This window comes from Mangifera indica, chromosome 11 (genome assembly GCF_011075055.1).
Source record: "Mangifera indica cultivar Alphonso chromosome 11, CATAS_Mindica_2.1, whole genome shotgun sequence".
In the NCBI taxonomy this organism is placed as follows: Eukaryota; Viridiplantae; Streptophyta; class Magnoliopsida; order Sapindales; family Anacardiaceae; genus Mangifera; species Mangifera indica.
Window position 1 is genome coordinate 16,090,282 of NC_058147.1, and position 72,089 is coordinate 16,162,370.

The window sequence follows — 72,089 nt, forward strand, 5'->3', positions numbered from 1 at the left end:
CTCAGCGTGTCTGGGCTATTCATATATAAAATTATTGACACGGACACGCATTAAACACATATCAGAATTCTTTCCTTTCACACATTTATTCATTTCCTTACTATACAGATATGATTCACTCGTTATGATTTATGCATGTATGAGTGTCATGACATTTCTATTTTCTGATCGTACATCTTTCTCAACTCTTTATCAGCCACACAGGCTTGTATGCATAATTCTAATGCAAATGACTTTCATAAAATATTTATTAATTTGTTTCTCTCTCTTTCTCATTGATCGATCTAGACTACATATGATAGTACTTGCAGTCACCATACAAAATATAATTCTCTCTTACACGCATATTTTTTTTTTCTTTGCTGTCCACACAGTACAGCTAATATTTTTCTTTTGCTGTCCACACAGTACAGCTGATATTTTTCTTTTGCTGTCCACACAGTACAGCTAATTTTTCTTTTGCTGTCCACACAGTACAGCTAATTTTTTTTTTCTTTGCTGTCCACACAGTACAGCTGGTTGTCCACACAGTACAACCGATTATTTTATTTGCTGTCCACACAGTACAGCTGGCGTGCAAGGATTTTTAGTATGTTTTCTGCTTTCCTGTATCATATGAGTCATTATAAAACCAAAAATACTTGTTTTCCATTTTCTAAAAGCATGCATGACTTAGAAAATATTTTTCCTCTTTCTTTATTTTTTTTCTAAATCATGCATATGTTATGATTCCTCATGTATGCATATATAACCATAATATGAAATATGCACATTTGTTATTTTCCCTTATTCTTTTCATTTCTTCTCAAACATCATATTATTTTCTCATGCATTTATATATATAAATATCATGCCTCAATTTAATTTCAATTATACAATATAGGCTTAATATAAGGGTTATTACACATATTATGCATATAATTAAGCAAAATTAACCTATATCGCATAAAATGACATTTTTGCCCTTATGGCCAAAATTACCTTTTTACCCTTATGGCCAAAAATTACATCCTGAATCCTAATGAATTTCTTTATCCTTTTAAGCATAAATCACCTTAATTCTAATACCTTACACACTTATATAAGTAAAGGTTATTTAAATAACCTAACTCAAATTTACTTCAAGTATGTAAAGTATGAAATTCTTACCTTTTCTTTGCCAAATAGGTGATTTAAGCTTATTCACCTTCTTTTCTTCTTTCTGGCAACCTTAATCAACCAAAAATATAATCATCCATCAAACTCCCAAATTTCACATATCTTAAAAATTAAATTTCTTACCTTAGAACTGATCAGAATTGACAGATCTACACTTTTTATAACTGGAGGTACTTGAAATTAGGTGGTTTAGCTAAGTTTTTGGACGAATTTTGATTAAGGGAAAGCTTTAGCTTAATTTCATGGAGTTCTCGGCTGGAAGAAGAAGAGAATGAATAGATTATATAATTTATAAGCCTTTTGGACCATTTTGCCCTTAACCTTTTCCATAAATTACTATTTTATCCTTAGTCAATTACCAAAAACCCTTAGCACCACCATATAATTTCAAGTGTGCCCTTCAATTTTAATTCCCACTTTGTCCCTTGAATCTTTATAAAATGACCATTTTACCCCCTTTGAAAAATATTGCTCATTTAATAGTTTTCTCTAATTCTTTTGCAATTTCTTTACACAACAAGTTATAAAATCCATTCTAGGGGTAATTTTGGAAGTGGAGTTTACTGACACACCTGAATTCGGATGTTACATTTCTTCCCCCCTTAAAAGAATTTCGTCCTCGAAATTTAAACAAATAAGTTGGGAAATCTCTCTCTCATTTGTTGCTCAACCTCCCATGTGGCTTCTTCCACCTTATGATTCCTCCATAATACTTTCACTAATGGAATTGTTTTCTTTCGGAGCTCTTTTATTTTTCTATCTAGTATCTGCACCGGTTGCTCCTCATAAGCTAAATCTTCTTTTAATTCCACATCATCTGATTTCAAGACATGTAAAGGATCGCTAATATACTTTCTCAATAAAGAAATATGAAATACATTATGAACTCGATCCATACTAGGTGGAAGTGCAAGTCTATAAGCCACCTTGCCCACTCTTTCTAAAATTTCAAATGGGCCAATAAATCTTGGAGCAAGTTTCCCTTTTCTTCCAAATCTCATCACGTGCTTGTAAGGGGCTACTTTCACAAAAACTTTATCACCCGATTGAAACTCTACTTCTTTCCTTTTCAAGTCTGCATAGCTCTTTTGTCTGTCCTGAGCTTGCTTCAATCTAGTCTTGATAATCTTTATATCTTCCACCATCCTTTGGGTTAACTCAGGCCCAAGAATTTGACTCAAATCATCTCGCTCTCCAATATCATCCCAATGTAATGGGGATCTACACTTTCTTCCATAAAGAGCCTCATATGGGGCCATTTTAATGGTGGACTGGTAACTATTATTATATGCAAATTCGATCAATGGAATCATTTCATGCCAGGTCAGTTTATAATCTAAACAACAGGCCCTCAACATATCCTCTAGTATTTGATTCACCCTCTCTGTTTGGCCATCTGTTTGAGGATGATATGCTGTGCTAAATGTCAGCCTCGTACCCAATGCTCTTTGTAAGCTACCCCAAAAAGCTGAAACAAATTTGGGGTCTCTATCTGACACAATAGTTTTGGGTACACCATGTAATCTCACAATCTCCCGTATATAAATCTGGGCCAGTTGATCTGAAGTAAAACTATCTTTCACTGGAATAAAATGGGCCGATTTAGTCAATCTATCTACAATCACCCATAATGCATTATAGCCTTTTTGTACTCGAGGTAGGCCAATGATGAAATCCATTGAAATATCTTCCCACTTCCATTCAGGAATACTAAGTGGGTGAAGCAAACCTGAAGGTCTCTGATGCTCGGCCTTGACCTGTTGACATACCAAGTACTTAGCTACATAGTCACCAATATCTTTCTTCATACCTATCCACCAATAAGTTTTCTTTAAATCCTGATACATCTTTACTCCCCCAGGATGAGCAGTGTAAAGTGTATCATGTGCTTCACTTAGGATTTTCTTTCTCAACTCCAGATCTTGAGGAATACATACCCTGTTTCTGAACTTGAGCACTCCATCTATCATTTGAAACTCAGTTGTTTTCCCTTCGCATATCTGTTGACTTATTTTCTGGCACCACAAATCTTCTACTTGCTTCTCTTTTATTTCATTGAAGAGATTAGGTTGAATTTCCAATCTGGCCACTTGACTTCTTATCACCTCAATTTGTTCCCTCTGAAACTCTTTTTGTAACTCTATCTGAATGGTGAGGTGAGCTATGGCAATCTTTCTACTTAAGGCATCGGCTACCACATTTGCTTTACCCGGCTGATATTTAATATCACATTCATAATCTTTGACTAGCTCCAACCATCTCCTTTGTCTCATATTCAAGTCTTTCTGAGTGAAAAAATATTTTAGACTTTTATGGTCGGTGTAGATATTACATTTAACTCCATATAAATAATGCCTCCAAATTTTTAAAGCAAAAACCACTGCCGCTAACTCTAAATCATGGGTAGGGTAGCGTGTTTCATAATCTTTTAACTGCCGAGAGGCATACGCTATCACCTTACCCTTTTGCATCAGCACGGCTCCCAAGCCATTATGCGAGGCATCACAATAAATATCATAATCTACACCTTCCTCTGGTAATACTAAAATAGGAGCTGTAGTCAACCGCCTTTTTAGCTCTTGGAAACTCTTTTCACAAGCATCAGTCCATAGAAAAGGAGTTCCTTGCCTGGTAAGAGCTGTAAGTGGCTTGGCCAACCGGGCAAAACCTTGAACAAATCTTCTGTAATAGTCGGCTAGCCCTAAAAAGCTTCTAATCTCTTTCACAGTCTTCGGCCTCACCCATTCAAGTATTGTTTCCACTTTACTGGGGTCTACAGCTATACCTTCCTTAGTAACCACATGTCCTAAAAATACTACTCGATCCAACCAGAATTCACACTTAGAGAATTTGGCATACAATTTCTTTTCTCTCAATCTTTGTAGCACAAATCTCAAGTGTTCGACATGTTCTTCTTCTGATCTAGAGTATATCAAGATATCATCAATAAATACCACTAGAAATTTGTCAAGGCAATCATGAAATACTCGATTCATTAAATCCATAAAGATTGCTGGAGCATTAGTCAATCCAAAGGGCATTACCACAAACTCGTAGTGCCCGTAGCGAGTCCGAAAAGCTGTCTTTGGAATATCTTGCTCTGCAATCCTCACCTGGTGATAACCCGATCTTAAGTCAATTTTGGAGAACACAGAAGCTCCTTTCAATTGATCAAATAAATCATCAATTCGAGGCAACGGGTATTTATTCTTCACTGTCAATTTATTCAACTCTCTGTAATCAATGCACATACGAAGCGACCCATCTTTCTTTTTGACAAATAGTATGGGTGCTCCCCAAGGAGAGTGGCTAGGTCTAATAAAACCCTTATCTAAAAGTTCTTGCAACTGTTTCTTTAATTCTTGTAATTCAGCTGGAGCCATTCGGTAAGGGGCTTTTGAAATTGGGGCTGAGCCAGGTTCTAACTCGATGCTAAACTCCAACTCTCTCTCTGGAGGTAAACCTGGTAGCTCATCAGGAAAGACATCTGGGAAATCTTGTACTATTGGGACATCCTGAACACTCAATCTTTGAACATCATGCTCATGCACCACATGAGCTAAATATCCCGTACACCCCTTTTTCAATAATTTTTGTGCTTTTACATTACTGATCATCATACTAGGCTGATGACCCTCTCTGAAATTAAAGTAATCCCCATTGTCAAGTTGGAATCGAGCCTTTTTCTTTCTACAGTCAATCTCAACTCCATATCTTTCTAAGAAATCCATGCCCAGGATAACATCAAAATCAGGCATATCAAAGACAATCAAGTCCACCTTTAACTCTCTCCCATGTATCACTACCCTCTGGTCTATTAACATCTTATCAGTAATCACACTCCCACCATCTGACATCTTAATTCTAATGGAATGGGTAGATCTAACAGGCACTAAACCTACCCTTTCAATAACCCCTGGTGCAATAAAGGAGTGTGTAGCTCCTGAATCAATCAATGCATATAAAGAAACAGAGTGAAAAAAGAGCTGACCAGTAACTGCAGATGGACTAGCCTCTGCCTGACTATAGGTAGTTGTATAGACCCGTGCATTAGTACCTCTCCCTGGTTGCACTGGCGAAATTAGGCTTTGTTGTGGCTGTATCTGAACTGGCACTTCGGTACTTTGGCAATCTTTTGCTATATGCCCTGGCTGTCGGCATCTATAACAAATCACCTGTTTCTGCTGGTACCAACATTCCCCACTATGACGTCTCCCACAAATCTGACATTGGGGAATATTTTCTTTTATAGGCTTCTTGTCACTCTTCCAGCCTTTTCTACTTGCTTTTGACTGGAATTTTCTTTTTCCTCTATTGTTTCTGAAACTGGAGCCAATTGAACTACCCCCTGATGTTGTAACTGGTGCAGAAATAGTCAATGAAACAGGTAAAGCTGACTGACTTGGCATCACTGTTTGGGGTGCTGTCAATGATGGAGGTGTTGACATAGAAGGTGCATTCCTAGGTAGCTTATTAACATATACCTCCAACCTCAATGCTCTCTCCAATGCCTCTTCATAAGTTTGAGGAGGTTGTGGTCCAGCTAACACATGCAAGGCTATCTCTGGTCTAAGGCCCTGAAGAAATCTGTCCAGCCGGAGACTAGGGGTACTCACCATACCTGGAGCAAAACTGGCTAAGACATCAAAACGGGTAGAGTAATCCTTTACCGAACCCTCTCCCTGCTGTAAAGAAATAAACTCTTGAACTTTGACTGCTACCACATCAGCTGTTCTGTATTGGGCCTCAAATACCCTTCTAAAGTCTTTCCAGGTCATCAGATCCACATTTCTGGTTTCTTTAACTAGGTCCCACCATACGCGGGCCTCTCCCCTCATTAAGAAACTGGCGTACCTAACTTTTTCTCTATCAGTCATAGAAAATAAATCCATAGTACTTTCCACTTGCTTGATCCATTCATCAGCCACTAAAGGATCTTTAGTACCTTTAAATTCAGGAGGGGTATGTTGATTAGGTAAGGAATAAATGGGCTCAAGTCGCCTTTGAGCTCTAATTTCTCCTCTCCCTTCATTCCTCATTTCATTTCTGATTTCTTCTATGACTTCCTCACGAATCTCACTTCTAATCTCATCTCGAATGGTATCTCTGGTTATATTTTCAGGTGTGGGTCTATCTTGACTCTCAGTCAACACCTGACGGACTATATCTCTTATTTCTGCTAGCCCAAATCCTGAACCAACTGACGGGGCAGGGTTAGACGGTTCTCCCGTCTCTCTTTGAATACCCCTTCCACGACCCCGTCCTCGTCCTCGTCTTGTGGTACTCATCATCTAATAACTGCATAAGTGTAATTACATAATATTCTATTATTTGAATACAGGTAAAGAAAACAACTTACTGCAGTCGATTCTCGGGAGCTGATCTGTGAGACATGAGGGGCACCTGTGCAATATTAGAATGCAAAACCATAGATATATTGTATTATATTACCACACATTATATTATATCTTCCTTTAAGCGCCCAAAATCGCGCTCTGATACCAAAAATGTAACCTCTCCTAAATAATTGGGTGTGTTACAGAAAAACGGCATGAGTTCCCCTATTTTAGAGGGCCCGGGGAATATTTTTCTCTTTTTCATTATGCCCTGTAACACTTCCAATTTGTAATTCACACAAACCAGTCCTACCAATCGACTGGATTTTTATCAACTTAATCACAATTATAAAAATTATCACCCACAGAAACTTTGTAACCAATTTTCAAAACTAGTTTTATATATATATATATATATATATATATATATATATATATATATATTACATATACATTATAACATTTAAGTCAACAAAATTATGGTGCCTTCCTCCCTTAGCCTCATGTCTCATTAGTGCTCCCCGGGAACCTTTGCTGCATTTCTTTACCTGTAAAATATTAAATTAAACGGAGTGAGCGACTATGGCTCAGTAAGAAAATCATACTAAACACTTAAAGTATTTCATACCAATATTAATCTCTTTCATACTCAGCGTGTCTGGGCTATTCATATATAAAATTATTGACACGGACACGCATTAAACACATATCAGAATTCTTTCCTTTCACACATTTATTCATTTCCTTACTATACAGATATGATTCACTCGTTATGATTTATGCATGTATGAGTGTCATGACATTTCTATTTTCTGATCGTACATCTTTCTCAACTCTTTATCAGCCACACAGGCTTGTATGCATAATTCTAATGCAAATGACTTTCATAAAATATTTATTAATTTGTTTCTCTCTCTTTCTCATTGATCGATCTAGACTACATATGATAGTACTTGCAGTCACCATACAAAATATAATTCTCTCTTACACGCATATTTTTTTTTTCTTTGCTGTCCACACAGTACAGCTAATATTTTTCTTTTGCTGTCCACACAGTACAGCTGATATTTTTCTTTTGCTGTCCACACAGTACAGCTAATTTTTCTTTTGCTGTCCACACAGTACAGCTAATTTTTTTTTCTTTGCTGTCCACACAGTACAGCTGGTTGTCCACACAGTACAACCGATTATTTTATTTGCTGTCCACACAGTACAGCTGGCGTGCAAGGATTTTTAGTATGTTTTCTGCTTTCCTGTATCATATGAGTCATTATAAAACCAAAAATACTTGTTTTCCATTTTCTAAAAGCATGCATGACTTAGAAAATATTTTTCCTCTTTCTTTATTTTTTTTCTAAATCATGCATATGTTATGATTCCTCATGTATGCATATATAACCATAATATGAAATATGCACATTTGTTATTTTCCCTTATTCTTTTCATTTCTTCTCAAACATCATATTATTTTCTCATGCATTTATATATATAAATATCATGCCTCAATTTAATTTCAATTATACAATATAGGCTTAATATAAGGGTTATTACACATATTATGCATATAATTAAGCAAAATTAACCTATATCGCATAAAATGACATTTTTGCCCTTATGGCCAAAATTACCTTTTTACCCTTATGGCCAAAAATTACATCCTGAATCCTAATGAATTTCTTTATCCTTTTAAGCATAAATCACCTTAATTCTAATACCTTACACACTTATATAAGTAAAGGTTATTTAAATAACCTAACTCAAATTTACTTCAAGTATGTAAAGTATGAAATTCTTACCTTTTCTTTGCCAAATAGGTGATTTAAGCTTATTCACCTTCTTTTCTTCTTTCTGGCAACCTTAATCAACCAAAAATATAATCATCCATCAAACTCCCAAATTTCACATATCTTAAAAATTAAATTTCTTACCTTAGAACTGATCAGAATTGACAGATCTACACTTTTTATAACTGGAGGTACTTGAAATTAGGTGGTTTAGCTAAGTTTTTGGACGAATTTTGATTAAGGGAAAGCTTTAGCTTAATTTCATGGAGTTCTCGGCTGGAAGAAGAAGAGAATGAATAGATTATATAATTTATAAGCCTTTTGGACCATTTTGCCCTTAACCTTTTCCATAAATTACTATTTTATCCTTAGTCAATTACCAAAAACCCTTAGCACCACCATATAATTTCAAGTGTGCCCTTCAATTTTAATTCCCACTTTGTCCCTTGAATCTTTATAAAATGACCATTTTACCCCCTTTGAAAAATATTGCTCATTTAATAGTTTTCTCTAATTCTTTTGCAATTTCTTTACACAACAAGTTATAAAATCCATTCTAGGGGTAATTTTGGAAGTGGAGTTTACTGACACACCTGAATTCGGATGTTACATTTCTTCCCCCCTTAAAAGAATTTCGTCCTCGAAATTTAAACAAATAAGTTGGGAAATCTCTCTCTCATTTGTTGCTCAACCTCCCATGTGGCTTCTTCCACCTTATGATTCCTCCATAATACTTTCACTAATGGAATTGTTTTCTTTCGGAGCTCTTTTATTTTTCTATCTAGTATCTGCACCGGTTGCTCCTCATAAGCTAAATCTTCTTTTAATTCCACATCATCTGATTTCAAGACATGTAAAGGATCGCTAATATACTTTCTCAATAAAGAAATATGAAATACATTATGAACTCGATCCATACTAGGTGGAAGTGCAAGTCTATAAGCCACCTTGCCCACTCTTTCTAAAATTTCAAATGGGCCAATAAATCTTGGAGCAAGTTTCCCTTTTCTTCCAAATCTCATCACGTGCTTGTAAGGGGCTACTTTCACAAAAACTTTATCACCCGATTGAAACTCTACTTCTTTCCTTTTCAAGTCTGCATAGCTCTTTTGTCTGTCCTGAGCTTGCTTCAATCTAGTCTTGATAATCTTTATATCTTCCACCATCCTTTGGGTTAACTCAGGCCCAAGAATTTGACTCAAATCATCTCGCTCTCCAATATCATCCCAATGTAATGGGGATCTACACTTTCTTCCATAAAGAGCCTCATATGGGGCCATTTTAATGGTGGACTGGTAACTATTATTATATGCAAATTCGATCAATGGAATCATTTCATGCCAGGTCAGTTTATAATCTAAACAACAGGCCCTCAACATATCCTCTAGTATTTGATTCACCCTCTCTGTTTGGCCATCTGTTTGAGGATGATATGCTGTGCTAAATGTCAGCCTCGTACCCAATGCTCTTTGTAAGCTACCCCAAAAAGCTGAAACAAATTTGGGGTCTCTATCTGACACAATAGTTTTGGGTACACCATGTAATCTCACAATCTCCCGTATATAAATCTGGGCCAGTTGATCTGAAGTAAAACTATCTTTCACTGGAATAAAATGGGCCGATTTAGTCAATCTATCTACAATCACCCATAATGCATTATAGCCTTTTTGTACTCGAGGTAGGCCAATGATGAAATCCATTGAAATATCTTCCCACTTCCATTCAGGAATACTAAGTGGGTGAAGCAAACCTGAAGGTCTCTGATGCTCGGCCTTGACCTGTTGACATACCAAGTACTTAGCTACATAGTCACCAATATCTTTCTTCATACCTATCCACCAATAAGTTTTCTTTAAATCCTGATACATCTTTACTCCCCCAGGATGAGCAGTGTAAAGTGTATCATGTGCTTCACTTAGGATTTTCTTTCTCAACTCCAGATCTTGAGGAATACATACCCTGTTTCTGAACTTGAGCACTCCATCTATCATTTGAAACTCAGTTGTTTTCCCTTCGCATATCTGTTGACTTATTTTCTGGCACCACAAATCTTCTACTTGCTTCTCTTTTATTTCATTGAAGAGATTAGGTTGAATTTCCAATCTGGCCACTTGACTTCTTATCACCTCAATTTGTTCCCTCTGAAACTCTTTTTGTAACTCTATCTGAATGGTGAGGTGAGCTATGGCAATCTTTCTACTTAAGGCATCGGCTACCACATTTGCTTTACCCGGCTGATATTTAATATCACATTCATAATCTTTGACTAGCTCCAACCATCTCCTTTGTCTCATATTCAAGTCTTTCTGAGTGAAAAAATATTTTAGACTTTTATGGTCGGTGTAGATATTACATTTAACTCCATATAAATAATGCCTCCAAATTTTTAAAGCAAAAACCACTGCCGCTAACTCTAAATCATGGGTAGGGTAGCGTGTTTCATAATCTTTTAACTGCCGAGAGGCATACGCTATCACCTTACCCTTTTGCATCAGCACGGCTCCCAAGCCATTATGCGAGGCATCACAATAAATATCATAATCTACACCTTCCTCTGGTAATACTAAAATAGGAGCTGTAGTCAACCGCCTTTTTAGCTCTTGGAAACTCTTTTCACAAGCATCAGTCCATAGAAAAGGAGTTCCTTGCCTGGTAAGAGCTGTAAGTGGCTTGGCCAACCGGGCAAAACCTTGAACAAATCTTCTGTAATAGTCGGCTAGCCCTAAAAAGCTTCTAATCTCTTTCACAGTCTTCGGCCTCACCCATTCAAGTATTGTTTCCACTTTACTGGGGTCTACAGCTATACCTTCCTTAGTAACCACATGTCCTAAAAATACTACTCGATCCAACCAGAATTCACACTTAGAGAATTTGGCATACAATTTCTTTTCTCTCAATCTTTGTAGCACAAATCTCAAGTGTTCGACATGTTCTTCTTCTGATCTAGAGTATATCAAGATATCATCAATAAATACCACTAGAAATTTGTCAAGGCAATCATGAAATACTCGATTCATTAAATCCATAAAGATTGCTGGAGCATTAGTCAATCCAAAGGGCATTACCACAAACTCGTAGTGCCCGTAGCGAGTCCGAAAAGCTGTCTTTGGAATATCTTGCTCTGCAATCCTCACCTGGTGATAACCCGATCTTAAGTCAATTTTGGAGAACACAGAAGCTCCTTTCAATTGATCAAATAAATCATCAATTCGAGGCAACGGGTATTTATTCTTCACTGTCAATTTATTCAACTCTCTGTAATCAATGCACATACGAAGCGACCCATCTTTCTTTTTGACAAATAGTATGGGTGCTCCCCAAGGAGAGTGGCTAGGTCTAATAAAACCCTTATCTAAAAGTTCTTGCAACTGTTTCTTTAATTCTTGTAATTCAGCTGGAGCCATTCGGTAAGGGGCTTTTGAAATTGGGGCTGAGCCAGGTTCTAACTCGATGCTAAACTCCAACTCTCTCTCTGGAGGTAAACCTGGTAGCTCATCAGGAAAGACATCTGGGAAATCTTGTACTATTGGGACATCCTGAACACTCAATCTTTGAACATCATGCTCATGCACCACATGAGCTAAATATCCCGTACACCCCTTTTTCAATAATTTTTGTGCTTTTACATTACTGATCATCATACTAGGCTGATGACCCTCTCTGAAATTAAAGTAATCCCCATTGTCAAGTTGGAATCGAGCCTTTTTCTTTCTACAGTCAATCTCAACTCCATATCTTTCTAAGAAATCCATGCCCAGGATAACATCAAAATCAGGCATATCAAAGACAATCAAGTCCACCTTTAACTCTCTCCCATGTATCACTACCCTCTGGTCTATTAACATCTTATCAGTAATCACACTCCCACCATCTGACATCTTAATTCTAATGGAATGGGTAGATCTAACAGGCACTAAACCTACCCTTTCAATAACCCCTGGTGCAATAAAGGAGTGTGTAGCTCCTGAATCAATCAATGCATATAAAGAAACAGAGTGAAAAAAGAGCTGACCAGTAACTGCAGATGGACTAGCCTCTGCCTGACTATAGGTAGTTGTATAGACCCGTGCATTAGTACCTCTCCCTGGTTGCACTGGCGAAATTAGGCTTTGTTGTGGCTGTATCTGAACTGGCACTTCGGTACTTTGGCAATCTTTTGCTATATGCCCTGGCTGTCGGCATCTATAACAAATCACCTGTTTCTGCTGGTACCAACATTCCCCACTATGACGTCTCCCACAAATCTGACATTGGGGAATATTTTCTTTTATAGGCTTCTTGTCACTCTTCCAGCCTTTTCTACTTGCTTTTGACTGGAATTTTCTTTTTCCTCTATTGTTTCTGAAACTGGAGCCAATTGAACTACCCCCTGATGTTGTAACTGGTGCAGAAATAGTCAATGAAACAGGTAAAGCTGACTGACTTGGCATCACTGTTTGGGGTGCTGTCAATGATGGAGGTGTTGACATAGAAGGTGCATTCCTAGGTAGCTTATTAACATATACCTCCAACCTCAATGCTCTCTCCAATGCCTCTTCATAAGTTTGAGGAGGTTGTGGTCCAGCTAACACATGCAAGGCTATCTCTGGTCTAAGGCCCTGAAGAAATCTGTCCAGCCGGAGACTAGGGGTACTCACCATACCTGGAGCAAAACTGGCTAAGACATCAAAACGGGTAGAGTAATCCTTTACCGAACCCTCTCCCTGCTGTAAAGAAATAAACTCTTGAACTTTGACTGCTACCACATCAGCTGTTCTGTATTGGGCCTCAAATACCCTTCTAAAGTCTTTCCAGGTCATCAGATCCACATTTCTGGTTTCTTTAACTAGGTCCCACCATACGCGGGCCTCTCCCCTCATTAAGAAACTGGCGTACCTAACTTTTTCTCTATCAGTCATAGAAAATAAATCCATAGTACTTTCCACTTGCTTGATCCATTCATCAGCCACTAAAGGATCTTTAGTACCTTTAAATTCAGGAGGGGTATGTTGATTAGGTAAGGAATAAATGGGCTCAAGTCGCCTTTGAGCTCTAATTTCTCCTCTCCCTTCATTCCTCATTTCATTTCTGATTTCTTCTATGACTTCCTCACGAATCTCACTTCTAATCTCATCTCGAATGGTATCTCTGGTTATATTTTCAGGTGTGGGTCTATCTTGACTCTCAGTCAACACCTGACGGACTATATCTCTTATTTCTGCTAGCCCAAATCCTGAACCAACTGACGGGGCAGGGTTAGACGGTTCTCCCGTCTCTCTTTGAATACCCCTTCCACGACCCCGTCCTCGTCCTCGTCTTGTGGTACTCATCATCTAATAACTGCATAAGTGTAATTACATAATATTCTATTATTTGAATACAGGTAAAGAAAACAACTTACTGCAGTCGATTCTCGGGAGCTGATCTGTGAGACATGAGGGGCACCTGTGCAATATTAGAATGCAAAACCATAGATATATTGTATTATATTACCACACATTATATTATATCTTCCTTTAAGCGCCCAAAATCGCGCTCTGATACCAAAAATGTAACCTCTCCTAAATAATTGGGTGTGTTACAGAAAAACGGCATGAGTTCCCCTATTTTAGAGGGCCCGGGGAATATTTTTCTCTTTTTCATTATGCCCTGTAACACTCCCAATTTGTAATTCACACAAACCAGTCCTACCAATCGACTGGATTTTTATCAACTTAATCACAATTATAAAAATTATCACCCACAGAAACTTTGTAACCAATTTTCAAAACTAGTTTTATATATATATATATATATATATATATATATATATATATACATATACATTATAACATTTAAGTCAACAAAATTATGGTGCCTTCCTCCCTTAGCCTCATGTCTCATTAGTGCTCCCCGGGAACCTTTGCTGCATTTCTTTACCTGTAAAATATTAAATTAAACGGAGTGAGCGACTATGGCTCAGTAAGAAAATCATACTAAACACTTAAAGTATTTCATACCAATATTAATCTCTTTCATACTCAGCGTGTCTGGGCTATTCATATATAAAATTATTGACACGGACACGCATTAAACACATATCAGAATTCTTTCCTTTCACACATTTATTCATTTCCTTACTATACAGATATGATTCACTCGTTATGATTTATGCATGTATGAGTGTCATGACATTTCTATTTTCTGATCGTACATCTTTCTCAACTCTTTATCAGCCACACAGGCTTGTATGCATAATTCTAATGCAAATGACTTTCATAAAATATTTATTAATTTGTTTCTCTCTCTTTCTCATTGATCGATCTAGACTACATATGATAGTACTTGCAGTCACCATACAAAATATAATTCTCTCTTACACGCATATTTTTTTTTTCTTTGCTGTCCACACAGTACAGCTAATATTTTTCTTTTGCTGTCCACACAGTACAGCTGATATTTTTCTTTTGCTGTCCACACAGTACAGCTAATTTTTCTTTTGCTGTCCACACAGTACAGCTAATTTTTTTTTCTTTGCTGTCCACACAGTACAGCTGGTTGTCCACACAGTACAACCGATTATTTTATTTGCTGTCCACACAGTACAGCTGGCGTGCAAGGATTTTTAGTATGTTTTCTGCTTTCCTGTATCATATGAGTCATTATAAAACCAAAAATACTTGTTTTCCATTTTCTAAAAGCATGCATGACTTAGAAAATATTTTTCCTCTTTCTTTATTTTTTTTCTAAATCATGCATATGTTATGATTCCTCATGTATGCATATATAACCATAATATGAAATATGCACATTTGTTATTTTCCCTTATTCTTTTCATTTCTTCTCAAACATCATATTATTTTCTCATGCATTTATATATATAAATATCATGCCTCAATTTAATTTCAATTATACAATATAGGCTTAATATAAGGGTTATTACACATATTATGCATATAATTAAGCAAAATTAACCTATATCGCATAAAATGACATTTTTGCCCTTATGGCCAAAATTACCTTTTTACCCTTATGGCCAAAAATTACATCCTGAATCCTAATGAATTTCTTTATCCTTTTAAGCATAAATCACCTTAATTCTAATACCTTACACACTTATATAAGTAAAGGTTATTTAAATAACCTAACTCAAATTTACTTCAAGTATGTAAAGTATGAAATTCTTACCTTTTCTTTGCCAAATAGGTGATTTAAGCTTATTCACCTTCTTTTCTTCTTTCTGGCAACCTTAATCAACCAAAAATATAATCATCCATCAAACTCCCAAATTTCACATATCTTAAAAATTAAATTTCTTACCTTAGAACTGATCAGAATTGACAGATCTACACTTTTTATAACTGGAGGTACTTGAAATTAGGTGGTTTAGCTAAGTTTTTGGACGAATTTTGATTAAGGGAAAGCTTTAGCTTAATTTCATGGAGTTCTCGGCTGGAAGAAGAAGAGAATGAATAGATTATATAATTTATAAGCCTTTTGGACCATTTTGCCCTTAACCTTTTCCATAAATTACTATTTTATCCTTAGTCAATTACCAAAAACCCTTAGCACCACCATATAATTTCAAGTGTGCCCTTCAATTTTAATTCCCACTTTGTCCCTTGAATCTTTATAAAATGACCATTTTACCCCCTTTGAAAAATATTGCTCATTTAATAGTTTTCTCTAATTCTTTTGCAATTTCTTTACACAACAAGTTATAAAATCCATTCTAGGGGTAATTTTGGAAGTGGAGTTTACTGACACACCTGAATTCGGATGTTACATTTTATCAGCTTAACAATACCTACCCCTTCAATAATGACCTTGTCGTTAAGGTTAAAATGTAAGAAAACAGGCTTAAAATCATCAATATCCTCTCATGTAGCATACTCCCTATACAGGTCTTTCCATTGAACCAACATCTACAAATTTTCTTTATCATTTTGCTCAACAACTCTTTGTTGGAGAACATACTCAAAAGATAGAATAAGGTGACGTCCTTCAAAATCTAAAGGCAAAGACAATATTGGCTTATCCAATGCACTTATAATATTTTTTTTAATAAAGAAACATGAAAAACATCATGAATGTTAGTAGAAGATGGTAATTCCAGATTTTAGGCAAGCTACCTAAGTCGTTGCAACACTTTGAAAAGTCCAAAAAATCTCTTAGCTAATTTGTTTTTAGTTCTACTAGCTAAAAAGCTTTGCTTATATGGTTGTAGTTTTAATAACACCAAATCACCTACAAATTACAAGTCCTATATTTTACTATCTGCATAACTTTTCATTTTTTTTCTGAGCATGCAATAAGTTCTCCCTTATCATTTGGTTCAAAAGACACTTCCCTAGACACTCATTCATTACATGGATGGGTATTAAGGGTGGTATGAAAACCAAGGATAAACTTCATAACCTCGACATCATTCCAAACAATATATGTGGTCTTTGAAATTTGGCTCCGGAAAGCATAGACCACCTATTCTTTCAATGCTTTTATTCTACCCCCATTTGGAATTATGTTGCCAATCTTTGCCATTTGGATAATCCCTCTCAACAATGGGGCTCTCTTGTTCCTTATTGTGCAAACAAATGGAAGGGTGATACTCTACTCCACATCATTTGCAAGTTATGTTTTGGGGCCACTATATACCACATTTGGTGTGAGCGAAAACATGTTCTCTTTGGTAGAAGTAAATCTCCGCAAGAAAGAATCATTGCCTCTATAAAGGATTGTGTGAAGGCTAGAATCTCGCCCTTATCAAACATCCCAAGTTCATACATAAATGACTCCATTGCTTCGATATGGGACTTGCCAAGATCAATCTTCCATTAGCACTTCAAAATTGCCGAATATGTATGTGGTGTGTCATATGTGATTCTTGTTTCTATTTCATGCTAGTATGGTGACTTAGTTTCAGTTTTCAGATTGTAATATGGTGGATTTAGTTTTCTTGTGATTGTACTCCTTTTAGTAAGTTTGTAATTGTGTTGTAGCTTTGGTTCCCTTTGTACCAATTTGAGTATTTCAAGTGTTTTCATGGTGTTTTTGGCATAACCTAGAGGCTTGTTCTATGGTATGCTTGTGTTAGGTTTAATCTAGGGGCTTTGTCCTAGATAAGCCATTTGTACATTCTTTTCTATTGGTATAAAATCATTACTTACCAAAAAAAAAAAAGTTCTCTCTCACTTTGTCAAGAATAACTTGTCAATCTTGTAACATCGAGTCAACTACTTTTGTTTTTACTGACCAATAACATAATCCAAGATCGATAAGGGATCACGCCCAAAGACAATCTTGAGTGGTGTCATACTAGCTAACGAATGAGAAGATGTGTTATACCAAAGTTCAAGTCAATGCAAAATTCTATACCACTGCTTAGGTTGATCAGTGACAAAAGAGCACAAATATTGCTCCAAAGTTCGATTAACTACTTCGGATTGCCCGCCTGATTGAGGATGATAATTTGCACTCGTTTTGAGGGTTGTACCACTCAAAGTAAACAACTCTTTGTAGAATGTGCTTAAAAAAATGGGGATCTTTGTCTGAGATAATAAAACGTGGGATTCCATGTAATTTTCAAATAGAAGATGCGAAAACTTCAACTATTTTGTAAGTCGTATAATGTGTCAGTAATGCCACAAAATGTGTCTATTTTGAAAAATGATCTACCACAACAAAACTTATTGTGAAACCACTTGAGTTGGGTAATCCCATAACAAAATCAATGCTCATATCTTTCCACACTTGTTTTGGAACTAGAATAGGTTGTAATAAGCCTATTGGTGCAAACTGTTCATATTTAGTTTGTTGGCAAACTAAACATTATCCAGTGAAATTTTCCACATCCTTCCTTATGTTACTTCAAATGAAAGCAACACTAATGCTCGACATGCTTTTGTAATGAATAACTACGTATCAAGATATTATCAAAAAACACAGTCACAAACCTTTGTAGGGAAGACTTCAAAATTGAATTCGTGGTAGCTTGAAAGGTTGTAAGAGCATTCATTAATCCAAATGGCATAACAAGGAACTCATAATGCCCCTTATGAGTTCAAAATGCTATATTTGGAACATCATCTAGGTACACACGGATTTGATGATACCTCACTCTTAAATCCAACTTATGAAATACTGTTATGCTAAACAACTCATCCATAAGCTCATTTGCAGTTGGAATATGAAAACGATCTTTAATAGTGATGATATTCAATGCCCTATAATCCACACAGAACTACCGAGTTCCATCATTTTTCTTAGTTAACAACACTAGGGAAGAAAATAAACTATTGCTAGGTTGAATAGTTCCCTATTTCAACATCTCTGACACCATTTTTTTGATTTCTCCCTTTTGAATATGGTGATATCTATACAGTCAAACATTAACTGGTTATGCATTTGGTCTCAAATTAATTTGATGATCCATATGACGAGAAAGTGGTAATGAATTCAGTTATACAAACATGTCCTTAAATTCAGCCAATAATTCTAAAATTTCTAAAGCCTTTTCTAACTCTACGAAATCTAGCACAAGCTGTAATTATAGACAAAAAAAAAAAGGCCATTAAATCTCTGAAATGTAGCTTTCTCAATTAATGTAATGTCACTAGATTAGAACTCTATCCTTTTTCACCTTGTAACTATACTTGTTTACCATTTCATTAGAAAGACATACCCAACTTTTGATAGTCCAATATAATAAGACGCAACAATTGCAACCATTGAACACCCAAAACCACCTTTGCTGCTTGAAGTGGCAAAATGAAAAAATCGACTATGAATACATGCTCTTGAATATTAATTGGAACTACTACACACATCCCTTTGCATGCCAACAAACATCACTATTACTTCAAATTTTTTTATTTTTCGTAATTGGCAGAGTAAGTATTGAAATGATCTGTGACTGAATAAAATTGTGTGTATGTTATGATCTTCATTGATGGCACGCCCTTGATCCCATCCCCATCCTCGGCCTTGCCCACGAGCAGAAAAGAAAAAAGTTGGATAGCAAAAATAAGAGACGCAATATGGGAATTCTCAGTGATCCTTTATTGCTTTATGAGTAATAATATTTATAAGCTACAAACTCAACAACCTATTAGAAAAAATAGCAATAATTGGAGAATGGTCACGTTCACATAATAGGTAGCTAAATAATAGTTCATTGTGATTATCTTTATCCCCATTCTGCTAGTTGTACTACTGCACTTCTACTAACTGACTCAACAAACCCAAATATAAATAAACTAAAATATTGACACATGACATTTGACTCAACCAATATATAAATAAAATAAACATATGACATTTCCTCCCCCGTTGAAATTGTCCTTGTCCTCAAGGACAACTAAATTTTGGAAATTTAGCTTTGAAAGAGTATTCATCCTCCCAAGTAGCATCAAAGGCAGGAAGTCCTTGCCATTGAATGAGTAGTTTACGTTTACATCCCTTGGTTCACTTAGCCAAAACTGTTATGGGTTGAGGTTGCAAGTGACCTGATTCTTCCAATAGTATAGGAAGAGTGGAATCGATTTTATCTGTTGTACCCAACTATTTCTTGAGCAAGGAAACATGAAATATTTGATGAATTTTAGTATTGGTGGAAGGTCAAGTCGGTTAGAAACTGACCCAATTTGTTCTAACACTCGATATGGACCATAAATCTGGGAGAAAGCTTTAGTGATTTTCACAAAGCTAAAGAAGTCTGTTGATAAGGTTGCAAGCATAGATATACATAGTCTCTAACAAAAAATTCCTTTTCCACTCTACCTCGATCGTATGCATTCTTCATGCGTACTTGTGCTTGTTGAAGTTGGCATCTTAGTTCTTGTATAACTTGGTCTCTAGCTTGAAGTGTTTGATCTACAACATCAACTTTAGATGTGCCAAGAACATAACTGAGCAAATTGGGAGCTGCTCTACCATATACTATTTTGAATGGCATTTTACAAGTGGAGGTATGTAAGCTTATGTTATAGCAAAACTCCACCCATGGAACCCAGCGAACCCATTCAGTAGGTTTAGAACTAATAAAGCAGCATAGGTACATTTCAAGAGTGCGATTTATTGCTTCAGTTTGTCTGTCAATTTATGGATGGTAAGATGAACTATAATTGAAACTAGTTCCCTCCAAAAAGCGCTTAAGAAAATGGAAACCTCATCACAGACAATAGAAGTCAGCATGTCGTGGAGCTTGAATATATTTTCAAAAAATGCTTGTGCCATTTTTGGTGCTATGTAAGGGTGGGATATTGGAAGAAAATGTGCATATTTGGAAAGTCAATTGACTGCCACAAAAAGAGTTGTTTTCTTCTTGGAGGGGGGCAATCTATCAATAAAGTCTATAGAGATGTCAGTCTATACTTGAGTAGGCATAGGCAATGGTTGGAAAAGGTCTGCAGGTTGTTGGTGGTCGATTTTATGACGTTTGCAGACATCGCATTGTTTGATGTAGTCTTTTAGTGACTTCTTCATTTGTTTTAGTAAAACACTTCTCTTACTTGGTGAAGTGTCTTGTAAAACCCTTCATGCCCACCACCATGAATTTCTTGGAGAATAATTGGAATGAGTTTTGATTTTGAAGGTAGGTAAATATGCCCCTTAAAGAACAGTATGCCATTTCAATTTTCCCATGGTCCAAGAGCTTCACCTGTCTCATATAGATGTCAAATTTTTTGTAGCTCTGGGTGTGATTGATTTTTAGCCTTGATAGCTGCCAACCATTGAGGTAAAGGGCCTGATACAACATTTATTTCACCTTGGTAGTCTTTCCTTGATAAGGCATCAGTAGCCACGTTGCTCTTGCCCTTTTTCTATTCAATGTAGAAGTCATAACCCAGTAACTTGATCAACCATTTTTGTTGTGGTTCTGTTATTATTTGTTGCTCCCAAAGAAATTTAAGACTACATTGATTAGTGCGCACCACAAAATGTCACTCTAACAAATAGGGTCGCCATTTTTTTACTGCAAGAACTAGTGCCATTAGCTCCTTTTCATATATGGATAACAATAAACTCTTCCTTTTCAAGGCTATACTAAAATATACTATAGGTCGTTGCTCTTGCATTAGGATAACCCTAGCCCATTTCCGGATGCCATCACACTCCACGACAAATAAGAGATGAAAGTTGGGTAAAGCTAGAACTGGTGCCTGGATCATAGATTGTTTCAATGATTCAAATGTATCCTTCGACTCTTTAGTCCAAGAAAAAGAGTTTTTGCACAACATATCAGTCAAATGAGCTACAATTTTGCCATAAACTGTAATAAACTTTTGATAATAGTTAGTTAGTCCCAAAAAACCCCTCAATGCTTTGATAATTGCAGGTTTTAGCCATTCTACCATTCCCGATATTTTTTTAGGATCCACTTTCACACCGCCTTCACAAATGATATACCCTAAGTAGTTTACTTGGGTTTGCCCGAATTAACATTTTTCCTTCTTAACTGCAAGATTATGAACTCGTAAAATAGAAAATGTAATTCTAACATGTGTCAAGTGCCCATCCCATGTATTACTATAGATCAAGATATCATCAAAGAATACTAAAATAAATTTTCTTAGATGAGCTTTGAAAACTTCATTCATGGGGACTGAAACATAGATGGGGCATTAGAGAGGCCAAAAGGCATGACTAAGAACTCAAAATGCCCATGACGTGTTTAAAAGGCTATTTTATGTACATCATGGGGATTCATGCGAATTTGAAAATAACTTGAGCGGAGATCTAGTTTTGTGAAAAATTTAACACCATGGAGCTCATCAAACAATTCATCTATAACTAGAATTCAAAACTTATCTTTTATTGTTACTCAATTAAGTGTTTGATAGTCCATGCAGAATTTCCAACTTCCATCATGTTTTTGCAACAATAGCACTGGAGAGGAAAATGGACTTTGGCTAAGTCTAATTATTCCTTGTGATAGCATCTCTTCCACCAATCACTCAATTTCTTACTTTTAAAAATATGGGTATCGATAGGGACGAACAGAAACTGTCTCTACGCCTTGTTAGAGAGGAATTCTATAGTCATGAGAGCAAGGAGGCAGCAGTCCTTTAGGGACATTAAACAAATTAGTAAACTCAGTAAGTAAGGAATCTAAGTGCCTATGGTTCAGGTGTGTAGGCTGGTCTGAATGGATTACACAAAGTTGCAAGAAGATGTCTCTACTTTAGAGTTTTAGTAACAATTCCACCATCAAGAGCCCAAATTTTTGAAGTGGTTGTCCCTTGTAATAACACCTTTCACCTTCCTATAGTAAATTACATCTGCATTCGTTTAAAATCCTATAAAATTGGATCGAGTGTACCCAACCATTGCACTCCTAAAATAACATTGCACCCTTCCAAAAGAAGTAAGAAGAAATCCACTTCAATTGGGGTGCCTTGTAACATTAATTGTACACCATTGCAGCATCCTAGACTTAGCAGTCTTTCACCGTTAGCAACCAACACGCTAAATAAACATCCTGATTCTAGCTTGAGCCCAACAACTTTGGCAATTTTGAGATGCAAAAAATTATATGTGGAACCCGAATCAATTAAAATTGTCAATAAAGTCTTACCAATTTGTGGGTGAATCCGCATGGTTTGTGGAGATTAAATTTCGGCTAATGCATGTAACGAGATCGCCGGTGACTCATCTTCTCTTCCGCTACTTCCTTCATCCATAATTTCCCCAATCTCTTCCTCGACTTCAATAAAGAATAATTTTTTACACTTGTGTCCTATTGTGTACCTCTCATCACAATTATAGCATAACCCTTGTTGTCTTCGATTTTGGAGTTCAATTGGAGAAAGCTTACATATTGGTAAAATCCTCTCTTGATTGGTGTTTTTAGAGCCACTTGTGGTTATTGTGTCCTATTGATTATTGGGATTGCGAACCGAAGAGGGAAATGTTAGGTAGGTTGAACGTCTGACCTCCTAAGCTTTGATTTCATAGGCTCGAGCTAACCCAATAGCTATAGTCAAGGTCTGAGGATTTTGGACTTTCACATCAACTCGTAACCTATCCTTTAGCCTACTGATAAAACATTTAGCCTCTTGCTTGTCTATCAAGGTACCAACCCTGGCTAGTAGCTTCTCAAACCTGGTTTGATAATCATAAACACTACTTGTTTGTTTAAGCTTGGACAAGTTGCCAAAGGCATCTTCATATTCAGTAACAGCAAATCGTTGCAATAGTCTTACTTTCATGTTATCCCAAGTAACCAAGTGACCTTGGTTTTTTTGTCATTGGTACCACAATTGAGCATCTTTTTCTAAGTGATATGTAGCTAACTTGACTTGGTCTTCCAAAGCAATTCCTTTGAATTCAAAAAATTGTTTTGTTCGACAAATCTATAAGGTCAGATCATCAGAGCCATCATAACAAGGAAAATCCAGCTTTGTTAGTTTATGAACCACCAATTCACCTCCGTTTCTGGCACCATCTTGTCCTGTGGTCTTTGATTCCTATTGACGGACCCTTATTCTAACAATTCTAATCGGGTATTCATTAGCACCATTAGTTCTTCCATCTGCTTAAATAGCCTTTCCTGACCTGAGCTCAGATTTTCCACCTAACCTTCAAGTCATCGGAGACGTTGATCTTCAGCCATCACTGGCTCTAATACCACTATGTTATGATCTTCGTTGATGGCACGCCTTTGATCCCATCCCCGTCCTCGACCTCGCCCATGAGCTATATTGTTAAGATAATTATTCAGCAGAAAAGAAAGAAGTTGGACAACGAAAATAAGAGACGCAGTCTAGGAATTCTCAATGATCCTTTATTGCTTTATGAGTAATAATGTTCATAGGCTACAAACTCAACAACCTATTAGAAAAAATAGCAATGATTGGAGAGTGGTCACGTTCACATAATAGGTAGCTAAATAATAGTTCATCGTGATTATCTTTATCCCCATTCTGCTAACTGCACTACTGCACTTCTACTAACTAACTCAACAAACCCAAATATAAATAAACTAAAATATTGACACATGACATTTGACTCAACCAAAATATTAATAAAATAAACATATGACAGTGTACTACCCCATCTATCCCAATCCACCAACATTTGATTACCAATGAATCTTGTAAATCGCATGGTTTATGGAGTCATAAAACTTGACATAGCATGTAGACTAATATGAAGTTTATCACTCTCGTTACTGTCATGTTCAACAAAGTCATTGTAACCAAATCAGATTCATCATTTTCTGATGCAACATCCTTCATATTATCAAGTGTAATCAAAATATGAACTGTCCAACGACAATTATGACCAAATCTATATGGTTCGTCACAATAATAGCAAAGGCCTTTCTTTCTTTGTTCTTGCATTTGATTACGCGTAAGATGATAAATAGTTTTCTTAGGTGGACTTATACTAGTGGTATTGGTTTTGTTGGGCAATTTTTTAATATTTGAGGAAAGAGTTACAGAGTTATTTGTGGGCACATAGTTGGATGATGTTAGGGTTGGTAGCAATGGTGGGTATGGTGAATATAATTTTGGTTGTTTTTTATTAAGGTTCAACTTGGTTTCTTGGATTTTGGCGAAGGCATAGACTTTGGTTATTGTGGTTGAAAAGCAACCACTTCATGTCTAATTTCAGGTTTTAAACCAGAAATAAAGAAACTAAGCAAAAAGGAATTTGATAATCCACGAACTTGGTTGATAAATTCTCAAAGGCATAATATTCCCAAATAGAACTGGATTAACATAGTTTAGACAATTGACCTTGATAATCCTCCATTTTAGAAGGCCCAAATCTGGTCTCCAGTGCTTGTAAAACATCCCTCCAACTTGTAATTTGCTTTTTCTTGAACATCCATTGATACCAAGATAATGTTTACCATCGAAGTAAAAAGGAGTAATATTCAAACATCGCTTTTCTGAAGCCTCGTGATAGTCAAAATACTGGTCGATTTTAAAGCACCAACCCAAGACATCACTACCATCGAAGCACGGTACCTCAATTCTTAAGTTCTTCAAATTCATAGTTTTTCACTTTGTTTTTTCATAATCTCAATTGGTGAAGGCAATATCGACAATGAAGAAGAGACATGGTTCGATTAACTATGAATTTGCCTTACCGCTGCTTGCATCGATGATAATTTCAACAAAAAATCTTTGAATTCCCTGAAGAATTATTCAAGATTGGCACTCATAGTAGCAACCTTCTAATTTAATTTCAAATTGATTTGTTCCTATTTTTCTAATCGTTCTTCTAGCGACTTTGCACGTGTAGTGTTCATCATTTCTCTCAATGAAAGCACCAATTGTTGTGTCCTAATAACAATGGAACCCAACATAAGAACAAAACTACAACAAGAAGCAGAAAAAAAATAGAAGAAAGGTAACAGAAACAAAGAGGTACAAAATAAAGAAGGGATAATTTGACTTCATTCAAGGATATCTCTCCCTTTTGTTATCCAACTTCTTTTATTTAATTGAAATAATCTTAATCAATTTAATTACACATAATTATTTAATTAATTTCACACAGTCATACATAAATGACTCACAAGACTTCAATCTAATCCCCACAATCATGCTACTCATGATTTATGACAATTTTCTAATCCAAATACTTGGGTGGTTTTTTAATTATGTGCTTGTGTCTATCTTCTCTTGTTTGTAGTTGATGTTCTCCCCCTTCTGGTAACTCAACAATATGCTCGTATTCAGAGATTAGGTGTACCTAAATAAGAACTCAGAAGGGGATTGTGTATGATCGTGCAATTATATATATTTATGCATTTATAAAATATATATATATGTGTATATATATATATATATATATATATATATATATATATATATATATATATATATATATGGATGGTAAATAATTGTATTTTGGGAATTAAAAATAAAAATCCCATGGAATTTGCTCTATTACAATTACAGCCCCAAAAGAATTGTGTAAGAAAAGTAGAAATTGGAGGAAGTTGCCCTAGAGAGCATTACCTTCCCTTTATATTCACAAGCCACGGTGTGGAAGGGACAAAAAAAAACTTTTCTGAATTTCACAACACCCAAACTTAGTAAGAAAGAAATAGGAGAACTTGTTGTGCATCGACCAGGGAAGGAAATCAATGGGGAAACCTTTGCCACAAGAAGATTGATGTGAGGCATCAATCCAAATCTTTTTCTGTGTTTAAGCTCTGTAATCTAGTCTTTGTATGCCCTATATATATACACACGCACATATTTCACATGTGTAAAAGTTATCTATGTTATAATGTTTATGTGTATCGATAAAAGAAAGTTATATAGGTTGGCATCTATAAAGAATTATATATGTTATAATGTTTATGTATACTGATATATGAAGGTTATATAAGCTGGCATCTATATAAATATATACGTTAACAAAAATCGGAAAATAGAAATATGTTTTAAGGATGTTGATTGCTTATCGAGAAACTTTAGGGGATTTGGTGTATGAATCTAGATTCTACGATGGATGATCAAGAATGCACGCTAAAGGACTCCCTGAGTCTTAGTCAGTGGAAGTGGTAGGTGTGCACAATGGTGGACGACAAGCACACTTGCATGAGAAATACACGGTGGTGTTCTGGCCTGATCACCGAACAATGTTGTTAGGAACTCGACATCATAACATGAGGCATACCAATGTCCTCAGAAGTGTCTACTGTGTTCTATGCTCATCAAGGCTGGTGCATCGCCCCAAAGTGTAGTGTGCACCGCCCAGGCAAGCAACGCGCACCTTGGTCGTGCAACATACATGCTGGAATATAGCACGTGTCACATCAGCACGACGTACACGATTGGGAGGGGCAAGACCTCCAGCGCTTTTTGCATGAAGGCAAGATTTTCCATCAATATTATCAACAAAAATCACTGCATTCCAAACTTGTATTTTATGTGTATTTGTTTGGGTTGGCATGCCATGTGCGCACCCGCACCCAGTCTATGATGCACGTGCACCACTTAAAAAGAAAAGTAAAAACCTGCACAATTAGTGTCAATGTTGGAAATTGCTTAATTCCTGATTTTGCTAAGTAAATTAAATAGCTGGACATATGAATTTGGGTAACTGCATGCATAAGTTGGGAACTCATTACATTGAATAATGCTTCCATGGACCATTCCTCGAATTTACTTGATAAAAATATTGCATAGATTAATATAGTCATAATTATGTATATAAGTGGTTTCGAGTTAATGACCAGTTGATGTGACGTCCTGGCCTTGAGTATATACAGGTCGATTGATGAGATGTCTCGGCTCCTAATAAAAAAAGTGAAATCTATTACATGGAAAATGATGATGTAAGCGACATTTGAGATGGGTGTCCCTTCGGGCCATTTCCACTAGGAAAAAAAATAACACTTGAGATGGGTATCCCATCTAATATGTATCGATGTAAGGGGGTACTTGAGATGGATGCCCCATTTGATACAAGGGCATAAAAGACACCTGAGACTAGTGTTTGGTTGGATGCATCGGGAATTTGTTTGACAGTGAGACTCAGGGTTGATAAGAAATACCAATAACAAAATCATGAATTCTTATTGAATATTTATACTCATAGTATTTTATTTCGTGCTTGTAGGTAAGAGAGACAATGAGTTAGTTGGAGAGGTGAGCGGTTTTGCACGCTAAGCTGCTTACTGAGCTACAATTGCTTTAATTAATGTTTACGAGATTTAGAAACATTGGTTTTGATATTATTATTTTAATTACAGAGTTTATTTTGGGACACCTGTTGGCACACATTTATATTATCATAATTACATGGTATTTGCTTTCATACATATTAAATTTGTGCTTTTTGTTCATAATCATTTTTAAATATTTTTTTAGCACACATGACACATCACTTCAGAATAATTACCGCTAGGGGTATGCTTCCAAAGAGGGATGTTACATTGCAAAATTTTGTCTCTAGTGTTATCAAAAGGAAGTGAATGGTTAAACCAATGATAGTAAATAGTGGTCCAAATTATATAGAAATTTGACGAATTAAAGGACTATATATGTGTGTGTGTGTGTGTGTTTATTTAGAGCAATAATGTATCTCAGTCTATCAATGGTGTAGGTATACTACATTGCTGATCTTTGTTGTAAGTTTGAATAATATATATATATATATTTTTCTAGAACAGAAACAATGTTCAAGATTATTTCCTAGATAATGATTCATCTGTGACCACTCAAAGAATGAGCTATATTATAGGTGCTCTTGGGAAGTCTTTTTATATGGACAAAGTTACCGAAGATGCTTCTAAGATTGGTTTCGTAAGAGTTTGTATTGAGTTTGATTTGACGACAAGATTTCCAGATGAATTTGATTTGGTGCTACCTAATGAAGATGGTGGCAATCACTTTTGAATACCAATGGAAGCTGAAATATTATATTTGGTGTAAGAGGTTTGGGCATCATAAAAATTATTCTATAATTGCTCATAAAAATAAAGAGAAAGAAGCCAAAACAAAGAAGCCCAAGGATAACAAGCATCGCCAAACTTCAGATGCTTCCTAGACAAGAATTGTTAAAGTGAAAAAGGAAGAAAGATGAAGACCAATGTAGTAAGGTTGTTAAAGGAACCAATAGCATCGTTGCCTTTACTCACTTGAAAGAATCAAGAGATAAAAATGAAGGTTCTTCAAGCTTTGAAGCTAGTAATCTTATTTCTCTAGCTAATGAAAAAGAGCCTATCATCATTGCTTAAAGAAAAGAAAGGACACTGCTATCTTGAGGAAAGAATCTAAAAATGGAAGGGTTCTACAAGTCTCAGAAGTTCATAAAAAATGTGCTAACTTTAAGAGGTAATCCAACAAGTCTTGATAAGAACTTGAAGTTGAATTTTGATAATCTTGTGGAAGAATATCCCCTTGGACCCATTGATATTTCTGCCCAAGCTGCTAGTCTAGAAAATGAGTATTAGAAGGCTTTTCGTCCAAGCCTACAAAAAGAGTCCACTGCTATTGAACTTGTAGGTAAAGAAAATTAGAATGAAAACGGTGTGATAGCCGAAGGTCAATTAAAAGAAGTAACAGAGGATGGCAATTCTCTAGCTATGAAACCTTTTGTCAAGTTTATCAAAGTTGATGAACAAGATTTCAAAGAATCCATGGGTGAGAGACTAGGAAAAACCAAAAGAAGAGGCCTAACAAGAACAGTCGAAAGTCCTCGAATATTCATAATTCTCATGATTAATATTGGAGCATGGAATATTAGGGGCCTCAACAATATCCTAAAGCAAAAAGAGGTAAGCCTTTTTATTTGGAAAAATAAAATTGATTTAATTGCTATTTTGGAAACTAAAGTTTGAGATAATAATATGGAGAAAATTAGGAGTAACACCTTTGGTAATTAGGAGTTTATTCATAATAATGACACAAATCTTAGAGGTCGCATTTGAATGGCTTGGAATATAAGTAGAGTTAGAGTGAACATTATTGAGAAAAAAGAGAAAAGTATCCATTGTGAGATTGAGAGGGGTGATAACCATCCTAGGGCATTTATCACCTTTATGTATGGCCTTAATGAGTATATGGAAAGAAGAGAACTTTGGAAGGATATAAATCACTACGAAATGGATTTCAATAGATTCCTTAGACGGTCATATGAGACTTTAATGTTATAAGAAGTAGAGAGGAAAAGTTGGGAGGGGCAGTTAGATAAGATACTTATGAGGAGGACCTTAACATATGTTGTAATGATGCCCATTTAGATGACCTTGGCTTTCTACACATGAAGCGACATGAGTGAAGGGGAAAACCACATAACTTGTAAACTTGATAGAATATTGGTGAGTGAGAATTGGGTTAACTCTTTCCTTAGATCTATAGGAATCTTCCGTCCTTGTGTTCTTCTTGAAGGTGAAAATGTTAAAATGAAGAGCCCATTCAAAATTTTCAACTTTTGGGTGGATCATGAAAAGTTCTTGCCTTTGGTGGAAGAGGCTTGGAAAGAAGAATTTCATGGGAATCCTATGTATTGTCTTGTCAATAAGCTAAAAAAAGTGAAGTTGTCCCTTTAAAGAGTTTAACAAAAAGAATTTTGGAACATCTCAAAAAGGTTTAAAATTGCAAGGGGGGATCAAAACATGACATATTTCTTTAATTGGGTGGAAGAATCTTTAATGAGGCAAAAATTAAGGATTAATTGGCTCACAGTGGGGGATCAAAACATGACATATTTCTTTAATTACATTAAAAGTATAAGGAATAGAAACGCCATAAATGACCTTTTCCTCGAAGATAGGTCTTTCACAAGTGACAAGGAGCAAATCAAGAAGGAATTGGTGTCTTATTTCAAGAATCTTCTCTCTTGCCATTATGAAGAGTACATAGAGGGGAAATTCGGGGGATTGCTTGATTTTGAAGTCTCTCAAGATATTGCTCATGACATGATCAAAGAGGTGAGTGACAAAGAAATAAGGAACATTCTTTTTAGCATTGATGGCAACAAAACTCCAAGTCCCGATGGATTTGGTGCTCATTTCTTCAAAAGAGCTTGAAAGGTGGTAGGTGAGGATGCAATAAAAGCTATAAAGTTCTTTTTCTCCTCAAGTTCGCTTTTTTGTGGGGTTAATTACACCATTTTAGCTCTTGTGCCTAAATGCGAAAACTCTTCTAAGGCCAATCTCTTATTGCAATAAAATCTATAAATGTATTACGAAGATCATGGCCAAAAGATTAAAGAGCATTCTTCCTTTATTCATCAACAAGGCCAAGAAGCCTTTGTCGAGGGTAAGAGAATTGGTGATAATATTCTTTTATGTAGTAAGCTCTTGCATAACTACCATAAGAATGTGAAGAATTTGAAGAAATGTGTTATAAAAATAGACCTTATGAAAGCTTACGATATGGTTAGTTAGAAATTCATTGGTGTTATTCTTGAGAAGATTGGTATCCATCCCAAGTTTCTTAGATGGATAAAGGAATGCATAATTTCTCCTTCCTTCACGATCAGTATCAATGGTAGGTTTAAGGGCCTTTTTAAAAGCTCTAGGGGTCTTAGACAAGGGGACACACTCTCTCCATTCTTGTTTGTGATTGCAATGGAAGTCCTTTCAAGAATAATTGAAGCAATGGCAACTAAGAAAGACTTTGAGTACCATTGGAAGTGCAAAGTGAATAAAATAACCTACCTATGCTTTGTCGATGACTTTCTCATCTTTTGTAAGGCAAAAGAGAATTCCTTAAGTCTCTTAAAGGATACTTTATTCTTATCCCAAAAATGGTCTAGACTAAAGGCTAATTACTCGAAGAGCAATATTTATTTCTCCAAAGTGAATGCTCAAGAAAATATTGAACTATGAGGAGGGATCTATTCCTTTCCACTGTTTGGGAGTTCTTATGTCTTCTTCTAAACTCTCAAAAGAAGATTGTAGACCCGTTTTGGATAAGAACCTTGCTAGGATTAACTCTTGAAAATGTAAAGCCTTACTCTATACGAGAAGAATGATGCTTATTAAGGCTATCCTTTTTAGTGTGTAAGTGTATTGGGCCTCTCATTTTTTCCTCACCTTTAAAATTCTTAAGGAAATTGATGGCAAACTTATAGCTTTTTTTTGGAATGGTAAAGGCTTTAATCACCACAAAGCCAAGTTACTTAGGAAGACGTTTGCATGCCCTGAAATGAAGGTGGTTGGGTCTTATGAAAAATAACGATTGGGATAAAACGACTATGAACAAGCATCTTTGGCATCTCATGAATCCAAATTCCTCTTTAGTTTAGGCCAAGTGGGTGACAAAAGTTAGACTTAAAAGGAAATGCATATGGGAGTTAAGTCCATTTAGTAATTGCCCTTGGTGGTGGAAAAAGCTTCATAAGTTGAGAGAAGGCTTGAAAAACAAAATCAAACATATCATCAGCAATGCTGATCATACTTTCTTTTAGATAGACAATTGACATTCATTCGACCCCCTTGTAGCTAGATATAAGAATAGGTTCATCTATGCCTTCGGTATTAAAAGAAACACAAAAGTAAAAGACATTATTGAGGATAATAGGTGGAAATGACCTTTGACCTATTACACAGAATTTAGGGAAAACAAAGTTGTGATGAATGACCACCCAAAAGGTGGAAGGGATTGCATTAGGTTGTTGCCTTGGACTAAAGGCAGTTTCTCAATAAAATCTGCTTAGAATGAGCTTAGGAGTAAGGAAGGGGAGATTACTTGGGCTAGCTTGATTTGGCACAAAAAATTTATCCCTAGGCATGCTATCATTCTTTGGCTTGCCACTAAACAAAGGCTTATTACAAGGGACAAGTTATTATGAATCAAGATCACCAATGATGTTTCTTGTGTGTTTTGCAATAATAGGGAAGAAAGTTTAAATCATCTTTTCTTCCAATGTGAGTATAGTCTTCACATTTGGAGCAAAATTTTGTTAATCAACAATATGAACTATAGAGGTCAAGATTAGGGAGATTATATAGTAAACATAACCATGGAGTGGAAAGATAACAATCTTAGGCATATTATAGGAAGTTGATCCTTAGAGCCACTATTTATGCAATATGGAAGGAGAGGAACAATAGAATCTTCTTAAGAAATTGCATCTCCAAGGAAAGAGTCAAAGAAAATATAAAAGGATAAGGGTGTAGAGTTCTCTAACTTTTTTATAACGAGGAGGTAACTAAAAGATGAGGCCTTTTATAATGCATCTTCAAGTAATCATGATGATCTTCCTCAATTTTTTTCTAACAAAGTTTCTAGTTTACAAGTTTGGGCTTAAAACTTCAAATTTTCTAGATGTAACTTAAAATTCTAGAAACCTGATACTTTGAATGCTAGTTTTATTGCTGCCAGATTTATTCCAAGTTTCTAGTCTCTTCCAATTTTGGCCTTTACAGGGCATATTTTGTATTTGTGCTCCTAGATTCTACTATTCTGCTTTCTTAACTGGATATTCTATGTTATGTGTTCTATGCACATGTTGTGTCTACATTCTAGTTTATGTTATGTACTACTAGTTCTCCTTTTTGCAAATCCTCTGATCATAGTCTCAATTCTACTAGAAATTTTACAACAAATTATGTAGAATTATTGAAGGACAAGTTGCTGCTCTCTACCTTCAAGTCTCAAAGGCTGCTAAGTTTCCTCCCAACAGTGCTACAGATGTAGATTCCCATTGGAAAAATAGTTTGCATGCCTCTTTTGCTAGTTTCCCCCGTAATTTCCCTATTTATGTAGATTCTGCTCTACTTCTTGCGCTACCTTTTGGCAGTCTATTGTCTTTTGCCATCTCAATTATTTTTTTGGAATCATGGTGCATAACTCTTTTGGGCAGTATATAAAAGTTAGGCTTCATAATTTAGGCTACAAGGGCACCCTCTTTTGTAATCTCTACTGTTTTCCCCCTCTCACTCTCTTAAAACCTATCAATGCTCTTACTTTGATAGTAACTCAAGCTACAAGGTGCATCTTGCCCTTGGCGGCCTTGGTTGTCCAGTCCTCTTAGATAAGCTTTGATTGTTTTAGAGCCTTTTGGTTGTGTTTTGTTTTTTATATTTTTTTGCTTAGCAAAAAAAAAAAAAAGATGTCTAAAATTATCCTTTTATAGAAGCTAAGAGTGTACAAAGGTCTAGTATTTGAGTAGACAAGCCTCTGCAGGTCAATTAGACACATCTTGTTGACCCAGATAGTTTCCTCTTTTCTTGGTTTACAAGGAAAATACATTTTGTTAACACATCCTGCTGAAAGAAGTACTAGCACTGCTGAAAAAAGAGAAAATGGAATAGGTAATTGAACTTTTTCTGTTAATATGTTTTCCAGTTTAGTTTGCTTTCATCTCTGACACTTGCTCAAACTCATGGAAATGAATAAATCTGTTGGTTTAGTCTACTTGCATCTGTTTAGTGAATACTGAAGTTTTACGGAAGCTGATAATAAGTTTTCATTTTGTTCTTTTCTGAAATATGGAGAGCAAGGTTGTTTGACAATCAATGGAACACTCTTTAAAGTTTGTTGTGGACTTTAAACCCTTGTTGAAAAGTAACCAAATGTAGGATACTGTTCCATAAAAGCAACTTTATGCCATAGTCAATCAAGTCTAGCTCCTCGATTTAAGGTGATAATCATCAATGCTTCAGCCCTTCAATTCATGGCATATAGAGAAACCATGTCAGCTTCTCCCCTAAAATGACAACATTTTTATATTCTCATAGTATTTGTTGATAGAATTTGGGGAGACAAAATGTTTGTTGGGATGCATCTAGAATTTTAGTCTCAGCATAAATAATTTTTGTATTCCCAGATAATTAATTTAAGGTATTTCCTCAAATTAATATAAGCTAAGATTTAAGCCATAATCTTTGATTTCCTATATAATTAATGTCGATCTCATTCTTCTTTGTGATCTCATTTAGCTTTGTAGTTCCTCTATAATATTTGATTTGCACTTAGGTTTGGAAAATGTATTACCAGGGAGTCCAAGAACGCCCAATGAGGATTTAGATAACGGATAACTCGGGAGTCCAAGACAATAGATGATCAAAAAAAAGACCCGAAAGTCAAAGAACAACCAACGACAATCTAGAGTAGCTGAATCCTCAACGTCGAATAAATCTTAATCCTATACAGCATTCAAAATACCCTTTCTGACAGGCTATTTCAAGACTATACTTATTGTACTTAATTATACAACACCTATCATCTTGGTCATATTTTCTATTTGAGAGAAGTAGATTTTTCAAGAATGAAATTTTATTGGTAAATGCAAAAGGGAGTTTTTTTATTTTGAACATTGTTGAATAACTATAGTTTGAATTAACAAAAACATCCATTGATTTTAGTATTCAGAAATCTTTCCTTATATGTTTTCAGAAATAAAATTATGTGCATCTAGTTTTAAGTACTAAATTAGATACTAAATTATGTGTTATTACTTGAATATTGGTGCATTTCCATCAAGACAATGCAACAACACACAAACTCAATTCTGAAAATTACTATTTATTTGACACAGCAACAATTTGTCTTTTAATTTTAACCAAACAAATGATCTCCAAATCATGCCAATTATATATCATTGGAAACAACATTCAAAGAGCTTTCTAACGGTATATAATGTCAACCACAACTCAATCAACAAGGCATTCAAACTAGCTTCAATGTTTGTTGGCAAAAACTGGAAATTGCAAAATCACACACTGTGAATAGTAACCTAAGGCATACAACACACATTCAAGTCTTCACACTTTAGATTCCAATGGAAACATAAAATGTAACCAAGGCATAAAGGAAAGTTCCACCAACCTTGGGGTCTTCCACCACCAATCTTCCACCAAGAATGATTGGATAAAGGAAATGAGATAAAAGGCAACAAAGCTTTCTTCAAATTTTCATTCAAAATGCCAACCAACCCTTTACAAATGAAGATCCACCCCTTTATATAGGATGCATGGATGATAATTATACAATATTTCCCACAAAAGTCAAGTAAAAATGGCATGAATTAAGCTAAGCCATTCATTATAAACCAAGCCTATACATAGTAGTTAACTAAAGACAAAAGTTAGTTGTTTTTTCCTTAACTTTAGGAATGATGTTTCCCTAACTAAAACAACCAAATTCTAATTTAGTTCCATTGTAACTAAAAACCAATTTTGGGCTCTTTGAGCTTCTCAAAATGATGATTAGATGTTTGGGCCATTGATGGACTTCCAAAGTCACACTTTTGGATCAATTGGAGTAAGCTATTCATTTGGACCTTGGATGGATGTAATGAGACTATACCCAAAAGTGGTTTTGGGCAAAACTTGAAGGTGCAATGCTTCCTTTGGCTTAAGATTTGCTAGAACTTCATTCTTTTTGGCTTCAAAGGTTGCATAGAGACTTAAGGATGGCTTGGAATCCAAAAATGACAATGGAGCTGTGTATACATCATCCTCCCTGGGTTGAGAAGGATTTGCCCTCAAATCCTCAAGATGGTTACCCTTCACTTGCTGACCATTCATAAACAAGCTCTCTTTCTTGACTTCTTTTCCTTTAATAGATTTATAAACTTGTTGTGGACTAAGAGAAGTTAAAGTTATAGTCTTGCCATTGAATTCAAAGGAGTAAGTGTTCTTCTTGCCATCATGCTTCACTTCCCTATCTAATTGCCAAGGTCTTCCCAATAACAAGTGACAAGCATCCATAGGAATCACATCACACAAAATTTCATTATTATAATGCTTACCAATGGAGAACAAGCACTTGTTTGGCTACTTGGAGGCTGGTCCCATTACTCAACCATTGTAGTTTGTATGATTGAAGGTGTGGCATAATGGGTAACCCAAGTTTGTCTACTAAGGTAGATGAGACCACATTTGCATAACTCTCACTATCAAGAATTAAAGAACACACTTTACCTCTAATAGTGCACTTTGATTGAAAAATGTGAAGTCTTTGCTTTTCATAAGGAAGAGGCTTGGCATGCAAAGCTCTCCTGATAACTAGCAACCCTCCTTCATCAGCTCCTTATAAATTTTTTTCTTCTTTCTTGTTGGCTTCATCACTTTCATGGCTGGAAACTTCACTTTCGTCTTTTTCTTAAAGGGACTCCTCAATTGCTTGTATCTCCATCAAGGATAAAACTCTCCTATCAGGGCATTCAACTTAGAAGTGTCCATAGCCATGCCATTTAAAGCACTTTTTATTGGAGAGGTTGGTCTTCACCATATTAGGCTTGTCCTTAGTTAGTTCCACCACTTTTTCCTTGCCTTTCTCCTTGGAAGAAGAATCAGCAACATTTGTGTAGGATGAGAAACCTTTATGAAAGGTAGTCCCTTTGTAAAAGGTGTGTTTTTGTTAAATAATATCCCTTTGGTGAATGACTTGGAAACCATGGGCTTCATGACCTTCTTTTGCTTCTCCACTTTAATAGCCAACTTACACACATCTTTAAAAGTGCAATATGGTTGCAACTTTACCATATGAGCAATTTCTTGATTCAATCCTCCAATAAATCTTGCAATGGTTTGCTCCTTTACTTTCGGTAGCTCACTCCTTATTAATAGCTTCTCAAACTCTTTTATGTAATGTTCTACTCCATCACTTCCTTGCTTAAGGGTATATAACTTGAGGTAAAGATCTTGTTTATGGTTGCCTGGGAGGAATCTTCTCTTCATAAGCTTTTTTAGTTTCTCCCAAGATCTCACTCTCTATTTACTATCTCTTTCCCTTTGCTTCTTAAGATTTTCCCACCACAAGGATGCATAATCCTTGAATTTCAAGATGGCAAGCTTACATTTCTTCTCATCTGAATAGCCTTTATATTCAGAAACTCTCTCTAAAGCATGTAACCAATCAACAAAATCATCCGGATCCATACTACCCTCAAATTTTAGAATTTCAATTTTCAATCCCCTATCATCATCCTTATTTCTTCTAGGTACCCTATCTTGTTCTTCTTCACTTGAATCATCATGAATCATCAATTGCTTCCTATGATGTCTAGGAGGAGGAGGGGAAGGTCTAATATGTCTTCTTGGGTGATGTAGTTGGGTTAGGAGAGGTGGAGGAGGGGGTATTTACTTTGTGTTTAAGTTTAGGGTTGTGATAAGGGTGTTTGGCTTTGAGTGAGGGTTAAGTCTCTCATCATTTGCATCATTTGATTCATTTGGTCCTTAATGACCTTTAGTTCTCCTTTGACTTCTTCTTTTAGTGTCATGTGGGCAATTTCCCAAAGATGAGGAGGCGAGGAGGATGAGGATGAAGTTCTTTTATAGGATACTTTTGGTAATGGCTAGTGGGCAAAGGCTAATGATTATAAGTATTTAAGGGTTGGGGGCAGTATTAGTAAGTGTTTAGGTTAAGGAAGTTTTGTATTTTAGGCAAATTAAGGTTCTGTGAACAGTAATTTTATAGTAAATAGTAAATTCTGATGGTGAATAGTAACTTTGAGAGGTAGAAATCAGTCAACAAATCACACAAACACCTTAGGCAAAATGGTGCATTTCCATCAAGACAATGCAATACACAAATTCAATTATGGAAATTATTATTTATATGGCACATCAGTAATTTGCCTTTTAATTTTAACCAATCAAATGACCTCCAAATCATGCAAATTATATATCATTGGAAAAAACATTCATAGAGCTTTCTAACGGTATATAATGTCAACCACAACTCAATCGACAAGGCATTTAAAACTAACTTCAACTTTGTTGGCAAAAACTGGAAATTGCAAAATCACACACTGTGAACAGTAACCTGAGGCATACAACACACATTCAAGTCTTCACACTTTGGATTTCAAGGGAAACATAAAATGTAACCAAGGCATAAAGGAAAGTTCCACCAACCTTGAGGTCTTCCACCACCAATCTTCCACCAAGAATGATTGGATAAAGGAAATGAAATAAAAGCCAACAAAGCTTTCTTCAAATTTTCATTCAAAATGCCAACCAACCCCTTACAAATGAAGGTCCACCCCTTTATATAGGAGGCATGGATGACAATGAGACAATATTTCCCACAAAAGTCAACTAAAAATGGCATAAATTAAGCTAAGCCATTCATTATAAACCAAGCTTATACATAGTAATTAACTAAAGACAAAAGTTAGTTGTTTTTTCCTTAACTTTAGGAATGATGTTTCCTAACTAAAACAACTGAATTCTAATTTAGTTCCATTGTAACTAAAAACCAATTTTGGGCTCTTTGGGCTTGTCAAAATGATGTTTGGACGTTTGGGCCATTGATGGACTTCCAAAGTCATTCTTTTGGATCAATTGGAGCAAGCTATTCATTTGGACCTTGGGTGGATGTAATGAGACTATACCCAAAAGTGGTTTTGGGCAAAAATTGAAGGTGCAATGCTTCCTTTGGCTTAGGATTTGCTAGAACTTCATTCTTCTTGGCTTCAAAGGTTGCATGGAGACTTGAGGATGACTTGGAACCCAAAAATGACAATGGAGCTGCGTATACATCAAATATGTATGTAATACATAATCATATGATGATACATTATCTGGCTGTTTAATTCGGTATTAAATATTATACGTATATACAATAATATTGTTTTTAGACATAGAATAGGTATTGACTCGATAAAAGGATCGATTTATATCAATGAATGGTTGGTTTGGTTAATCAATGGTTGAATGAAATTACTCTTTAAATCAATATTAAAAATAAAATAAAGCCAAAAGACTCATTTCCACCCAAGGGTTGTTGAATTTCCAAACTGGTGTGCTTACTAAGTATTAAAATGTCAAACTTTCACCCTTGGGATGTTAAAATTAATAAAATTCGTTAGTTTTATAAATAAAATTGTTATTTAACTATTGATATTAATATTAAAATATTAAAATTATTTTCCCCTTTATTGTGAAAAACTAATAATTTCTCTTAGAATTAGATTTTGAAAAATTACATATGCCCCCCTAAGGTTTCATTTCCAACCCATCATTCTTTGGTGACCATAATCCGATTGTGACCTCTCTTTCTTTATTGTTGATGGTTTCCCGCTAGACGCAATCTCTCCTATATCTGTTGCTAGCTACTCTCTAACGTCTTCATCTTGGAAGAATACGAATCATCTTTGTCTACGTCTTAATCAGAGATGAAGACGCCAAAGAAAGGGGAGTTTAATTGTTAGAAGGAGAGAGTGTCGAAGGAATTTCAATAGAGAAATGGAAACCTAGCATGAGGAAAATGTAATTTTTCAAAGTTTAATCTTGAGAAAAAATTGTTAGTTTTCTAAAGTTGGGGGGGGGGGGAATAAAATAAAGTTTTATTATTTTTATTATATTACTGTTTAAATGATGATTTTACTTTTAAACTAACTAATTCTATTAACTTTAACAGTGCATAGATGGGAGTTTGACCTTTCAATACTTACCGATGTCGGTTTGAGAATTCAACAAACCTTGGGTGGGAATAAGTCATTTGGCCTTAAAAAATTTTATCATCATTAAATATAAATTGCAAATTATATTTAATTAAAATCTAATTTTGATTGGTGTTACATACATGTCATATGGATTGGTGCTAATATGATTTAAATCACAACCACAAACTGTGAAGGTTTGGTCGGGCTTGAAAATGTGCTCCAAGTATTTCAAGTCTGTGATGATATATCTTTGGATCGGCTCCCTTAGAAAGGATGTCTTATTGTCTTTCTTCGAATGTCACACATCAAACACAATAGATAATAAAAATTCTAGTATTTTATTGCATTAAAAATTGTGTTTTGTTCACATAAATATTTTTGCTTTATCATGTTTTAAAGTGTGGCCTGTGCTCATGAAGATAACTCTAGATAAAATGGGAAAATTGAATGGAATTATATTATTCTCTTTCAAGGTTTTTTAATAGAAAATAACTATGATTTTGAAACTCCGATTAGGTCGGTTGATTTGCCCTAAAATTGATGGCCAATTTAGTTCAAATAAAGTTTTGAAATGGTTAAGATATTGGGCGACTTTAAATCATAGTTAAATTAGACAAACATCGTTAGGTCAAAAATTCAACTCTTGGCCTTATGGAATTTTTATTTTTATTTTTATTTTTTGGTAATTATTATGATTCAAACTAAGTTTCAACAATTGCAATACGAACAATGCACCACTAGAGTATAATTCTATTTGATTACATGTATTTCTAATTTTTATTTAATATATTTTAATCGAAAATATAAAAAATTTACAATTACTTAGCAATTGAGAGGGTATGTCTCATACCATCACAAGTTTGTTTGATTATAGATTAAAAATCAATAAAAATTTATGGGTAATTAATATACATAAATAATGACATATCATTATGTAATTAAATATTATTTTATTTTTAATATAAAACTATCCAATTATATAATGATATGTCATTATTTATATATAAAATTATACATATATAACACTACTTATTAAAAATTTACACTTATCAACGATGATGGAATACCACTTTGACCATAAGAAAGCCTGGGATTGGTCAAACCTAACTCAAGGTCCAATCCATATCTAAAAGCATTAGCAACAACTTTATTTTATTTATTTGTTTATCTAAACTAACTGAAATTTGTTCTCCCATTTTCGTGGACAAATTTTATATGGCCAAATGACTTTTTTTCACCCAAGTTTGTGAGATTTGAAAAACCTAAACACCTATTTATGAGTTAATTTTTATTAAAATTTTTAGTTAAAGTAAAGAGGAGAATTGTCATTTTAATAATATGATTAAAAAAATATATAATTTATTATATTTCCTCTAATAGGTTTTAAAAACTAATAACTTCACCTCCGTCTAAAGTTTTTTAACTTTGAAAAGTCACATTCCCCCCCCCCCCCTCCCAAAACCTAGAGTTTTTATCTTTTTTCTATTTCAGTTGCCCCCCAAACTTTTGAAAACATCAATTTAACCCACCTCTTCAACTTCAAATTATTTAAAACTCTGACGACTTCTTTCTCCATTGTGCGATGTCCAAGAGATCTATGTCTCTTTGTCAAGATGAAGAAATCTTCGGGACATTGCGTGATGGAGGAGAAATGGTCGATTTCTACTCGATCATCAGAGGGTAGTTTGAGCATTGAAGAGAAACAACGGTCAACAGACGGAGTGGTCACTAGATTTTTGAATAATCTTAAGTTTTCAAAAGTTTGGAGAGGTGGCTGAAATGGGAAAAAGATGAAAACCGTAGATTTGAGAGAAAAATATAATTTTTAAAGTTGAAAAGTGGGTATTTAGAGTTTTTATATCCGTGGGTGCATATTTGTCTTTGTATTAAAATTTAGGTGAAAAATAGTTATTTTCCCTAATTGAAAAATGGGTATTTAGGTTTTTTATACCGCACAAGTGTATCTTTATTTCTATATTAAAACTTAAGTGAGAAATAGTCTTTTGGCTAATTTTATATTTAGTAAGTTCATCCAACATAAAATTAAAAATTTATTTCTCATTATGTTGGTTTTCTTTTATCAAAAACATAGAAAACACACAAACCCTTCCCTAAGTAATGTGTTTAATTCCTTTTGCCACCAAAGACTAAGTAAACAAAAAAAGGAAAAAAATGTAAAATCCCTCTCACAAATCAACATTCCAAAGAGCACCATCTCCTTCACCACAAGATTGATGAACTTCTTTCATTCTTTCCACTGATTTGCATATTCCACTACACGACCAATCAAATGATGCCACGCATACTTTCCCGGCTCTTGCTTTCCATTCACAATCTACAAAACATACACACAAGCAATAAAAATATAGTCCCTATTATAATTGAGGTTAGATCATTATTGTACAAATATTTATACTATTGGATTTTTCTGATCGAGTTAATATGAATTTGTATCTATCAATTTGTCAATCTATTAATTAAAAGTAATTAAATAGAATCAATTAATAAAAAAATTAATATTATATATACAAATAATAAATATTAACGAGTATAAACAAATTAACTCTCATATAATTAATCGATAATTATATAATCACATTAGAAGATGTTAATTTATTTTTATATGTATATGTATATATCATTTATGTATGAGATGTTGCTGACAATATTAATTACCTGGAGGAGTCCCACAACACATTGAGCGATCATCAACATGTTCAACTTCCAACCCAATGAGCCATGCCCCTAACGAAACGTCTTCATTTGCGTATCTATGCAATATTGGCCTGCCAATAATCCAATTAAAAAAAAAAAAAAAAGCTTACAGTAAGTGAAGTTATAAAATTGAAGTTTGTAACTATTTTATATTTAATTTGGGTTTAGCCTGAGCAGGATCTAATTAAGTTTAAGAGAGTTAATTCACAATCAGTTTAAGATTAATGATCTGAGGCTTACATTCTTTTTGAAAATAATTCAAACTTTAAATATTCAAATTAATTCAAATTCGACACTTTTGATCCAAGTTCTATTTCAAGTTTGAATAGTTTGGATAAGTCCAACTAAATTTGTGACAATTAAACTTATAATCTATTTATTGATAATAATTTTTGAATTAGAATCTTAGATTATCATATTATAATTAAAAAGATTATGATTATAATCCAATGACAATTACTAATCTAATTATTACCTGTTTAGAGACAACTTTTTTAGATTTATAACAAAAGACCCAACCAAGAAAAAATTTAAAAGACGTAAATACTCAACATAAATTTGATTGTGCTTAATGGGCTTGATAATGTTATCATTAATTAATTATGTGATAATATTTTGTGCACTAACAAGATGATATGTTATCATTTAATAAAATAATTTTAAATTAAAAATAAATAAATCACTTAATCTTATTATGACAATTTAATTGTTAATATCAGTTAATATTTATTTTGTTAGTATTATAGTTTTACTCTTAATGATGTTCAAATATTGAATTAGAAAATAAATTCTAAATAAATGAAATTCAATGTCGGTATAAAGGGATGAATAACTAACGAATTGATGGAGATATAAGCAGCAAGATCCTTGGAAATGGCATAGATTTGGCCCGTTGCATGCCTGAAATACTTGTTCCCTTCTTCCCCAAATTTCCAATACTCTGGCTCATGATATTTCACCCCCCTACATTCAACAAAATCAATTAATAATTCTTAATTTTGTATACCATTCATTGTAACACTAAAACTCTAAAGCGTAAGAATAAATCATTAAATCATATAAAAATATATCATTTTATATGTATTTATTAATACTCTTTGACTATATTTTTCAATATTATATTAAATACGTTTTTATACATTAAAATTTTCTAATATAATTCAGAATTATAAAAAAAGAAAACAAAAACCACTCACTTTTGAGAGAGAACCGGACCGGATTTCATGCAGCCAATATAGATCCTGGGCTTGGACCGGTACCTTGCAAGCGTGTTCATTAGCATTCCTAAAACAACACAAAATTAGAAACTCCTTAATTATTAATAGATATAATAAATTATCAATATTTTTAACTTGATTTTTTTATACCCAAAGGACGCCTGACCAGAACTGAAAGTTCATGATTTGGATTATGCTCGTATTTGTGTCAAGTCATTTTAGATTTTAGATTATAAGACTTTCAATCCGAATTTAACTTGAATTAGAATAGTATAAAAAAAGTATATAAAATCTAAATATAAATGGATTAATATGACACAACCTGATTTGATTTAATGAAAAACAAATTGTGTTGTGTCAAAACACAACCCGTTGCATCTATTCAATTCACTTGACATGTTTAGATCTAAAACAAACTTATTTTCTACTTACATATGACTCATATTGACTTAACCCATTTTGATATGACATGCCCTAAAAAAGATAAAATATTTAAATGCAGACCAATTTGAAGTTATGAAGGATCAATATAAGTTAAAATTTGTGTAAAATATATTCAATTCGAACCTCTTTTTTATATATTTTATCAAGTTAATGAATTGTGTTGAAAAATTACCAACCCTATTTGAAGAAAGAAGAATGTAATTTTTTTTGTTTTGGTAATGAATGTAATGTAAAAAAAATTGACAGAATTTGTTTCATTAAAACATTGTTGTCAAAAAATATTTAATTGTAACAATATAACTATGTATACTCACTCTAGGTATATAAATATGTACATACTTATATGTGTCATCATATAATTAAGTGATTTTGAATTAAAGATAAAATAATATTTACTCATGTGATGACACATGTAAGTGTGTACACAATTATGTTTATAAAATAGGTACACATAGTATTGCTCTAATTGTAAATATAGAAGTAGCTTATCAAAAAATTTGAAAAAAATATTTTTCACAACTTTTAAATTCAAAATGAATATTTAAAAAAAAAAAATTTTTTTTTCAAAATAAATGTTGAAAACCCTATTTCTTACTGTAATCTTAACTTTTTCAGTTTCAAAACTAAGCTAATAATTGAATATAAAGTATCAAATATAATAATTTTATATACACAATTAAAACAAATATGAATATAAATGTTGATGTGTTATTTTATGATTAAATATTTAAATTATTCAATCACATGATAATACATCGATGTTTACACTCATATCTGTATTTATTAATACTTGAAATATTATTATTGGAAAAACATTCCTATAGACTAAGCATATCACGAAAACATATCTTAATTTTTGAAAAAAAAATCTTTTTAATCTGTTGATATAAATCAAAAAATTAGAGAAGAAATAAAATAAGTGAATAAAAAACAAACCTAAATTCACATGAACATCATCATCAACTTTCAAGTAGAACTCAGCATCCCAAATAGAAAAGGCAGTTGAAAAATATAAGCGAGTCTTGGTCGACAATTCATGATAGCCTTCAACATGTTTGAGCCTCAGAAAATCATGAAACTCAGCGTCTTCTTCATCAATGGCTTTGTCAAGAACTCCACCTCGTGTGGCACTGTGCCCTATCACAAACTTTATCACTATCCCCTTTTCTTCCTCCAATTTCTTCAACTTTGCCCCTACATCCATTGCAAAATAAAAGTTGGAAGATAATTTTTATATACATGTATACATGAAAATAAAGTAAAAATAGATAAATAAATAGAAATAAAACATGGGTATATAAAAAACCTGTTGGCATCCAACTTTCTCTGAGTGAGTCTCTCCTTTTCTTGCTGCTAAAAGCTGTATTAATTCCTATGACCACAAAAGCCTTCTGTAAACTGTGATTAGTACTTGCTCTTTCTACCATATTTTGGCCATCGATTTTTCTTGTTCTAGCTACTGCTAGCTCCATCTCCAATGCTGAAATTGTTTTATCAAGTGACCTATACATTTACACACAAAAAATAAGATTTTTTTCCATATAAATATTAAGGTTGGTTTGGATTTGGGCCAAGTCCAAATAAGGTTCACTTCAAGATCAGTTCATATTTGAAAGAGTCAACTCAAATTTGATGAATATAAGATCGAATGTGACTAAAAAATAATTGTACTTTAAATTTAATTCAAGTCAGTTCGAAACTCAAATACTCGGATTGGCTTTAACTCAACTCATTGAGTGAAAATAAGTCCAATCCTTTGACTCGAATTGGGCAACTTCCATTTGGGCTTCAGTAGTTTTCATTGAATCTAACCCTACCAGGATGAGAAATTCTACGGTGCCAGTTGGTACAGATAATAGCTAGGTATATTTTGATTATCGAACAAGAGAAAACAGTAATAATAAGTTAACATCGAAATACAACATGGAAAAAGTTCCCAGTACATTCAGATCATTCAACAAGGAGAAAAACAATTCTGATAAATTACCTCAGCGATATAATATTGTAACAGTATCACAGAATGACTCGTACTCCCAAGTTTATGAATAATAGCAAAAAAAAAAAATAATAATTAGCTTACTGAATAGCTTGGTGAGTCCTTGTGACCTCTTCCATGATATCTACTGGTTTTGCTTCTACCAGTTTCTCCTTAAAATAAAAGGAAAAATTATTATTTTCGATGCCAAAACTGTTGCAATTTAATAAAATTAAAAAATAAAATAAAATTACACCCACGAGTAGTTGAGCTAATTAATTCATGGAAATAAGTAACAGAAACTTGAGTTGAGCATATTAATAATAATACTAATTTGATAATTAAGAACAACACAATTTATTATGCATTATAAATATTTTCTTAATCACATGGTAATTTTTTCAGCAGCTTGTTTTAGAGGCACTTCTAGAGACATGAACATAGACACAAGCAAAGGTCACCAACAGCTGTAGAATTATGTATGAACTACCAAAGTATTCTCGGGATCAAAATCACTTCTAACTTCTGCAAGCTGCTTCGAAACATGATGGCGGATAATCGGGAATTCCTGCTCTTCTTGTTGATGACCATTCTTCTGAAATGTGTGATGAGAATTGGTCCATGACCTCACAACTGATCCAGCAAGAAAGCAAGCTATGCACAGAACAATAATCACTTTTCCTGAAAGTGCTTTTACCCTCATCTTTCTAGGCTCGTTCTCAAGCGGCCAAGGCCACCCCGCCGCTGTGTGCATCAGTCGCCACAACCCCACGACAAGCTTGTTCTTTTCAAAAAGCGAAGGCCTAGGGTTTTTGCCCTTGTCAAACTCCATGAAAGCAAAATAGAAAGAAATGAGAAGAAATTTAATGTCACATAATATTTATAGTGTGACATATAGCTTAAATATAAGTCAAACAAGAAGTTTAGTGCTTAATAAAACATGTCATGTGAAGGAATATGATGTGCTAAATTAATTATTGAGAAGCGAAATTGAACACACCAGCTTAAATTTTGATCATATGTAACGTTGAAAAAAGTTCGCGAATTTGAAAGCAAGTTAAAAAAAGAGGAAAAACAAAATGTGCACAATAAGTTAAAAAAAGATATAATTTAGAGTAATATACCTTGAAAGAGCGTCAAAATGTTAAAAGCTTTGGCTTTCGATTGACAAATGCTTGGTATAGAAGGATAATATATACATATTTAGAGGCGGGTTCAAGAGCATTTCTGGACGTATGTAATATCTAATTGGAGTGACATATATGTAATGGGGGTTGTTTGTTTGCTGGGAAAATTGGCAGTTCAATCATGCAGGATTCATGGTTCACCAAATTTTTAATTTGGTGTTAACATAGAAAGAACTTGATTATTTGTTTGAGTGGAGCTTCTATCTGGTAAGATTTGCGTGTGTTTATTTGAGATTTTAAGAGTGAGTAAATCAAGTTTTAGAAAGAGAGTTGAAGCACTTAATTAAGCTAATTACTCCGAATACACTGTTTCTTGGTTACCAGCAATATTATATACACTAGATTTAACCTCTATATATACACACACACACACATACACGCGCTAACAATAGATAAAAATATAAATACAAAAATTAACGTGTCATTATGTGATTAAATGTGAGTCTACTTTTAATTTAAAATTATCTTATTATATAATAATGCGTCAATATTTGTACCAATTATTAGTATATGAAATATTAATTAAAGGCTTAATGTTAGCAAATTCATTACAACAAATTTCATAAAAGGAGATGAAAACTTTCAATCCAGTAAGTAAGAAATTTGTCCTAGAAAGTTAAACGAGACGATTGACCAAATCGTCACAAAAGGTGCGTTACTAAAGGGTAATGCCCACAAAAAAAGAAGGTCAAATGACTTATTCCCACACAAAGTATAATGTTTTCCCAAGTTCCCACCCCTTAACTTTGAAAATCTCATTTACCTATTCATAGGCAATTAAAATTAACAGAATCCTAACCCCTTAAAATTTTATCCCCTTCTCCTTCTAAACCCTAAAATCTAACCATTTCACCCTTAGACTAAGTTTTAAAAATGATATTTCCCCCTCAGGTTTAGTTTTCAAGCTCTGACGTCATTGTCAATGACTTCTCCCTCTGACAATCTCTTTTCTCTCACCTAGACCTTCGACTAATGCATTTGAAGTCGAGAAGACAAAGAGTTTTATCAGGAAGACTAGTGTCTTCTCAGAAGAAGATGAACGTCTTTCTTGTCTTATTTTAGGAAGACGATTGATGTATATTCGACCACCTCTCCAATTTCGGCTTCCAAGCCTTCATCAACCCTACTTGCCACCCACGAAGCTAAGAAGAATGAATATCTAGCAATGCACCAACTTAAGGACATCAAGCTTTTTCACTTTTGGCCCAAATCCACTTTTGGGTACAGTATCACTGCATACACCTAAGGTCCAAGTGAATAACTTTGTCTCATGGGCCCAAAAGAAAGCTTCATGAGGAGATTTATCAAGGCCTAGCCATCCAAGCATCATTTTGAAGCCCAAAAAGCCCATTTTGTATGTTTAGTTTACTTGTAACAAGATGAGAGATTAGTTGTTTTAGTTAGGAAACATGATTCCTAAAGTTAAGGAAAAAACAACTAACCTTTTGTTTTTAGCTAATTAATAGGTATGGGCTTAATTTAGAATGAAAGGCTTAGCTTAATTCATGCAATTATAGTTGATTTTGTTAACTTTTATTGGATCTTGCCACCACCCTCTTCTATATAAAGGGTGAGCCTTCATTTATAAAGGTTTAGCTTGTTCTTTTTAAAAGATAATGAAATCTTTGTGAAGTGTTTTGAAGCTCTCACTTATCCTTCCTTTACCCAATCATCTTTGGTAGAGATTGGTGGTGGAAGGCCCCAAGGTTGGTGTATCTCTTTCCTTTATGCCTTGGTTTTCATTAATGTGATCTTTAGAATCCAAAATTGCATGCATGTGAAGGGTTTTCATTCCTATGGCAGAAAGTTGTAGCATAATTACCATTTCTGCTACTACATTACCTGTATACTGATCATCTTATTCTATATTAATTGTGTATGTCCATAGCTTGAAAGAAAGTTCATTGTATTATGATTATGATGAAATGAATTTCGCTGGATTTGGAATTGATTTGGTTGGCTAAATTGTAAGAACAAAAAAACTACCTAACCATTTGAATAGTGATTCTTGAAAATTGTGTTTAAGTGTTGTTGCATTGTTTGATAGGAAATGCACCATTTGATATCAAAGCCGGGGCTATTTTTGTGATTTGTTGACTATAATCTTCTCCTTAGAGCTACTATTCAAGGTCAAAAATTACTGTTCACCATAAAGTTACTGTTCACAGAACCCTAATTTTGCCTAAGCACTTACTAATATTTACCCCACCTTTAAACACTTATAAGCATTAGCCTTTACCAACTAGCCATTACCAAAAATGTCCCACAAGAGAACTTTATCCTCCTTCTCTTTACCCCCTCAACCTTAGGAGTTTGGCCAAAAGAGATTGGAAGGAGAAATCCAAGAACTCAAGAATGAATTTAGAATCCAAATGGCTCAAATGATGCAATTGATTAGAGACTTGGTTATCACTCCAAACCAAGGCCCATTAAACCAAACCTCCACCACAACCGACCCCATAACCTCTTCCAAGGAGACACAATAGACCTCTTCCTCCTCCTTCTAGACATCATGGAGAGGAATTGATTTTCCCTAGTGGTTCAAATGATGAAGAACATGAAAAACCACCAAGGAGGAATAATGATGATGATAGAGGCCTAAAGATTAAGATTCCAGAATTTGATAGAAGTATGAGTCTAAATGACTTTGTTGATTAGCTTCATGCTATCGAAAGAGTATTTGAATATAAGCGCTACTTGAATGAGAAAAATGCAAACTAGCCATCTTGAAATTCAAGGATTATGCATCCTTGTAAGGGGACACCTTAAGAAACAAAGGGAAAGAGATGACAAAGAAAGAGTTAGATCTTGGGAAAAGCTTAAGAAGCTTATGAAGAGGAGATTCCTTCCGAAAAACCATAGACTAGATCTATACCTCAAGTTGCACACTTTGAAGCAAAGAAGTGATAATGTTGAGCACTATTTAAGAGAATTTGAGAAGTTATTGATAAGAAGTGAACTATCGGAGGTTAAAGAACAAACCATTGCAAGGTTTCTTGGTGGATTAAACTAAGATATAGTTCATATGGTGGAGTTGCAACCTTATTGTACCTTTGAATATGTATGCAAATTGGCTATCAAAGTTGAGAAGCAAAAAAAGACGTTAAAGCCCACGGTTGCCAAGCCATTCACCAAAGAAGCATCTTACACCAAGGGCGCTTCATTTACCAAGGGAACTACTTTCCACAAAGGTTCCCTATCATACTTAAAGGCTGTCGAAACCACCTCCAAGTAGAAGAGAAAAGAATAAGTGGTAGAAGCAACCATGAATAAGCCTAAGATGGGAAAATTAGACCTCTCCAATAACAAGTGTTTCAAGTGACAAGGCCATGGATGCTTCCAAGCCAAATTCCCTAATAGGAGAGCTTTGTCATTAATGGAGATTTAAGCCATTGTGGAGTCTCTTCAAGAAGAAGATGAAAGTGAAGCTTCTAACCATGATAAGGGTGCTATTGAAAATAAAAGAGAAGAACTTTTCCAAGAGGCTAATGAAGGGGAGATGTTAGTCATTAGGAGAGCATTGTATTACAAGTCCCTCCCTTATGAAGAGCAAAGACTCCAAAATTTTCAATCAAAATACACCATTAGAGGCAAGGTGTGTTCTTTAATTATAAATAGTGGTAGTTGTGCAAATGTAGATGCCAACCATACTTTTTAAACATGACGACTGTGACTATGATTTTTTAAGAGCAAAATGTCATTTTTGGCAAAGAAACAACCATTTTCTTGAGGCTACTTAGCTCAATGAAAACATTACTCAAACTCTAATGGTTAAGTAATGGAACCAGCTTACAATTTGCCAACCAAGTGCTTATTTCATTCTCCATAGGCAAACATTATCATGATGAAATCTTATGTGATATGGTTCCTATGGATGGATGCAACTTTTTGTTGGGAAGACCATGACAATTTGATAGAGAAGTGAGTCATAATGGCAAGAAGAACACTTACTCCTTCAAGTTCAATGGAAAGACTATCATCTTGATCCCTCTTAGTCCCCAAGAAGCTAATAAGTTTATCAAGGGAAAAGAAGTCAAAAGGGAAAGTACGTATATGAATAGACAGTAAATGGAAAAAGCCCTTTTGAGACTGCAACCTGTTTATGCGCTTCTTATGCTTGAAGGGAAGTCAAACAAGAGAAGAAAGAAGCAAATCCCTTAGTGCAACCTTTCTTGGCCGAATATGAAGATGTCTTTCCTGAAGAGCTCCCACTTGGCCTTCCTTCTTTAAGGGGCATTGAGCATCAAATAGACTTGATTTCGGGAACACCCTTGCCAAATAAGCCAGCCTATAGATGCAACCCTATGGAGACTAAGGAGTTATAATGGCAAGTGAAGGAATTGATTACAAAAGGCTATACTAGGCCAAGTATGAGTCTATGCTCGTTTCAAGCCTTACTAGTGCTCAAGAAAAATAGGTCATATAAGATATGTATAGATAGTTGAGCTATTAATAACCTTACCATCAAGTATTGATATCCTATCCCTAGACTTGATGACATGCTAAATGAGTTGCATGGTGCATGTGTTTTCTCCAAAATTAACCTAAGGAACGGTTACCATAAAATACACATGAATGAAAGTGATGAGCAGCTACCATCCCTAGAACAAATTGTGCTTTCTGGATCTATAGTTTTTAAAGATGGCATCCAAGTAGATTAATCAAAGGTGGAAGCCATCTAGACTTGCCCCAACTGAAGACTCTTACTAAAGTTAGAATTTTTTATGACCTTGCTTCTTTCTATAGGTATTTTATGCCTAATTTTAGCACTTTTATGACACAAATCAGTGAATGCATAAAGAAGAATGACTTTGAATGGTTTACGATAGCTTCCAAAACATTTGAGGAGATTAAAAAGAAATTATGTAAAGCTCCTGTATTAGCCTTACCTGACTTTGATAAGGTGTTTAAGTGGAGTGTGATGCTAGTAGAGTTGGAACTCCTCACTCAAGCTAAAAGAACTATTGCTTATTTTAGTAAGAAACTCAATAATACAAAGAGAAGGTATTCTACCTATGATAAGGAGTTTTATGCCATTGTTAAGGACCTTGACCATTGGAGCCACTACTTGAGGCCTAAACAATTTGATCTTCATTCAAATCACCAAGCTTTGAAGTTTCTTAGTAGCCAACATAAGATAAGTGCATAACATGCTAAATGGGTAAAGTTCTTTCAATCATTTTCCTTTGTTTCTTCCTACAAGCAAGTGGCATCTAATGTGGTGGCTGATGCACTTTCAAGGAGGCATTGCCTATTGTTGATACTTGATGTATGGGTTCTTGGGTTCCAACTTATGAGGGAGTATTATAATAAAGATGATAAGCTTGGGGAGATCATAAAGAAGTGTTCAAAAAGGGCATATGAAGACTATTCTATCCATTATGGTTTTCTTTCTTCAAAGAAGCTAAATTATGCATCCTTAAGAGCTTTTTAAAGAACTTCTCATTAGAGAGGCTCATAGTAGTGGATTAACAGGGCCCTTTGGCATAAATAAGACCTTAAACATGCTTAAGGAGCATTTTTATTGGCCTAAGATGGTGAGTGATATCTAAGCCATTATTGCAAGTTGTGGCACATGTCAAAGGTCTAAGTCTTATTTCAAACTAGGCCCCTACATGCTTTTACCTATTTCAAAGCAACTTTAGGAGGATCTTAACATGGATTTTGTTATGGCTCTTCTAAGAACTCAGAGGGGAAAAGATGCTATAATGGTGGTAGTGGATAGATTCTCTAAAATGGCACACTTCATCCCTTCCTTCAAGACTGAAGATACTAGCAAGGTAGCTGATTTGTTCTTCAGAAAAGTGTGAGGCTTCATGGGATCCCTAGAACTATAGTTTTAGATAGGGACACTAAATTCTTAAGCCATTTTTGAAGAACCTTATGGAGTAAATTGGGAACAAAACTCATGTTCAACACCTCACATCATCCTCAAATTGATGGCTAAACTGAAGTAACCAATAAGACTTTAAAAGCCATTTTGAGAACCTTATTCAGCAAGCACTTGAAAGATTAGGATATGAAACTTGACCAAGCTGAATTTGCATACAATAGAAGTCTAAGCACAACAACCAACCACTCTCTATTTGAGGTAGTGTATGGCCTTAATCCCTTAACTTCTTTAGATCTAACTTTTTTACCTCTTGATGTGCAAGTTAATAAAGATGCCATAGAAAAAGTTGCTGCCATGAAGAAACTCTATGAAGCTATCAAATTTTAGATCATAAAGGCCAATGAAGCTTACAAGAGGAAGATTAACAAGCATTGTGTTAAAAACTCTTATAATGGCTAATATGAACCTAAAGTAAGGGTGAATAGGTTCTCAAAAATAAATTAAATTATACACTGTAACAAATTCTAGAGCAAACTTTATAAACTACACAACTGAAATACCAACAATAAATTTAACAATAATAAACTTTAAAGCAAGAATAAACATTAATAGCAATAGAGACAAATAACAAGCTGAAATAACTAATAACAGCAACAATAAATGTCAATATTAACTACAACAATAAATAACAATAAATATCAATAATAACAGATAATATTTAAGGAGATAGAGTTGTTGAAATGCTCATTTAAAGTGGTTCGGAGCTTTCTCTTGCAAGCCTCCTACGTCCACTTCTCTAAGCAAACCGTCTTAAAGTTTTACTATCACTTGAAAATTTTTCTATAGGTAGTATATCTGGGATTTCGCCCACCATACTAGTTGATACAAGATTGTGCCCATAATATTTGATTACAAGATATGAACAAGTTTAAGTGAACAGAACTCACAAAGAATAAAAGTTCTGAGCTCACGGAGTGTTTCAAAGAAACCAAAGTAGTAATTTTTTTAGTTTTTCCTTTTTGCTTCTTTTGATTTTTCTTCTCCATTTTTCTCATCACCCTGCTCTTCAATTTAAACCAAATTCATAGAGATATTTGATTTCGTTAGGTTAAGTTTTTGTCGACGGTTTTCTGAAAAAATTTGGTGAAGAAAAAGAGCCTTGATCAAAGTTCAACGGATAGGTTTAAATGCTTCAACAGATAACTTTCAGCACGGATGGACATCACAGTAAACAATTCAAATACATAAAGATAAATAAATATAAATCACAGTTACTCCCCCTCACTTTTAGCTATAAAAATATTTCTTTTACTAATTTCTCCCCTTTTTTGTTAGCAATCAAAAATGGACATCAGAATCAGCAGCAAGCAAAAAACTCATATAATAATCAAGTAGAAGTATGAGCAGGCAACACCAAACGGATAAATTTCTTGCAAATTCAATAAGTTATTAGCCCAATCTCTCCCCCTTTCTATTATATAAAAACAAAACTTGATAGAATTTCCTTGATTTTTTAAATAGCTCAAAATGACTACTAAATGAAACAGACGTCCAATATCAATTGACATCAATCAACCAACCTCACAATATTAGCATCAATAATAAAGCTAATCCATACCATCCATGTAACATCCGAATTCAGGTGTGTCAGTAAACTCCACTTCTAAAATTACCCCTAGAATGGATTTTATAACTTGTTGTGTAAAGAAATTGCAAAAGAATTAGAGAGAACTACTAAATGAGCAATATTTTTCAAAGGGGGTAAAATGGTCATTTTATAAAGATTCAAGGGACAAAGTGGGAATTAAAATTGAAGGGCACACTTGAAATTATATGGTGGTGCTAAGGGTTTTTGGTAATTGACTAAGGATAAAATAGTAATTTATGGAAAAGGTTAAGGGCAAAATGGTCCAAAAGGCTTATAAATTATATAATCTATTCATTCTCTTCTTCTTCCAGCCGAGAACTCCATGAAATTAAGCTAAAGCTTTCCCTTAATCAAAATTCGTCCAAAAACCTAGCTAAACCACCTAATTTTCAGAGGCCCCAGTTATAAAAAGTGTAGATCTGTCAATTCTGATCAGTTCTAAGGTAAGAAATTTAATTTTTAAGATATGTGAAATTTGGGAGTTTGATGGATGATTATATTTTTGGTTGATTAAGGTTGCCAGAAAGAAGAAAAGAAGGTGAATAAGCTTAAATCACCTATTTGGCAAAGAAAAGGTAAGAATTTCATACTTTACATACTTGAAGTAAATTTGAGTTAGGTTATTTAAATAACCTTTACTTATATAAGTGTGTAAGGTATTAGAATTAAGGTGATTTATGCTTAAAAGGATAAAGAAATTCATTAGGATTCAGGATGTAATTTTTGGCCATAAGGGTAAAAAGGTAATTTTGGCCATAAGGGTAAAAAGGTAATTTTGGCCATAAGGGCAAAAATGTCATTTTATGCGATATAGGTTAATTTTGCTTAATTATATGCATAATATGTGTAATAACCCTTATATTAAGCCTACATTGTATATTTGAAATTAATTAAATGTATAAGATATATAAATGCATGAGAAAATAATATGATGTTGAGAATGAATGAAAAGAATAAGGGAAAATAACAAATGCGCATATTTCATAATATGGTTATATATGCATACATGAGGAATCATAACATATGCATGATTTAGAAAAAAATAAAGAAAGAGGAAAAATATTTTCTAAGTCATGCATGCTTTCATAATGACTCATATGATACAGGAAAGCAGAAAACATACTTAAAATCCTTACACGCCAGCTGTACTGTGTGGACAGCAAATAAAATAATCGGTTGTACTGTGTGGACAACCAGCTGTACTGTGTGGACAGCAAAGAAAAAAAAAATATCAGCTGTACTGTGTGGACAGCAAAGAAAAATATCAGCTGTACTGTGTGGACAGCAAAAGAAAAATATTAGCTGTACTGTGTGGACAGCAAAAAAAAAATATTAGCTGTACTGTGTGGACAGCAAAGAAAAAAAAAATATGCGTGTAAGAGAGAATTATACTTTGTATGGTGACTGCAAGTACTATCATATGTAGTCTAGATCGATCAATGAGAAAGAGAAAGAAACAAATTAGTAAATATTTTATGAAAGTCATTTGCATTAGAATTATGCATACAAGCCTGTGTGGCTGATAAAGAGCTGAGAAAGATGTACGATCAGAAAATAGAAATGTCATGGCACTCATACATGCATAAATCATAACGAGTGCATCATATCTGTATAGTAAGGAAATGAATAAATGTGTGAAAGGAAAGAATTCTGATATGTGTTTAATGCGTGTCCGTGTCAATAATTTGATATATGAATAGCCCAGACACGCTGAGTATGAAAGAGATTAATACTGGTATGAAATACTTTAAGTGTTTAGTATGATTTTCTTACTGAGCCATAGTCGCTCACTCCGTTTAATTTAATATTTTACAGGTAAAGAAATGCAGCAAAGGTTCCCGAGGAGCACTAATGAGACATGAGGCTAAGGGAGGAAGGCACCATAATTTTTGTTGACTTAAATGTTATAATGTATATGTAATATATATATATATATATATGATTAGTTTTGAAAATTGGTTATAAAGTTTCTGTGGGTGATAATTTTTATAATTGTTATTATTATGTATTTATTTTACTAATGGTAATTAAGTTGATGAAAATCCAGTCGATTGGTAGGACTGGTTTGTGTGAATTACAAATTGGGAGTGTTACAGGGCATAATGAAAAAGAGAAAAATATTCCCCGGGCCCTCTAAAGTAGGGGAACTCATGCCGTTTTTCTGTAACACACCCAATTATTTAGGAGAGGTTACAATCCATAATATCATCACTAGGAATTAGATCAGAAAAGCATAAACAATAGCATGCAATAGCAATAGCAATATCAATATCAATATATAAGAAATGAGTGTCATCATCAAAACATAGTAAAAATAAGAAACTAAGATTATGAAATGCAAAAAAAATGAAATGTATGATCACAGATGACAATGCATCCAATCATGAACTTCTTGTTAAAAATTCTTATAATCTTCTCTTAAGTGTTATTGTTCAAGCATGATATGATCTTGCCTTTCATGTATGCCATCCAGATGAAGATGGAGAGCCTAAAATCCTTCATTCATGAAGTTCATCATATTAGCATACTGAGTTTGGAATGAGTTCATCATTTCTTCACCTTTCATTCTGGGTCATCTTTCAGCCCAAGAACTCGATCCTAGAAGATTACGAGGTGGCGGAGGAACTTGATACTTAGGAGGAATTTGTTCTTCTTCACCATCAATAATTCTTTGATTCCTTGGACAGTAAGCTCTAAATTGATAGCCTCCTTGATTAGTTCGTTCAATCAATTCCATTTTTATCAAAGATTGAGCTGAAAAGAGGTCTAGATCTCTGAATTGTATAAGGTACTCTAGATCTTCATTTGCTAGTTTAATCCAAGTTTACTTGCAATAAAGGATACGATCATGCCAAACTGAATTCTATGATTATCATGTTTGATAAGGTATATTCGATGGATAAGCCAACGAATAGTATCAACTTGAATTCCATGTTTAGTAGCAAACATCAATCGTAAGTCAAGAATTGATACAGATCCATTGGAGTCTGTTCGGGCATTTAGAGTATAGGTAATTATCCTATGAAATACCCTATAAACTGGATTATCCAACTTTCTAGGCTTAGACAGATGAGAATCATAAACTTTTCGACCTCCTAGCTCATTCCAAGCTACAAAATGATTAAAGTTTTCTTGAGCAATTATTATTCCATCACAATCACATTCCAACCATTTAGCAAGCATTTCTAGAGTAACAGTAAAATCATGTCCATGCATTCTGAATTTCATAGTGTAGTCTATAATGTGATGTTCACATCCATAACTACTTTTAGAGAATTGTAAAACTCGTAAACCAGATTTTTATATATGTTAAGTCTCATGAAAAATAGATTTCTCCATTTCATCCGATTTACAATCTTTATAAACAGACCAAAAAATACCAATTTCCTCTAAAATAGGTAAGAATACATACCTTCCCACAAAAATTTTTCTATTTCTAATTTCACTCAAACAAGAATATTATAAAGACTTGAAATCTTTCTGTAGACACAAATTTGTGCGAATCAAGATGAATCTGAGAGTAAACTGTGAGAACTTATTAACAAGAATCTTCCATGAAGAAATGCAATATGATGTGAGTATACTATGAGTGTTGTCCTTGTCAATTTTTTTTTTTTTTAAATATGGAGCAAAATGGTGCAAACCAGAGCCAAATGAAGCACACTAGAGTAAAATAAAGCAAGGAAAGAAAATGAAGAAAGTGTATGACAACAAGGCAAATGAATGGAAGTAAATAGGTGAAAGTAATAAAGCATGTGGGGACAAGGCAAATGAAAAAAAGTAGGTGAAAGTAATAACATATGTGACAGCAAGGCAAAACATTAGGTAGAAGTAATAAAGCATGTGACACTAAAAGACAAAAAAAAAAATATATATATATATATATATATATATATATATATATATATATACAATTTTTTTTTTAATAATTGTGTGAATATATGGTATGGGTGGCATGATTTCCATGCCTACTGTGACACATGTGATCTATGCATTTTTTTTTTTAAAATGAGTATAAATGATTTTTGTTAGTGAAAATAAATTGAAGCCTTTCCAGATCAAGGTCTTCAAACGATTATAACAGAAACAGTAAACTATATACACTGTATACAATGTAGACTGGCTTAAAAAAATTATATATTTATCAAAATATTGCAAAATATATGAAATTTGAATATTTTGATCAAATCAAGGACATTTGATATAATTCGAGATTCGATCAACTTTGAATACAGGTTCGAATTGATTTGATTCGAATTTATATTGTGCGTTTATGCTATGTGAATGGAAAAACTTTTTCAAATGATCACAAATCATGCACATTCATCTTAACAAGCACAAACATCACATAGTTAATATCATAGTCAAACAAGATATCATAATCACAAATTTATATGAATAAGGGCATTAAACACTTACTTGACTTGCGTTAATCATACCAAACTTTCTTCGAATAAAGCAAAAACGATCCTTATCAAGAGGCCTAGTGAAAATATTAGCAAATTGATTGTTAGTATCAATAAATTCATTTCAAATATCACCCTTATTGACATAATCACACAAAAAATGATGTCTAATATTTATGTGCTTTGTCCTAGAATGCAAGATAGGATTTTCGGAAAGTTGAATAGCACTTGTATTGTTATAAAATATTGGAATATTTTTCATTTCAAAACCAAAATCCATAAGTTGTTGTTTCATCCATAAGAGTTGTGCACAACAACTAGTCGTAGAAACGTATTCAGTTTTTGTAATAGATGTTGCCACTGAATTTTGTTTCTTTGAAAACCAAGAGACAAGCATACTACCTAAAAAATAACAATTGTCAATTGTGCTTTTTTTATCTATTCGACATCCTCTGAAATTGGCATCCGAAAATGCTTGTAATTCAAATGAGGATCCCTTAGAGTACTATAAACCAACATTTTGGGTTCCCTTAAGGTATCTTATGATTCGTTTCATGACATTTAGATGTGATTCCTTAGGATTCACTTGAAAACATGCACATATGTATATACTAAACATGATATCGGGTCTAGATGCGGTTAAATATAACAATGCACTTATCATGGTTTTATATGTTTTGATTTCAATATTTTTTCCTCTTTCATCCATATCTAATTTTAAAGAGCGCTCATGGGAGTGGGTTGCTCTTTGGCATCTTATATGTTAAACCTTTTTAAGAAGGTCTTTGACATATTTGGCTTGGTTAAGCAAAATCCCTTCCTTTGTTTGATTTGAAGTCCTAAGAAATAATTAAGCTCTCCTATCATGCTCATTTCAAACTCACCCTGCATCATCTTAGAAAATTCTCTACAAAGAGATTCATTAGTAGCACTGAAGATAATATCATCAACATAAATTTGAACAATCAAAATGTCTTGCATATGTCTTTTTGTAAATAAGGTGGTATCCACTTTTTCTTTTGAAAAACCATTTTCAATTAAGAAAAGACTAAATCTTTCATACCAAGCTCTTGGAGCTTACTTTAAACCATATAAAGCCTTTTTTAATCTAAATACATGATTTGGAAATTGATGATTTTAGAAATCGGGAGGTTGTTTAACATAAACCTCTTCTTGAATAAAACCATTTAAAAAAACACTTTTAACATCCATTTGAAATAATTTGAAATCAAAATGACATGCATATGTAAACAACATCCTAATTGCTTCTAGTCTAGCTACGAATGCATAAGTTTCATCAAAGTTAATACCTTCCTCTTAAGAGTACCCTTGAGCAACCAGTCTTGCCTTGTTTCGAATAACAATGCTAGACTCATCTACCTTGTTTTGGTATACCCATTTTGTGCCAATGGTGAAACATTGTTTCTCTCAAATTGATCCAATTCTTCTTACATCGCAAGCACCCAAATTTCATCTTTAAGAGTTTCTTCTACCTTATTGGGCTCTATTTATGATAAGAATGCCATAAATTGGCATGCGTTTCTCAATAAAGCTCTAGTTTTTACTCCTTGGGTAGGATCTCCAATGATCTTTTCTTCTTTCGCTGCACCTTTCACCTTTGGATATGAGATATGTCTTTATAGTTCTTAAGGTTGTATGAGTTCATCTTTTTGGTCTTCAACCTCAACTTGATGATTTTTTTTCTCTTCTTTTGGTTGAGATGAGTCCTTGATTTGTAGATCTTCCATGAGTTTAATGACTTCATCTTCATCTCTATTCTCTACACACTTAGGAGATTCATCAAACACCACATGGATAGATTCTTTAACTAAGAGAGCTCTCTTGTTGAAACTCTATATGCTTTGGAACCTAGGAAAAATGGTTCATCCAACTTTGCATCAAATTTTCCTAAGTTATCCTTACCATTATTTAATACAAAACATTTACATTGAAAGTGATGAAAATATGCAATTTTAGGCTTTCTTCCTTTGAATAACTCATAAGGAGTTTTCTTGAGAATTAGACTAATCATTGCCCTATTTATAATATAACATGAAGTATTAATGGCTTTACCCCAAAAATACTTGGGCAAATCATTTTCATATAACATGGTCCTAGTCATTTCTACAAGTTTCTTATTTCTTCTCTCAACAACTCCATTTTGTTGAGGGGTCCTAGATGTTGAAAAGTTATGTTCAATGTCATGTTCATTACAAAACATTTCAAAATCCAAATTCTCAAACTCTTTTCCATGATCACTTCTAATGCATGCAATTGCATAACCTACTTGATTTTGCAATTTCCTAACAAATGGTACAAATGCATGGAATGCATCACTTTTATTTGCAAGAAGCAAAACCCAAGTAAATCTTTAAAAAACAACAACAATTACAAAACAATAATGTTTTCCACTTAGGCTTGTAGTTCTAGATGGTCCACACAAATCTATATGTAAAAGTTGAAGAGGTTTTGAAGTTGAAACACAATCTTTAGACTTAAAACAAATTCTTGTTTGTTTTCCTTTCATGCAAGCATCACACACATGATCCTTTTTGAAAACTAAGTTTCTTTTCAAAAGCTTTTGAAAAACATCAATGCTTGCATGTTCTAACCTTCTATGCCATAACCATATGTCCTATTCTTTGGTTGACATGAGACATAAGTCTCTAGATGTAATGTCATGCAAGTCTATGATATACATATTTGAATGCCTATGCCCAATGAATGCAATTGCGTTTGCGCTAGCATCAACAATTTCATAACATAATGAATAAAAATTAATCTTGTAGCCTTCGTCACATAATTGACTTATACTAAGTAAATTATGCCTAAGACCTTCAGCAAGTAAAATACCATTTATTGAAAAAAAAGAGTTACCTATGATACCGATGCCAATAACTTTTTCTTTGGAGTTATCTCCAAAGTTGACATTACCTCCATCTTTAGCCTTCAAAGAAGAGAATAAACTCCTATCTCTCGTCATATGTTTTGAGCATCTACTATCTAAATACCACTTGCTAGAGGACCTTTGGAGTTTGAATCATTTACCTCATCTTCTGAATCATTTTTGGCTATGAAACATATGTTGGCCTTTTCTTCCTCCGACTCACTTTCATCACTTAAGTTATCGCTTCCATTCCAAGTGGTGGCAAACATTTTCTTCTTGAATCTTTTCTTTTTTTTTTTTTTATCCTTCTTTTTCTTTTTCAAAGCACAATCTTGGCGAATATGGCCCGGTTTCTTGCATTCATAATATATTCTCTTATTGTTTCTCTTTTCGCCCTCTTCCTTTGTTCTTCTTTGTCTAGCAAACCCTTTTCCTTTGTTCTTCTTTGATCTTGATAGAAATTTGCTAAACTTTCTAGCTAAGAGACTTACATCATCCTCATCCATGGAAGAATTCTCTTCCTCTTCCTTTTCATCTACAACCTTCAATGCAATATCTCTTTTAGTCTTAACTTTTTCTTCCTTTGGTTTTCTTTTCATTTCATAGGTAAGAAGACTTCCTATGAGTTCATCTATTCCTATCTTGCTAAGATCCTTAGATTTCTCAATAGTCGTTACCTTTATGGACCACAAATCTGGTAATGATCTCAAAATTTTCTTTAAACCTCTTTCTGAGCCTTTTACGATTATTCACTAAGTTAGAGAATCGTTTGTACATGTCGGTAATATTTTTTCTGGACTTCATTTCAAATAATTCATATTCTCGAAAGAGAAGTTTGATCTTTGACTCTTTAACTTGGCTTATTCCTTCATGTGTGGTTTGGAATATGGCCCAAACTTCTTTAGCAAACTCATAAGCCAATACTCTATTAAATTTTGTATCATCAAAAGCACAAAACAAGATGTTAATGGCTTTAGCATTTAAGCTCATCATCTTTTCATCCTCATCATTAAAATCTATTTCATTTTTAGGTTCATTGGTTTTAGGGTCTATTGGCACTAAATCACCATGTTCAATAATTCTCCATAATTTAAAGTCAATAGACCTAACATGAAAACTCATTCTAATTTTCCATTAGGTATAATTTGTTCCACAATAAGGGAGGCTTAGTGGTGCATTGCCCTTCAACAAAAATAGACGTAGGTGTATTAGCCATTAAGAAATTGGTTCTTATCTCTAAAAATCATTAAATTTTAATAAAACTAGAGTCCAAGCTCTGATACCAATTGTTAAACACTATTGTAATGGCTAATATGAACTTAGAGGAGAGGTGAATAGGTTCTTAAAAATAAATTAAATTATACACTATAACAAATTCTAAAGCTAACTTTACAAACCACACAACCAAAATACCAACAATAAATTCAACAGTAAACTTTAAAGCAGGAATAAACAATAATAGCAATGAAGACAAAAATCAAGCTGAAATAACTAATAACAGTAACAATAAATGTCAATATTAATTACAACAATAAATAACAATAAATATCAATAATAACAACAATAAATATCAATAAATATCAATAATAATAGATAACATTTAAGGAGATAGAGTTGCAAAAATGCTCATTTAAAGTGGTTCAAAGCTTTCTCTTGTAAGACTCCTATATCCACTTCTCCTAGGAAACCGTCTTGGAGTTTCACTATCACTTGAAGAATTTTCTATAGGTAGTATATCTAGGATTTTGCCCATTACACTAGTTGATACGAGATTGTGCCCACAATATTTGATTACAAGATATGAACAAGTTTAAATGAGTAGAATTCTCAAAGAGTAAAAGTTTTAAGCTCACGGAGAGTTTCAAAGAAATCAAAGTAGTAATACTTTTAGTTTTTCCTTTTTGCTTCTTTTGATTTTTCTTCTCCCTTTTTCTCATCACCCTGCTCTTCAATTCGAAACTAAGTTTATAAAGATATTTGATTCCGTTGGGCTGAGTTTTCGTCAACAGTCTTGTGAAAAAATTCGACGAAGAAAAAGGACCTTGATCAGAGTTCAACGGATAGATTTAAATGCTTTAACAGATAACTTTCAGCACGGGTGACAAAATTGTGTCACGGGTGGCTTGCTTTATTTCTGCGTTTAAAAAACAATCTAGAAGCTTGAACGAGTATATGTTGAGTTGTGCACGGTTGAAGTATAGGTTTAATTTTAAGAATGGCACGACTAAAAAGCTTTGAAAAAGACTACACAAGAATGACAAACTTTACACCTATCGCACTTATACTGGATTCTGCATTATGATTAGGATAATTTTCAGAATCAGTCGACTGGGACAATAAATATTTTGACACATGGCAGTGATGCATTGGACAAGTCTATCAACGATTCAGAGGAAAATGTCACGGCTAGGATGGTTTTCAAATGTCCCAACTATGACATTTAATGGAATTAGAAGAAAAACACTTTCTTGGACACATGACGACAAGCAATTTTTTAGAGATAACACTTGACAAGAAAATGTGAGGAAAAGGGTCATGAGTGGGACAATTTTCAAATGTCCCCCCTGGGAAATTTAATGCTCAAGGTTAAAATAAGTAAATTTAGTTGATTTGGGTCAACTAAATTAATATTTAAAAACATGGCTGGACTATATCATTTTATTTTCAAAAAGCTTTATTCACAGTTTGCTCACAAATAAATTTAGCACGATTTGATCACAGTTTGGTCACGGGTAGGTACGGACAATTTTCACCAATAATTTTTTTGATTCATATTTATCTTCAAATTTTACATTTCGTCTATTTTGTAATGCTTTTTAGCATTCTTTGGACATATTAGTAAATTAAACTTAGATTTTTATCATCATCAAAACATTAAAACATTAAGATTCAACAATCTCCCCCTTTTTTATTGATGACAAAAATCTAGTTTAAAAGAAAAATATAATACACAACAAACAATTCAAATACACAAAGATAAATATATATAAATCACAGTTACTCCCCATCACTTTTAGCCGTAAAAATATTACTTCCCCTAGGTTAAAAGGATTACAATCAAGGATTTGTTATATGTATTTTGGTTGTTAGACTCTCTTGATCAAGGATATAGATTCTCAAGAGAGTTGTTCTACTGTTTCTTATTGTATAGTGAATCAGAGACAAAATTTTTTATTCTTAATTATTTAATGAATAAGGGACAAATTTTTGTTCTTGATTGCGTGGTGAATGTGGGACAAAACTTTCTGTCCTTGATTGTTTACTGAATTAGTGATATATTTTTTTGTCTTTGATTGTATAATGAATTGACAATAAATATTTTCATTTTTGATTATGTGGTGAATTAGGGACTATTTTTCTGTTCTTGATTGTGTTGTGAATTATTGACAAAAAAATTTGTTCTTATTTGTATGGTAAATTTCATATGAGAATTTTGATCTTAAATGAAAATTTATAAAATAAAAATTAATAGTATTATTATCCTTGAAATCCCTTAAGTCATATGAAACAAATATTCGACTAAATAAAAAATAGTAATTAATGTCAAATTATTACTGTCGCAATCAACCAATATCTATAATTATATTAATAAATACATTTAATTATAACTTATAAACGAAGAACATAAAATGTGTCACCCATTCATAGTAATATAACTGCATTTTCTTTGTTAATTAATGTCATCTTTTTTACTATTTGGATGTCAATGTAGCTGTAAGTCAAAAGAAGCAAAACAAGTATATACATATTAGATAAGTCTATTACAATCATTATTGACGATTACTGAGCTATATATTTGCCTATAGTTTGTAAAATAATAAAACCAAAATAAGACATTAACAAGACACAAACCGCTCATGATTTTTATCTTTAAGGAGCAGGTAGATGATTTCCAATGATTGTTGGACCCTTAGTGTTTTGATGGTGATAAAAACATAAGTTAAAAAAGCTAACATATCCAAAAATGTATTAAGCATTACAAAATGGACAATGTTTGAAATTTGCAGTGTAAAAATAAAATGGAATTACCCCCAAGGGGTAGTTTGAGTGACAAAAGAAGAGACTTCATGTATAAAAAGACATGAGTTTAAGTCTCTTCTGGTGATATATTAAGATCAAACTCTTCACTTACCTGGTTTAGTAATTGTGGGTTCGGTCACTGGATCCGATGTTTGTTCTACTCAGTGTGGTTGGTTTGATCTTGAAAGTAGTGATCCGACTTAGGTAGGATTTTTCATTATAAAAAAAAAATTGAATTAGAATGAAGATAATATAGTTGTGCCTTAGCCATGACAAAGATGTGTGCCTTCTGTTCAACCTTTTGAAAACTTGGTTGAAATTTAAAGAGAAAATTGCTTATCTAGTTGTGCAATAAAGTTGTCCAGCCATACATCTTCATGTCTCAAATAAATGTCAATATGCAAGAAAGGTTGTCCAATTATGCCAGCTTGACCACTTGTGCTCCATAATTACATGTCCAATTGTGTTGTATAAAACAATGCTAATCATGCGAGGATGTTCTAGTCATGCTTCTTCTTATCTTCAAAGAATGTCAATCATACGCTTCTTATTTCCAGCTATGCACCTTCAAACACTTGGCCAACTATGCTCTTCATAATTACAGTCATGTTTCTTCATGAAAAGTAAGAATTCCAACCGTGCAAAGGAGATGTCAACTGTGCAAATGAAGACTTCATCAAAGTCTTGTGCAGTCAAACTTCAATTGTGCCAATCGTGCTTTTTGTAAAATCAAGCTAGTACATCAACCATGCATAGGTTAGCATGCAGGCTGTTCAAGCTTATGGAATTCTTACAAAAACAAAGAAACAAAGCAAGTAACCTGTGCCAAGGAAGTGCCACCTATGCTTAGTGTAGTTAAAGTTATCTGTTGGGAACCAAGGTTGATTTAGCCGTAAAAATTAGATGCCAATCGTACTTCTTAAATATGACGACTGTGACTATGATTTTTTAAGAGCAAAATGTCATTTTCGGCAAAGAAACGACCATTTTCTTGAGGCTACTTAGCTCAATGAAAACATTTACTCAAACCCATCACTCTAACTCTATAAATTGAGCTCTGTTTGAAAAGAGATAGGTTACACACACATGAGAAAAAAAAAATGAAATATAAAATCTTTTCATTCTTCTTCATTACTCATTCTCTGCTCACTCTCTAAATCTCTTATCAAGCTTAAACTCATATATTTAAAGTACTTTTGTGAAAAAGTCATACTTTCAGGCTTTGTGAGGCATTTGAAACTCAAAATTTTGTATTTCAATTACTTGTGAGTGAAATCTTGTATCAATGTAACATCTCCCACCAATAGGTGTGTTACAGAAAAATGGCAACAGTTCTCTTATTTTAGAGGGCATGGGAAATTTTTTATTATGCCCTGTAACACTCCTAATTAACAATCCACATAAACTAGTCCTACCAACCGATTGGATTTTCATTAACTCAATCACAATTAATGGAATAAATAAATCATAGTTACCATCAAAAAAAAAAATTGCCACCCACAAGAACCTTATAACCAATTACAACAATTAACACAATATATATATATATATATATATATATATATATATATATATATATATATATATATATATATATATATATATATATTCTCATGAGGATATACTAACCACTATATAGATGTAAATGCACATTAATACAACAACCACCTATATACATATAGGAAACAAAATATATACATATTCATTAATATCTATATCAAGTATATATGTATGCATATATACATCCAAAACATATAAATCAACAAAAATATGGTGCCTTCCTCCCTCAGTGTCATGTTTCACTAGTGCTTCCTGGGAACCTCTGCTATAACTCTATACTTGTAAAAATATTAAATTAAGCGGAGTGAGCGACCATAGCTTAGTAAGAAAATCATACTAAATACTCAAAGCAATTCATACCAGTACTAATCTCTTCTATACTCAGCGTGTCTAGGCTAGTCACATACAAGGTAATTTACACGTAACATGCATTAACCATATATCATATCTCTTTTTATCACTATGCAAATATGATTCACACGTTATGATGTGTGCATGTATGAGTGCCATGACTTTTATTTTCAGACTCTTCTTCTCTTGTCTTAAATCTTCTCTGTTCGTTCATCTTTCTTAACTTTTTGTCAACCACGTACGCTTGCATGCATGATTCTAATATAAATGACTTTCATAAAACATTTGCTAATTCTTTTTTTTTTATATATCAAATATTTTTATTGACTAGTCTAAACTACATATGACAGTACACACAGTCACCATACGAGGTACAATCCTCTCTTACACGCATATTTCACTATTTTTTTTTTGCTGTCCATACAGTACAGCTGATATCTTTCTTGTTGTCCACACAGTATAGCCAATATCTTTCTTTGTTGTCTATACAGTACAACTCATATGTATGGATTTTAAGCATATTTCCTACTTTCCTGTATCATATGAGTCATTATAAAAAAAAAAAAAAAAAACACTTGTTTTTCATTTTCTAAAAACATGCATAACTTAGAAAATGTTTTTCCTCTTTCTTTATTTTTCTGAAAACATACATATGCTATGATTCCTCATATATACATGTATAACCATCATATGAAATATGTCCATTCATTGTTTTTCCTTATTCTTTTCACTTCTTATCACACATCATATTATTTTCTCATGCATTTATATATATCTCATGCATCAGATTAATTTGAAAATATATAATATAGGCTTAATATAAGGGTTATTCCACATATCATGCACATAATTAAACAAAAATTAACCTAAATCATATACAATGACACTTTTACCCTTATGGTAAAAAATTACTTGCGTACCCTTAGTGTAGAGTCTTCCATCAATTCATTATTTCTCGCATATTCAACACACAAAATCCACTAAGCTAACCCTAAGAATATGAAATATCTAAAATACCCTTATGGCCAAAAATGACATCATAAGTCTTAATGAATTTCTTTATTCTTTTAAGCATAATTCATCTTAATTCTAATACTCTACACACTTATACAAGTAAAGGTTATTTAAATAACCTAACTCAAATTACTTCAAGTATGTAAAGTATAAAATTTTTACCTTTTCTTTGTTAATTAGGTGATTTAAGTCTATCCTCCTTCTTTTCTTCTTCCTGGCAACCTTAATCAACCAAAAACATAATCATCCATCAAAACTCTGAACTTGACATATCTTAAAAGTTAAACTTTTTCCCTTAAAACTTACCAAAATTAATAGATCTATATTTTTTATAACTAGAGGCTCTGAAAATTAGGTGTTTTAGCTAGGTTTTTTAGTGAATTTTTGTTTGAATAAAAACTTTAGTGAAGTTATGGAGAATTCTCAACCAAGGAAGAAGAAAATTAATAGTTTGGTTTTTTATAAGTATTTTGGACTAATTTACCCTTACCCTTCTCCAAAAATGACTATTTTATCTTAGTCAATTACCAAAAACCCTTAGTACCATTATATACTTTCAAGTGTGCCATTCAATTTACATTCCCACTTTGTCTCTTAAATCCTTCTAAAATGACCATTTTAGCCCCTTTGAAAATTATTGCTCATTTAGTAGTTTTAGAGGATTCTTTTACAATTTCTGTAAACAATAAGTTATAAAATCAATTCTAAGGGTTTTGGAAGTAGAGTTTATTAGCATACCTGAATCCGAGTGTTATAATCAACTAGTGTATTAGGTGCAATCCCAAGCAAACTAAATGTAAAGAAATTTCTTAAGTGATACTGAAACTCCAAGATGGTTTACTTGGAGAAGTGGATATAAGAGGCTTGTAAGAGAAAACTTTAAACCATTATAAGTTGACCCTTTTTAAAACTTAACTTTCATATTTGCTTTTATTAATTGTTTGACATTTATTGATTGTTTGCATTAATTACTTGTATACATTGAATTAATTGTGATAATTTTGCTTGTTAATAATTACTTTTGTTTCGAGAAAATTAAGGGTTTTTAAACAAATTCAAGTTTATCTCGAAGAACCTATTCACCCCCTTCTAAGTTCCTTTTAGCCATCCATAAAGATTTTACAATTAACTACAAATTTTTTTCTTGTTCCACCACCAATCCCTAGTTAAGAGAGAAAGGATAAAGGAAATAAATGACCACGAAACAACCTAAGACTTAAAGGAACACAATCGGCTAAGAGATTCCATTATTTAACTCTAGTCAAGAGAAAAAGGATAAAAGAGAAAAGATTAATTGACCAAAAACACGCCTATGGCTTAAACAAGAACCACCAGCCAAGGGCAAATCCACCACCAATCTCCAGCTAAGGGAGAAAGGATAAAGGAAACTAGTTACTCAATGAACAAGCACCATGATTTTCATTAACCAAGTCTCTTTCTTACATGAAGACTATTAAGCCTTTATGTGGGCTACAAAATACATTAAACTAATACAACTTGGAATTCAAACTAAATATTAATCTAATAAAACTTCTGAATTCAAACAAAAGCTAAGCATTAGTTTATAGGAAATTCCCAAAGAGGTAAGGAATAAGGTGCCACCTATGGATGCCAACCTTATCCTTGTCAAATGAGGTAACCTTAAGCCACCTACTTGTCTCTTTGTCTCCTCCATCAAAGCTTCATTTGACTTTGCCATGTGTTTTCCAAAGGTGAACTAACATAAGAATAACAAGGCTTAACATAACAAAATACATGATTAGACTAAAACATGCTTAAACTAATACATAATTAAACACATAAGTAACTTCATTGGGCTAGGCTTATCCTAGGTGATCATATTGCACCCAATGGAATGGTTTGGATGCAATGACAATGTAGAGCTGATTGATATGAGGATGCAACATAGGTTTTGGTAATGTTGGTGAAGCTTGAAGTGTTGGAGCTTGATGGATCATAGGCCAACTTCATTTCATCCTCTTTAGGTTGAAAAGGATTTAACCTCAAATTTGGGATGTTCTCATTTTTACATATAGTGATAAGTCTCCCACATTGAAGGTTGCCAAGACTCTTCTTAAGTCATCCAACAACATACAAGTAAAAGGAAGAAAATAACTCACCCTTAAGCAACCAAAGTTCTGATACTAGTTGCAACAGTTCTAGTGCATATGTTGTTAAAGGTTCAAGGAGAGCTAAGTGTAGAAATCTTCAAATAACAAATTAGTCAAATTTGGCCAACATAAGAATTAAGAGTGTAAGTAGCAATTGATGAAATGAGAGAACAAATGACCAAGAAATCAACCCAAAGCTTAAAGGATGCACCATTGGCCAGGGCAAATCCACCACTAATCTCTAATTAAGAGAGAAAGCATAAGGGAGATAAATGACCAAGAAACAACCTAATGCTTAAAGGATGCACCATTGACCAATAGATTTCCACCACCAATCTCTTATCAAGAGAGAAAGGATAAAGGAAATAAATGACCAAGAAACAACCCAAGCTTAAAGGAACACCACTGGCCAAGAGATTCCACCACCTAACTTCGATCAAAAGAGAAAGGATAAAGGAGAAAAGAATAATTAGCCAACACACCCATGGCTTAAAGGAGAACCACCAACCAAGGGAGAAAGGATAAAAGAAACTAGTTGCTTAATGAACAAGCACCATGATTTTCATTAACCAAGTCTCTCTCTTACATTGAGATTATTAGGCCTTTATACAAGCTACAAAATACATTAAACTAATAAAACTTGGAATTCAAACTAAATATTAATCTA

At 33.8% G+C, this 72,089-nt stretch overlaps 1 protein-coding gene across 1 annotated transcript; it reads right to left on the minus strand.

Moving 5' to 3' along the window:
- Positions 1-42,075: 42,075 nt before the first annotated feature.
- On the minus strand, positions 42,076-47,602 carry LOC123230012 (probable beta-1,3-galactosyltransferase 8). Its single transcript, XM_044656103.1, has 9 exons — positions 47,530-47,602; positions 46,896-47,231; positions 46,511-46,578; positions 45,737-45,933; positions 45,367-45,624; positions 43,966-44,053; positions 43,607-43,732; positions 42,731-42,840; positions 42,076-42,389 (listed from the first exon to the last, which is right to left on the minus strand). The coding sequence occupies exons 2-9, from the start codon at positions 47,157-47,159 to the stop codon at positions 42,241-42,243; spliced, it is 1,260 nt and encodes a 419-aa protein (XP_044512038.1). The 5' UTR covers positions 47,160-47,231; positions 47,530-47,602; the 3' UTR covers positions 42,076-42,240.
- Positions 47,603-72,089: the final 24,487 nt, after the last annotated feature.

What these genes read in the sequence shown, in the direction of transcription:
- LOC123230012 (XM_044656103.1), bottom strand. Translation starts at nt 47,159, where the DNA reads ATGCACACAGCGGCGGGGTGGCCTTGGCCGCTTGAGAACGAGCCTAGA. An exon ending in GGTCCGGTTCTCTCTCAAAA is followed by an intron (nt 43,733 to 43,965) that starts GTGAGTGGTTTT and finishes TGTTGAATGTAG; the next exon opens with GGGGGTGAAATATCATGAGC. An exon ending in GTGTTGTGGGACTCCTCCAG is followed by an intron (nt 42,390 to 42,730) that starts GTAATTAATATT and finishes TATGTTTTGTAG; the next exon opens with ATTGTGAATGGAAAGCAAGA.